The 72,089-nt window shown below is 44.8% G+C and overlaps 1 long non-coding RNA gene across 1 annotated transcript; it reads right to left on the reverse strand.

The window, feature by feature from the left end:
• Positions 1-10,813: 10,813 nt before the first annotated feature.
• On the reverse strand, positions 10,814-12,904 carry LOC309524218. Its single transcript, XR_014215863.1, has 2 exons — positions 12,805-12,904; positions 10,814-11,782 (listed from the first exon to the last, which is right to left on the reverse strand). It is a non-coding gene; the product is annotated as an uncharacterized lncRNA (long non-coding RNA).
• Between the last annotated feature and the right edge of the window lie 59,185 nt (positions 12,905-72,089).

Here is a 72,089-nt window from a genome sequence, read left to right on the forward strand (position 1 = left end):
TTTTTATTTTTATTTTGGTTGCTGAGGGGGCGGGCAGGATCACGCGATCAACCCACGATTGACGACGGACCCCCCCCCCCCCGATCGAACAGTAGATTGCAATCAACCTGTTGGACATCCCTGCATTATGGGATGACTTCTGCAGAGAGGCTCACCTGGTACACACCTGAACGCCTTCTTTTTGCTGCCAAGTAAAGATTTCTTTTTCTTTTTAAAAAAATTCCTACAACATTTTTAAAAATCTGTACTTTTAATCTCCAGTATGGTGTGGTGCTGCTGTTGTTAAACTCAAGGGTTGTTTTTGTTTTGTTTTTTTAAGAAAGTTTTGCATTCATTGCTTTTTGCTACGAGCTTTAGATTCTTTTCTCTGGCTCAGGCTGACGGTCTTACTTTGTAGAATGTTGTTCCTTTGGAATGTGCCATTTTAATTTGTCTCTAGCTGCAGATCACATGGGAACTATCATTATTTGGGTGTCTGACAAACGGAATGGACAAACTCATAAAAATATATATGAAGACATTGCACACCCACCCACACCCAGGCTACAGGAAAGGCAGTGGGGCTTAGTCAATTGGCTCTGCTGAGAGACTGGCTGAAATGCTTCCATTCAAGCTAGTTATTCCCAGAACAAGAATAGGCATTCTATTCCCCCTTACAGATTGAACCACTCAAACAAGAGTAGAGGTGAGCACGCCAGCTTTGCCCTTCTCACTGTCCTTGTCATGTTCTGTGACAGGCATGGAAAACTTCAGGCCCACTCTCCAGGAGTTATTTGGGCCACTCATGGAGAGTGAGAGAAACTGAAGCCAGATCTGTCATGCTCCTTCCCACTCTTCCTCATCACCTGTGGGATTGGAACACCCAGAAAGAACATAAGATCTGGTTCCTGAATTTTCTTGTTTTCCCCTCCCCTCCCCACCCCCTTTCCCTCTTGTGCCATGCCTTTTAGATTGTAAACACAGGATCTGCTGTGTTTTGTGTTTTAAAAAATCTGTACAATGTTTAGTAAATGTTAGGCAGTTTATAAATGAGAAGTAATAATGGTTATGATGACATGATAATAATGGTTTTCACATTTAAGTAAAGTTGTGAGACATAAATGATCCCAGGGCTCATTTATGAGGGCATCCTTCTGAACCACGTTCACAGGGCTGATGTTTTGGGATAGCCAGTGAGATAGGAAAAGCTGCCTCCTCCAATTTGGCTATGGACGTTGAGGATTTGAAGAATGTTATTTTTTTCCTCTCTCTCCCAAAGATATTGGCAGTGCAAATGAGGATTTGCGGAAGGTCATCTAATTCAATCTTCGGTTCTGGCAGCCCTTCACAAAAGCTGCCAGAGAAGGCCATGGTTTGCTAATGTTTAACTGTGAATACCCAACAGGGGTCCTCCACAGGGCTGAATAGAGTCAATTGTGATATTTTTCTAAATATGAGTGACTCAGCTGTCTCCGCTTGTGAAGAGCTGCCAGGGTCACAGATACAATCAGACAAGCCCCCCTGCCTTCCCTTACAACCAGTGGGTGGAAAGGAGGGGGTGGTGATGGTGAGGACCAGCCATTAACGAGACTTGGCTGGATCCTAAGAGGCTGCTGCTGTGGACTGGCTGGTTCTGTTCCCAGAGCAAAGGGTCACATGTAGGGATGGGGGAAGAATTTTATTCACTTCGCATTTTAAGGCGAACCTGAACCTACCTAATTTTCACTTTTCAAAACCACATGAGAACTGAAACACAGTTGTTCTTCAAAAGTCACACTTCTCTGAATTTTGCAATCCAGTCAAGCAGTGTGTAGTAAAATGTACCATGTGTATCAAAAATGCATATAATAATGAGAATAACGTATTAGAATGTTAGGTACATTAAGTAAGATTGCTTTGCAAGAATGAAGCAAAATTGCATACAAAAATTGTATATTAGGAGAAATTCACACAAAAATGCTGATGAATTTTCATGAGAGCTTTTAAAAAAACAACAACACAGAGATATGAAAATATGGAGAACTGAACTTTAAGTGGGGGGAGGGGGAATCCACCACCACCCTTGAGAAAATTAAATGGACAAAATCACCCATCTGAGCTCTTAGGACAGGTGGCCTAACTGAATTGTAAACTCTCCTTGCTTATGATAAAGTTGGAGGCAAACAAAAATCCTGAATGCATTGCTTCAACTATTTCACAATTCTCACTTTTCCTCTCTCTCAATTTTGCCTCACTCCCTGAAAGTTTAATGCCAACTACTGTCCTTTCATACTGAAATGTTATCTCCTGTGAGGATTATATGGGGATGGGTGGGGGTAATCAAGTTTCCACTAGTTTAATTCTACCCCAATCTGTAAGCTGGACTCCTGACCCTAAACAGGTTTTGTCCTGGGATAACGGCTGCCTTTTACAGTTTGATTGTATTTTGCTGGTGTCAATTCCCTATCCTTTGAGACATGGATCGCCTAGATCTTAATTAAATCATCAATCATTTTCTGAAGTGGGGGACATTGATACCAGAGGGAGAAGGCATTGCTCTGATGTGGTTAGCCATCTAAAATGTTAGATTCCTGGGAACACAGGAAGCTGTCTTATACTGAGCCAGAGCACTGGTCCATCTAGGGCAATTAGGTCTGACTGGCAACAACTCTCTAGGGCAGTGTTTCTCAAACTTGGGTCTCCAGCTGTTTTTGGACTACAACTCCCATCAGCTCTAGCTAGCAGGACCAGTGGTCAGGCATGATGGGAACTGTAGTCAAAAACCAGCTGGAGACCCAAGTTTGGGAAACACCATTCTAGGGTTTCAGACAGGAGTTTTTCCTGGCCCTCTCTGGAGATGCCAGGGATTGGACCTAGGATCCTTTGAATGTGAATATGCCGTCCACCCTTCATATTAGCAACTGACCCACTAAATGTGGACATTTGGGGATGCGGGTGGCGCTGTGGGTTAAACCACAGAGCCTAGGACTTGCTGATCAGAAGGTCGGCAGTTCGAATCACCGTGACGGGGTGAGCTCCCGTTGCTCGGTCCCTGCTCCTGCCAACCTAGCAGTTTGAAAGCACATCAAAGTGCAAGTAGATAATTAGGTACCGCTCTGGCAGGAAGGTAAACGGTGTTTCTGTGTGCTGCTCTGGTTTGCCAGAAGCAGCTTAGTCATGCTGGCCACATGACCCGGAAGCTGTACACCAGCTCCCTCGGCCAATAAAGCAAGATGAGCGCCGCAACCCCAGAGTCGGCCACGACTGGACCTCATGGTCAGGGGTCCCTTTAGCTTTACCTAAGCTGCACAGTCAGTTTGGAAGATATGGTCAAATCATTCGTATCTGGGAAAGGACACAGAGCGGCTGATGTCACATTGTCTCTGCACTCAGAGAACTTTGTTCTTAGGAGTACAGGGCTTTTGAGGAGCTGGGTACAAAGGTGAAAATTCTTCCTCAAAAGCTGATTACCTCTCCATGACTCTCAGCTTAGCCTGAAGATGCCAGTGTAGCAGTCCATGTGGAGCTGGACCTTCTGATTCCTCGCCCTTCATCCAACAAGAGGATGGCAGAGCCAGTGGCGTAGCGTGGGGGGTGCAGGGGGGCCGGCTGCACCGGGCGCAACATCTGGGGGTTAGGGTTAGGGGGCGCAAATCCACAGGTTAGGGGGTGCAAATCCACAGGTTAGGGGGCGCAAATTACTTGCCTTGCCCCGGGTGCTGACAACCCACGCTACGCCACTGGGCAGAGCCTACCATGAGTGAGCACTGAGGGTAGATCTGCAGCAGCTAGTTGTGCAAAAAGCAAGCTGGAATAATGTGTGCCCCTCCACCACCTCCTGCCCTCCCCAGGGATGCTTTTATAACATGTTCACAAGAAGCAACAGGCAGAGATTAAGCCAGCTTTCAAAACAATACACATTAATGTTTTCAGATAGCAGAAAAGGTATGTGGCAATTTCTGCATTCACTGGTGGACTCCAAGTTGTAGCTAAACAAACCCTACTCAGCAGAGATCTATTAAAATTAATAGCCCTCTAATTTCTGGGGGGTCTGCTCTGAGTATGACTAACATTGGATACAGACCAATTTAAATTTTCAGAATGCTGTGGAACCATAACTTAACTTAGACAAGAACCCATATTTCTTACCCTACTCACTAAAAGACAACCAATTTATTATGAATTTGTATTGTTACTGGCTTTCCTCCTTAAAACAACAATAGTGCGTTAATTTACAGATTGGGAACCTGTGGTCCGTCCCCCGTCCCCCAGATGTTGCTGGGAATGAAGCTCCCATCAGTTTCGGCCAACATGACCAAAGGCCAGGGGTGATGGGATCTGTAGTCCAACAACATCTGGAGGGCATCAGGTTCATCATCCCTGATTTCCCTTATTTATTCATCATTAGATGGTGTTTTCAATTTCCCCGCACAATAAATCCTAACCAAGGCTTAACCTATGAGGTCACTTCAGGAAGCCTGAGGAGTAGCCCACTCACTGATGCCACAACCTCCTGCTGCAGTCCCCCACCAGCCATTTTATGATGTTATACTTCTTAAATGAAAAGGGGGCACAGGTATCCACAAGTCGTCTGTGTTTTGCTACCTTATATTATTGCTCATGCTATAGTTTCACTGTACATTTGATGTTGTTCGGTATCTTGGAATCTATCGGCTGAAGGGTGGCATATGAACAATTACAAATGAATGGATAAATAAAATGTACTAAAATAAATAAGTGGAATTGAAAAGCATCCTATAAATGATTGGTGGATGCACAGGAAAGGTTGTGTGTGTGTGTGTGTGTGTGTGTGTAGACTAGCATCCAGAAGTGGTCTACCAAGTGGTCTACCTTGTGCCCTGAACTGATGACCTCCCCACCACCTTTTGCAATTGTTAATGCATTGTCTTTAAATGTCATCATATTTTATTCTGCATGAGCATGGTTTTACCATGGAAAAGCAGCTTACATTTAAACTTATGATGTTGATGATCTTGCTTCTAGAATGATCTCACCAGGTAGCCTTAAGCAAGCCGTTCTTTCAGCCTCAGTCCTCCCCTTTGCAATATGGAGGCTGTTATTACTGCCTACTTTACAGGGCTCTTGTGAGAATTACATGGAAATAAATGTGAAGCATCTTCAGCAGCGAAAAGCACATTATAAAATGCCAAGAGTTGTATCCAGCCAAGTTTTACTCAAAGCAGACCCATTGAAATTAATGGACCCAATTTAGTCATGTCCATAAATTTAAGTGGGTGTACTCTGAGTAAGTTAACATTGAATAAAACCCCAAGCATGTAAAAGGCAACATTCTTCAAGCAGACATCAAATAGATTACCTATTTTATAATGTTTACTTTGCTGCTAGGGCAACGGATTTTGAAAATTCTGCTTTCTAACCAGAGCAGTTGTTTTGGAAAACTCTTCAGCCCGCTGGGAGTGCAAAAATGGAGCAGATAAATGAGTTACCTGCCAAGGCATATTCTGTGGGGCGGCTTATGATAAAAAATTTAAAAGGAAAGGATTCTCTTGGAGCAAGATGCCTCATTTAATTGATGGTTAGTGGCATCTTGCTGTGATGGCAAATTCAAAATAAGCAGCGCTGCAGCCCATTGTGTTATGAAGTAGTAGCTGTTTAAATAAACAAAGCATTAAAGAGTACAAAGACTCACAGGCAATTAAAAAGGCATTATCCATTGTTAGTTACGACGGTACTTGGGGACTTTAATAGTGTCCTTCTCTGGTTTCTTAAGAGGGAATACTGACACTTAGTGGAGAAACCCCAGCATTACAATTAAGGAGTTTTGATTAAACAGGTAGTCCTATTGCCTCATGCTGTGGTTCCATGGTACATGAAATATGTTATTTTATTTAGGTAGGTCACTAGTGTCATGATGTTTAAGCACCTACTGAATACAATTTTCTTTCCAAAGTTTTCCCTGTGGTGTGACGTCAATTTTATATCTGAAAAATAATATTTTACCCTTCCCTCTCGCTGTGGCCTAGACAACAACTACTACTACTATTAAATGTTGCCCCTTCTCTGAACCTCCTGTTTGTATTAAGGGGAGGAAATCCTCACTGGTGCATCTTTGGGGCTACTCCAAACCAGTGGCCCAACTCAGTGCAAGGCACGTTCAAATGGATCCGTCTGGCAATGCATTAAGAACATGATTAGCAGGAAGTGAATTAGGCAAATAAAACAATGAGAAATATAGTTTATTTATTTTAAAATATTTCACAGTGTGTTGTTACACACTCTCCAAAATACTGCAGAGGAAAATTGAGATGAGTTTCTTTGAGGGCTGCGCTCCTGTGTGAGTCATGCGAGAACATGGTCCCCCCAAATGTTTTTCTTTGGGGGCTGCAATCTTGCAGGAGCCAAAACTGGGCATCCTGGGAACCAATCAGCCAGGATGGCTTCTGTACTTCTAGGATGTCCCGCAGAAAGTGGGACAGTTGAGGGGTATTGTATTTAGCCCATTATTTTGAAGATCCTGAATAAATTTCACCAGACTTTGCCAACCTAGTATTCTCCTGATGTTTGGACTACAACTCCCAGACTGCAGGGCTCTCCAGTCCAAGTGTCGTTTATCTTATGGCCAAAGAACCATAAGAAGGGAGAGCAAGCAGGGGCCTTTAAATTGCCCACCAGCGGTTAGAACCAGGACAACAGACTGACCAGCCCCACAGGCATCTGCAGGCTGCAGTCTTCTCCACTGGGATGAAGTATATTTCTGTTTAAAAAGGTAAAAGGACCCCTGACCATTAGATCCAGTCATGGCCGACTTTGGAGTTGTGGCGCTCATCTCGCTTTATTGGCCGAGGGAGCCGGCATACACCTTCCAGGTCATGTGGCCAGGATGACTAAGCCGCTTCTGGCGAACCTGAGCAGTGCACGGAAATGCTGTTTACCTTCCTGCCTATTTATCTACTTGCACTTTGACATGCTTTCGAACTGCTAAGTTGGCAGGAGCAGGGACCGAGCAACGGGAGCTCACCCCGTTGCAGGGATTCGAACCACCGACCTTCTGATCGGCAAGTCCTAGGCTCTGTGGTTTAACCCACAGCGCCACCTGCATCCCTTATTTCTGTTTAAATCATAGTAATTATTTCTAAATTTGCACCTATACTTATAAATCAGCACATGCAAATTTTAACTTCAAATTGCCTTAAGTTAACCCAGCTGCACAGAGCTTGTCTGAGGCCAAGGGTAGAAGTCTGGGAGGCATGGGGCATTCTTGGCATGACAGAATAAGCCTGGCAGGCCCTTGGCAGGGCCCCCCAGCCAGCTTAGTCCTCCAAGGCCCAGGGCAAGTGTACACAGCTGCCCTGCTCTTCACAGTCCTGCAGCTGGACTTGTGGCTTCTGCTGCTCGTTCTGTTGAGTAGGGGTCCTCAACTTGTGCCCCAAAGTACTGTCCTGACTAGTGTAAAGTTTATTCAGGCACAACCCAAACTATGCATATTGCCTGGCAGGGTTTACCTGAGTGGCAGAATCAACACTCCATCTGCAGCCCTGTTGAGGATATGTCCTATGCAGAAGGTGTGTTGTTGTTGTTGTTGTTGTTGTTGTTGTTGTTTCTGGCAAATAGCTGCAGTCTGGACCTGGTGCAGCAATTGGATTTGATGCCATGGCCGGCACAGGTTCCAATGGAATCAGGCAAGCTCGGCCCTTTCCCACTGTGCGATGCCTGATTTCAGGGTTTACCACTGGTGGGGATCCTGCCAGTTGCACTTTCACCACCCTCATGTTCTTTAAAAGGGATTGTGGGAAGGTGGGTCCTCCCCCCACAACAACCCACCATGTTTGTGTTTATACAGGACACATTTTGGGGATAGGAGAATTTGCAAGGAAACAAAATATATAGAAACTTAAAAATGGAAATAAATGATTTTGGGTGGAGAAATTCTACAATTATGAAAACTGAACTGGGAGAAAAATGCAACATATAATGTCTCCAACACAGATACAAAAACCGAAGGGTCAAAAAGGATTGGCTTTGCATGCAGAAAGTCCCAGGCAGAGCTAGGAGTGTTGCTTGCCTGAAATCCTGGAGAGCCACTGCTAGTCACTCTGCACAGTACTGAGCTACCTGTCAAAGGCTTGACAAGGAAGCTTCCTGTGTAGGAGTAACTTCAGGGGAAAGGCTATGGCCATAAGGCACACGTTTTGCAAGGTCCCAGGTTCAATCCCTTGCACCTCCAGGTAGGGCTGGGAGTCTCCCTTGGCTGAAACGTTGGTGGATCACTGCCACTCAATGTGTACAGTACAGAGCTCGATGGACCAAGGATCTCAGGAAAGGTGGGCTATAAAGGCTATAAATAGTAAAAAGAACTCCCAATCAACTATCATTGTGAAGCTTGAATTTGTCAGTATTTGAAGACATGCGCTTTAAATATATAGTGTGTTTGCAGCCTCTGTTAGCCATGCCGGTGCATATAGGAATGCATTTTGAATAGGCCACTGCTGCAGTGTCTAAGGCAGCAGCTGTGCCAAGCAACCATAGGAGGTCACTAAGGCGCTACCTACCACAAGGGAGCGAAATATATTCTGCGTGCAGGGCAAGCTTACAGGAGCAGTGTTAGCAGTTAAACACCCACTTTTAACCTCGCTGTGATCTTGGCAAGAAAACCTCTATGCATCTATTCATTTTTCTGTTGAACTAAGAGATGCCATCAATGCATTACTTATTTTGTTCCCTGCAAAATAAGCATGCAGCTCTGCCCTTGAATCTTTGATAAGAACTGCCCCTCATACTAAGGTAAAATTGGGTATGCATATTGGTGTGTGTATGTGTGTGTTCATTGTTGATTGAGATTTTTTTCAAAACATGCTGAGGTCAAAGGATACATGATCTACATATAGGTTTAGAAGGCTTCCTTCTGAGCTGCATGCAATATATATATATAGTTTCCCCAAAAATATTATATTTAATAGATTTTAAAATGCCTTTCAGGATAAATTATCCTCCCAATGTGATTTCAAAATAGTAAAGAAAACACCACAGTAAGGTGACGTATTATTAAAACAACAAAATAATGAAACAGCATTAAAATAACATTAGAAAAATAAAAACAATCAGATAAAAAGCTCAGCTGCAGATAAAATGACAATATTAAAAACAGCAGCATTAGATAAAACAGTTATTGAAATGCAGAAGCATAAATCATCCAAATGTCATCTGGAACAAAGCTAAAAGATCTTTGGGGCTCTCCAAAAGGCAGACAAAGAAAGAGGGCAACAAATGTATTTTTCTGGAGGTAATATTGCCCCAGATGTTCTGGCTCAGCCCAGCCACCCACTCCCTGCAGGGCAATATTACAGAATATTAGCCATATTTACCTATAGATGTGGGCGGGGCCAGCTCTATCATTAGGTACAGCAAGGCAGCAAACTTAGGCAGCAGATTTTAGGAAGGGATCAGCAACAGCTGCAGGTCAGAGCTGTTTTCCATGCAGTCTGCCCTGTGGCCAATAAGCCACCTTAGGGATGGGCAAGTCTATCAATCTCCATTTCTTGCATCAAGTTAGCGCTAGAGACAGATTTGTGCTAAAGACAGATTACTTTGTGTGTGTTGCTTTATATCTCATACATTTGAATTCTATTTTTCTTCTTAGCTGAATTGTAATGTTTTAATCTGAAGTTTGAGAGCACCAGTTTTCCATTGGTGGATTGTGACCTGATCCAAAGTGTGCTGCAGCAGGATCACAGCCACCGTGGAAATATACGTTAATAGATTAAGAAATGGGTCCCCAAATGCATGTTTGGGTTAAAAGTGGGTCCTGGGCCTGAAAATGTTTAAGATACCTGTTTTAAAGGATACCTTGTTTAGTTGCTAATTATGATGTTTGAACATGTGGGATTTTCATTGTATTTTTGTGGTTTGTTTTCATGTGCGATGCTTTCCTCATTGCGAGAAGCAAAGCTACAGGGAACCAGGCAGAGGGCCTTCTCGGTAGTGACGCCCGCCCTGTGGAACACCCTTCCAGCAGATGTCAAGGCGATAAACAACTGCCTGACATTCAGGAGACATCTTAAGGCAGCCCTGTTCAGGGAAGTTTTTAACGTGTGATATTTTATTGTATTTTTGGTTTTTATGGAAGCCGCCCAGAGTGGCTGGGGAGGCCCAGCCAGATGGGCGGGGTATAAATAATAAATTATTATTATTATTATTATTATTATTATTATTATTATTATTATTATGGTGCTTAAGACGGTGCCCTACTTCTGTAATATTCTATAATGTGGGATTTTCATTGCATTTCTTTTGTATTTGATCTCTCCTTACGATGTTTTAAGATACGTACATTGTGTACCACTTAGATATTTCCCCTCCAAACACAAGGTAATGTGATAGAAGTTCATAAGATTATGCATGACCTGGGAAAAGTAGATAGAGAAATATCTATTCTCCCTCTCTTGTAACACTAAGAGGAAGCTGAATGTCGGAAGATTCAAGACAGATACCAGAAAGTCCTTTTTGGTGTAGCTCAGTTAAACTATGGAACTTTCTCCCACAAGACTTGGATGGCTTTAAAAGAGGATCAGACAACTTCATGGAAGAAAGGGTTCTCCATGTCTCCTAGTCACAATGGCTATGCTCTACTTCCACAGTCAGAGGCAATGATGCTTCTCAATTCTGGTTGCTGGAAACCACAGGAGAGAAGACTGCTATTGTGCCCATGTCCTGCTTGCAGGCTTCCCATGGGCAGCTGGTTGGCCACTATGAGAACAGGATGTTGGACTGGACTGGCCAACGACCTGATCCAGCAGGTTCTTCTTATGCTCTTAAACAGTATGTAGACTTGTTAAATAAAATATGTAACAATAAAATATGTTCAAAGCGACAGCAGGGTTTTTCCATTCTTTATTGGTCCTAGCATGCCGCATGTTGCATGCTAAGATCTTCTCATGCCCCAAGCATGGTCAAAGTAATCCAGGAAATGATGCAAGCCTACATATCTACTCAGAAGCAAATCCCATTGAGCTCAATGGGGCTTACTCCCAGGTCAGTAGATTGCAGCCACTTTCTCTGGTATAACACATAATTCATCTTAATATTATTAGGTTCAGGTTGCATGTCTGCAAAATGGCTCATTCTCCCCTTGTAGTTAGTGGGACTCACTACCTGGTGAGCGAGTACAACAAGATGGGAGGGACGGGACGCAGTTTTCTTGCTATGCACCGGATTGCAAAGAGCGCACCCTCCAGCCACCTGCCTTGGCGCTCTTCGCCTCTGGATGTCAGCCCTGCCTCAAAACCCGGCTCCTTCCTTCGGGCAGCTGGTTGAGAGCGGCGGGTGAATTGCCTGCCTTGCGGCGAGATGATGAATAGGGGAGTGACCCCCTTTCCTCCACCCGGCTGAGCTCTCATTGAATGGAGGAAGGGGAAGGGTTTCACTTCCGCCTGGTTGCAGGAATCAAGCCCCCCCCCCATATATTAGAATAATCCCAATAGATCATCTCCTCACCCCCCCTCCCAGTCAAAAGGGGAAAACATCCCCCTCCCCAGCCGTTCCTATGCGCAATGGAAAGCAGACGGGGCCTTAGACGTTTCCCCGTCCCGCCCTCCGCAAGCCAAGCCCTTGAGCATCCTTTCTCTCTTCTCCCTCCAGGAGGCATCTTCGCGGTGCTCTCCGTTCATCAGCGCCAGGGAGGGCCGACCGGTGTTTTCCTCCAGCGCGGAAGAGGCGAGAGAGAAGGTCTGTAACATTGGAAAAAGGGGTGGATGATGCGTTGGTTGCTGGCGATGGTGCCTCTGTTTAACTAGCCGGCTCGCTCTCTCTTTGCAAGGGGTTACTGTCTGCGCGTGCCTGAGCCTCCCTGTGAAACAACACTTGGTTTGAAACAAAGCAAAACAAACAAACAAACAAACAAACAACAAACCTGCACGGATGCCAATCAAACAGCAAGCCAAGGCTGTTGATATCTGCTCTGTAAGAGAGCCTGTCTCAACTCCCTCTGCAGTCCATAAGAGAGGGCATCCCCTGGCCAATTTCATCCACTTTGATCAAGTGCAAAATGCTTCCCCACTTTCTCCAGGTCGCATTGCTCACAGGTGGGCAGCCTGGCCCTGTACACACTTACTCGGAAGTAAGTTTCCCTGTGTTCAGTTAGTCATTTCCTCCTGCAAAGAGTACATAGGACTGCAGCCAAGCAGCACAATTCTGACCAAGATACAGTGGTACCTTGGGTTAAGTACTTAATTCGTTCCAGAGGTCTGTTCTTAACCTGAAGCACCACTTTAGCTAATGGGGCCTCCTGCTGCTGCCGCACCACAGGAGCACAATTTCTGTTCTCATCCTGAAGCAAAGTTCTTAACCCGAGGTACTATTTCTGGGTTAGTGGAGTCTGTAACCTGAAGCATATGTAACCTGAAGCGTATGTAACCCGAGGTACCACTGTATTCAATTATGTCCCACTGAATTAAATGACGCCCAAGTAAATATGCCCCGGGATCATGGACCTCAGTCCCTTGTGTAGACACATCTGATGCATGTTTTCCTTGGAAAGAAAACCATCCTAAATTATGTGGAGTTCACCCACTGAATATTTATATGCCGCTGTATCATGAAGTTTTATTACAGCGGTTACAACGCCATAAAATATAAAAACATAAAACTAAAAGTTGAAAACAAGTTAAAAGCAAAAATAAATTAAAGCCAAATATCAATAGAGCATTGTGGGGGATGTACTCTTAGTTGCATGCATAAGCCAGGCAAAACAAAAGCATTTTCAGCAGGCATTTAAAAGTTGGCACAGAAGGCACCTGCTGAATAAGGCAGCCTCCCCTGTTTCTATTTAATTCAGCCTTTCATTCATAACCATGAAGACTGGAATCTTACTTCTTCTTTTTAAGAGAAGGAGTCATAGCTCAGAGCATCTGTTTTGCACACAGAGGGTCCCATCTTCAATCCCCAGTATCTCCAGGTGAGGCTAGGAGACACTCCCTTTGTGAAATCCTGGAGAGCCACCGCGAGTCAGTGTAGACAATACAGAGCTAGGTGGAACTATGAAGACCTTATCACATAGGTCAGTCTAAGACCTATGTCAGCAGCTTCCTATGTTTCTACGGGAGCAACCTTACTTGCTGGAGATACTGTGGTGCTACATCATGTGTACATACACGACAGGAGTTAAGCACCACCAGTGCTGCAAGTACAGTTAAAAATGGTTTTGAATTACATGCTGCTTGAATCGGTGCTTAAGTACCAATTGAGGGTTAAGGTCCATGCATCTGATGGACTCTCACCCATGAAAGCCTGTGCAATGGTCAAATTTATTAGTTTTTAAAGTGCCATGAAGTTCCTTCTTGTTGTTTTTTTAGCAACAGACTCTCATGGCTGGCTCTCTGGAATCTCTTCATGAAGTAAGCTAGCGTGTCAGGGAGAAAGCTACTGTGATCCTTACCTTACAGTCCTTATAGTGTGTGAATTTTTATGTAGGAGAGCATTCCATTATGTGCTTGCCTACTTTGCATACTAACATGGTACGATCCTGGGAGGGCTGTACTAAGTGTTTGTTTTCTCCTGAACGCATGGACGTGTGTCTTTTTGTGTGCTGAGATTTGAAGTTCTGCACAGGAAACTGTGTGCCAATTGAAAGTGCCTGTGTTTCATCATATGAATATGCATACTTATGTCACGCATGTGTTCACTTCAGCAGCAAAATGGGCATTTTATTTTATTTATTTTATTCACTTGCAGTATTGCCTTATCCCATATATGCCCACCCGACAGATTCAATCTGTGAAACTACAGCTGCCACATAATAGTCTTCCTGCACTTGTAAGAAATCAATCTTTCAGTGTAGCTGCACCTACAATTTCACTTTGGAACTCCCTGCCTATTGACATCAGGCATATGCTTTTGCTCTTTTTCAGTGCCTGCTTTTTTTTTTTAAATGTTTAGGCAATCCTAGCCGGACACATAAAAGTAATATATGCACTATTTCTTTTTAGCTATTATAACTCTTTGTGGAAGGTGGGGCAAACACCCCCTTTTGTTGCTGCTTTTGTTAAACAACTTGGAATCAGAATCCCTTCTGATCTACTGCAAATCACTCAGAGGTCTACCAGTAGATCCTGATTTACATTTTGCCCACTTCTGCAAATAAGAGAAATGAGTGCACTGGATACTGAGCAATGATCCACATCACTGTCCCCAGACTAGTCATACTGGCAGGCCTCAAAGCTATTAAAATTGCCCAGCAAGCACATTGGACTTTTCTTAAAATTTGTCTCCCCTGAAAGCCATTGAAGGCTTGCTGAGTTAAATCGATATCTGTCATGGACACAGAATAAATGACATAACTGAGGAAACACAAGAAGTGTGTGTCAGAGTGAGAAATATTATATAGAAATCTTCTAATAGAATCTGCAGGCTCTCCTTTATGATTCATGTCTCTAGCTTTTCCTTGGTCAGGGCATGACTTGGCCACAGTACTCCATGCTCTGGTAACTTCCAGACTGGATTATTGCAATGTGCTCTATGTGGGATTGTCCTTGAAGATGGGTCAGAAATTTCACCTGGTCCAAAATGTGGTGACTTCGGTTGCCCTGGGCTTCCTATAAACCCTGTTCTCAAACAGCTGCTTTTGCTGAGAGTTTGTTTCCTGACCCAATTCAAGGTGATCTGTTTAATGTTCTAAACAACTTGGGCTCCAGATATCTGAAGGACTGTCTCCTTTCCTATAGATACTCCTTTCCCAGATCAGCAGAGGGGACCCTCTTGGCTGTTCCACCTCCCTCAGAGGATTGCCGTGTGTGTGTGGGGGGGGGGTTGAGGCTTGCTTGGTAGATGGCAAGCAAGATGCTATGGTAGCACCTAAGTAGTGAAGATCTCCCCCATTAAGGTGTGCCTGGCTTCTTCACTATGCAGCTTTTGCATGCTGAAGATATACCTCTTTACCCTTGAGTCCTGAGATGTGTTTTTAGCCTACTCCTGTGATTGCAATTTGTTTTAACAGTTTTCAACCCTGAATTTTCCATTGTTGTAACCTGTACTAGGACCTGCTAGTGAGGGGTAGGTAATATAATTAAAGACGTTAACTACTACTACTACTACTAATAATAATAATAATTTGGGTGGCTGCTCTTACTTTGTAAAGAAGATAGAGTTTTTTAAAGAGAGAAATTCTCAGCTTTGTTGAGATTTAGTTCAAGAGACAGAGTAAGGTAATAAAAGTATTATCAAAGGTTTAAACTCTTGCTGATGGTATTATAAGCCCCAAACAACTTGGGACCAGTCTATTTAAGGAACTGCCTTATCCTGCACGTGCCTGTCAGATCATAGCAGTCTTCAAGAGAAGCAGATTTGACCAGGCCACATACCCCTGAGGTCCCTTTCATGACCACCCGCAGACGGGCTTTTCTCCAGCACCTATTTTGTGAAATTCAGACACATGGCAATCACCTCAATGCTATGCCTTAGATCAGGGTTAGGGCACATTTTTCAGCCCAAGGCTTGCATTCCCTTACAGTCAACATTCTAGGGACCATATGCCAGTGCTGGGAAGGGCCAGAAGCAAAAGTGGGCAGGGCAGTGACTGATAATTTTACCTTTGTATAGTAGGCTAGTTTCTACACATACTTACACACCCTTCTCTACCCTCTGTCCAGGAGAGCAAGGTCATCAGAGTTCAAGGACACATTCTAGCCCAGGAAGGTGCGAAGCAGGGCTGGGCAAAGTCCCATGGACCAGATAAAGGGACCTGGAGGGTCACCCCCTGGGGCTGAGTTAGATGCTTGCACAAACTTTGCATTAATGCAGGCTTACCCTGTACCTAGATATGTTGTCTGTACTATTGCTTTACTATTTTCCTGCATTTTAGTTGCATTTTTTCATTAGAAGTATAAAAATTCCTCTATTTCGGTACCGTATAGAAATTGAGCATTGTGATTGCATTTTAGTTTTCATTTATTTGTTGCAAATCTTTCAGAGATATTTGTTGTTACCTTATTGCTGCACTTCTCTATTGATGCTCTTGACATTCATAATGGTCAGTGATTGTTGGAAGCTTGGGTGAAGTGCTGTTGGCAGGTATGGTCTGGTGTCCCTGAGATTTGGTGCAATGAATTAACTCATTGAGAGAGGTTCCAGCTAGCTACTCAGCTTGCTACCTTTTTCTCTGTAAATGCCCTCCAGCTTCCCCACTTTTATTTCATTTGATTGCCCAAGATCTAGACCACAGGCTTCTTACTTTCCTTCTCAGCCAACAAAAGCTGGGGAGGGGGGCTTCAACTTTTGTAGCTAAATGCTGCTCCTAAGCAGCTTATGGTGAGAGCCTGGCTTAAGCTTCAACGAATGTTAAGAATGAGCTATAAATTGCAGATCTCATCATGCTAGTATATATGTAGAGAGACAAAGCTGAAGATCTCCTGTTTCCTATGTCAGCTTCTTTTGCAGGGGAAAAGAAAGCATAAATTTGTGTCCATGCTGATTGGGCGGCTGTAGGATGCTGGACACAGAGATCCTAATGCAGAAATAGCAATGGGTCTTCAACATCCCTCCTTGCAACTATGAATGATTACACCACTGATTTGGACAGGTAGGTAGGATAACCCACCTGTCAATCACATGGTGTTGTAATGACATCTTAATGACAAGGAGCTGGCCCACAGAACCAAAAGGTTTCCTTACCCCTGTACTAGATATTAAGCTAAACATGTGGCTACTAGTGAGAGCACCAGTACCTTTCTCAGGTTCCCCCTCCATGACTTCTTGTTATAGCTTTTCTTTCTGCCCTAACATCATGATAGCAGGAGACCATGTGATGTCAGCTTGGATTTTAAGATGCTTTGAATAAAAGATTCGGATAATGGAGCTCCAAGCTCTCAAGCCCTGCTCAGCCATGTACATCGTTATTTTATTTATCCCAACTTTTATATCCCACCATTCTGTTGCAGCACAGAAACTTTAAAAAGATGCAATGAAACAAACTGTGATTCCGTCAGAAAACAATGGCAAAGAATGGCAATAAAATTGCAACTGTAAAGTATACCAGCTCCAGCACTAAAGTGCATCATCTGGATACCCTAATTAAAAAGAAGAAGAAAAGCCCACTGCAATAAAACCATTTTCAATGTGCACTTAAAAGCAGGCATGGAAAAAGCCAGATGAACTTCTTTTGGGTGGCCAGTCCATTATTTCCATTATTTGGCATCACATCCAAAAGGATGCTCTCTGTCATACCCTTTAATCAAGTTGTGTAATGGGAGAAAGGAATAATCATTTTATTCTCTGCCCTTTACGTTTTCTCTTGTTAAAATTGTTTTAATAAAAGTTAAGCTCTTGATTGGATATTAAGGCTTGCAGCCACAGCTCACTCTGCAATTGCTTGGTTTCAGGATTTTCTTTTAATGTGAATCAGCTAGCTGAGCTCATTTGGTCAGTCAACCTGTCGTGATTGAATCTGATTTGGCCAGAGGGATTCATGCTGGCACAGACCTCTACAGTGTATACTCATTCTGGGTAGAGCTTAGTCATCGGGGGTCCTAAGGCACCTCTGATTTTGATTATGAATCCTAGAGACTGGAGCTTGAGTCCCCCAAATAGGATGCACCCTTCATTGAAAAGCCACAGTAGGGTAACACCTTTATTAGGATCAACTAGATCCTTTTCACATGTACTACTAGAAAGCCAGGAGTCCCCCATCTTGTATTTGTGCACCTAGTTCTTTGAGACTAGGTGTGAAACCTGACATTTCTCACTATTGTAAGTTTGGGCCCAGTTAATTTTTGGCCCAGTTATGGTCTGCTGTGCCTTAATCTCCTGCCTTGCTTTTTATACTGATCTGAGCATTAAAGTTTTTGGAAGAAACCATAATACAAATTTGAGTACTTTATCTGGCAGGAATAAGGGCAGGCAGGGAGCCAGGGCCAAATAATGAGTCTGTGCTGAGTTGTACAGGGGCAATACTGAGACTAAGGAGGAAGAGGAAGCTGACAGGCAGTACTACCCTCTAGACTGGTTGCAAGTAGGAAGATGAGGCTTGGCTGACATTAGGGGGCCAGTGCATTATTTGCTCTAAGGCTCTAGTGCACCTTTGGACAGAAGTTGTTATATTTGTATCCCAGCCACCTAACTGGGTTGCCCCAGTCACTCTGGGCGGCTTCCAACAAAATATAAAAACACAGTGAGGTATCAAACATTAAAAGTTTCCCTATACAGGGCTGCCTTCAGATATCTTCTAAAAGTCAGATAGTTATTTATCTCCTTGACATCTGACGGGAGGGTGTTCCACAGGCAGGCTCCACTACCGAGAAGGCCCTCTGCCTGGTTCCTTGTAACCTCACTTCTCACAGGAAGGGAACCGCCAGAAGGCCCTCGGAGCTGGACCTCAGTGTCTCCACTGAACAATGGGGGTGGAGACGCTCCTTCAGGTATACAGGGCTAAGGGCGTTTAGGGCTTTAAAGGTCAGCACCAACACTTTGAATTGTGCTTGGAAACATACTGGGAGCCAGTGTAGATCTTTTAGGTCTGGTGTTATATAACCCTAGTGGTTGCTCCCAGTCACCAGTCTGGTAGCCGCATTCAGGATTAGTTTTAATTTCTGGGTCACCTTCAAAGGTAGCCCCACACGGAGTGCATTGCAGTAGTCCAGGCAGGAGATAACCAGGGCATGTACCACTCTGGCGAGACAGTCTGCGGGCAGGTAGGGTCTCAGCTGCCATACCAGATGGAGCTGGTAGACAGCCACCCTGAATACAAAATTAAATAAATTTTATAATTATACAGTTGGAAGAGGCCTTACAGGTTTGGCCTCTAATCTTGGAGACTGAGGGAGCGACCATAACTCTCCCAGGCACTTGATTCCATTGTCAAAGTTACTATTAAGGCATTCCTCCTGTAACTTAAGTAATGCTGAGCCATCCATGTTTTGGAGTTGGAGGCAGCTGACAGCCATCATCATGCCCTGGATGTAAGAAAGCAGGCGGGTGGGAGCTGGTTGGGGGCACACTGATGGAGTGGTACCCCATTTGCCCTAATGCAGCAGCCTCCACTGTCTTGAGAACTTCTGGGTGGAAAGCTGAGTTCACTAGAATGTGTAAATTCATGTTACCTTGTTCTGGAAAGTGGAAGAAGGTGAGGGGGATATCTCTCTCTCTCTCTCTCTCTCTCTCTCTCTCTCTCTCTCTCTCTCTCTCTCTCTTATAGCAACTGGGTTTCCATGTTGCGTCCAGCTTCCATCCAACCTCATTTTTAACCAGCCCTGGTTTCTTTTCAGTTAGCGGTGTGATTACAGGGCAATTCATATTTTACTAATGAAACCTTTTCTGAGAGGCTGGTGAACCTTGACCTTTGCATGGCAATGTATTTAAAAAACCAGGTGATTGTTGATTGGATTTTTAGTGATGTTCTGTGGGCGAGTGGCCTTGTGGCTCATTTGATGCAGAGGGTGGCTGACGTCTATAATGAAGTGTCATGTGTCTTCCATAACACGACAGGTGCTGTGATGGATGCACAGAGGAAGGATAGGATTAACTCTGCTTGCTCACAGGCACAGTGAAGGTTTTCTAGCTCAGTTTGTGATGCAGGAGAACCATTAGGATGACATGCAAATAATAATAATAATTAAATGTTCTAAGGATTTAGCAATCTGCTCTTTACATCTAGCAATATTCGCCCTTGGGAAGAAAGAGGCCCATTCAGTGGGCTGTGTGAAGTTCTGCTAATGGAGTTTAGCTGTGCTTTGTATGAAGAGGTGCCTTCTCTCTCTCTCTCTCTCTCTCTCTCTCTCTCTCTCTCACACACACACACACACACACACACACACACTGCAAAATGAGCAGTCAGCCATATTCATCACGTTGCTAGCCAAGCCAGCAACTCTCTCTCCTCAACTACCCCAGACAGCCACATCTAGCTCTTGTGTTGATTTAGGAACAAACGGCATTTATTATCGTTTAATAAAATGACATTAATTCACTCCGGCAAAACACAGGTTTTGTTGAAACTGATCTATATCATTTTATTATAAAATCAATCATACATGTGTGCATATGTACAGACGCAAACTTCATAGGTAACCTCTAACCGAAGTGAGCTGCTGGAAACCCCATACATGCTTTTAAAAGAAAGCATAGACTCCTTCCAAATTAGTATTTTTTTTTTCCTTTGCTGTCCAAGCATATCATGCTGCTCCAGCAGGGCCGGCCCGGGACATTTTGCCACCTTAGGCAAAAGAGAGTCTGGTGTGCGCACCCCTCTGCCACTGACACCACTGCTTGAGGTGACTGGAGGTGGTTTGGGGAGCCCCTGTAGAGAAGGAAAAAAAGAAGGCTGGAGAGGAGTAGGGGGCAAAAGCAGGAGAACTCCCTTCCTGGAAACATTTGTGAAATATAAAGCTACAGGATTTCAGCAGTAAGCTATGGGACATGCACCTACTGGAAATGAAGCTTGTATATCTACCCTGAAACTTTTGCAGGCACGAACAGTAGTGAGAGCAAAATCATGTATAACTGCCCTGATACCATCATGAGCACAAATCATCCGGAAAGCACAATAAAAAGGATGCCTGAAGATGCCCATTGAATGTGTTTTGAAAATGGAAGCCTGATCTTGAGGCACTTGGTTTTATTAACGATGAGACTAGCACAGATCTGCTATACCTGTAGGGCCAAGCATTATCTATACCTCTATGCTAAGTCCACATTCTGAGTCACACCAAGGGGCGGGGAATCCTGTAGGGGGCTCTCCAGACAATGGAGAATATAGGGAGCTGCCTTAGAGCAAGTAAGACCTTTGGTCCATCTAACTCAATATTGTCTGCACTGACTGGCAGCAGCTCTGCTGAGTTTCAGGCAGCAGGTGGAAGGCTGCAGCTTCCGCATCCCTGAAATAGATGCTACTTTCAAGTAGAGGATTGCACTCTGTGAAGTAGGACACATGGGACGCGGAGTAGCAATTCCCACAGCTGGCAGTTCTAAAACTGAAACCAGCTTGGCCGTTTATCTTCAAGCTGCTTAGTCTGTTTTTCTGCAAAACACAAGTTCCCCAGCTAAGTTTGATATGAGTAGGTTGCAGAAGCTCATATTGTAAATGCTTCTTTGTTGATTATTCTTCCTGTCTGTTTTATGATTTGTTGCACCCTCCCTGGAAATTGAAGGAATAAAAGACAGGATTTAAGGAGAACATAAATGCACAAGGAGTTTGGAGAAGGTGTGTAGAGTTCCTTGGAAAGGTCATGCTGTTTTCGAGCATATTTTGAAAGTGATTGTGGTGCAATGAAAAGAGAATTGGCTTTTGCCAGCTTCATTTGTTATGGCTGTATCTGAACCAGGATAGCCTGGACACTGTAGTCCATGCATTGGTGACCTCAAGGCAGGATTACTGCAAGGTGCTGTATGTGGGTCTGTTCCTGGTCTGGAAACTCCAGCTAGTGCAGAATGCAGTGACTTAACTGCTGGTGGAGGCAGACAGCTGACAGTGTATGACAGCTCAGCTAAAACATCTACACTGGTCAGGAATGATGAGAGGCCAATGCCATCTGTGCTGGCTGACCGTATGCTATTGGGCCAAAATAAAGGTTTGTGTGTTGACATACAAAGCCCTGAACAACTTGGGTCCAGGACTGTCTGAGACCTTATGTCCCAGCTGAGATCACAGAGACTACCCAGTGGGACTTTGTTTTTGTCCCTCATGTTACAGAGACCCAAGTGGCCTCCTCTAGAAGTCTGACATTTAGTGATGCCAGCTCTTGCAGCTGTTTATTCATTTATTTCATTTGCCAGTCACTTTAACGATGATCTGTATTGTTTTAATGGTGTTTTATGGAGTACACCATCCTGATATTTTATCATATTGTGGGATAGAAATACTTCCATAGGCAAGCAAGCAAGTAAAAATATTGGGAAGTTTAGGTATGGAACCAGGGAGTCCCAGGTGCAGTAAATTCTTACATGGTCATAAAATTCAGTGGGTGACCTTCGTCCAGTTCTTCCTTCTCAGCCTAACTTACTCCTAAGGATGGGTGAATCTGTCCATTTTAAGTTTCACATTTTCCCAATCTTAAGTTCACTTCTTCACATTTCCGTATCAGTTTTTTATTTTTTTAAGGAAACAAAAAGAAGAAGAAAGTCCTCATAAGAATTCATCAGCATTTTGATGCAAATTTCTCTTAATGCACGCATTTTTTAAAAATCAATGTCCTCCAATATAATGCATTTTTTGATTGCTATTTTCAAAAATGTGTGCATCTTTCTGCACACTCTATCCTCTTATCTGTGTTTTTGTATTCATAACTTGGCTGGAAACCTACATTGCAAAATCTGGAGAACTTTGAATTTTGAAGACCATGCTTTGGTTTGAGTACTCTTTCAGAAATTGCATACTCGGTATGTTTGCCTTTAAATGTGAACTGGCTCCAATTGTTCCTTCATCCCTCCCTACCTCACAGGGTTGTTGTGAGTACAGAATGGGAGGGAGTAGTATTGTGATTCTGAGATCTGTGGAGGAGGATTGGAATAAAAACATAATAAGTAAGTTAATGTCACATATTTTTAACAGGCATATGCTTTTGCAGCTTTCTCTCTGCCTTCTTGATCAAAGGCTATAATAAAAGGCTACACACACACACACACACACACACACACACACACACACACACCACTGGTAACCCCCCCCCCTTTCTCAGTATAAAAGAAACTCAATGAGGATTTTCAAAGCAGCAATCTTGCCAGTCTCAGCACTTGACAGTACCTAGATGGGGGCAGGGCGTGCGATGCCACCTCTACACTGCAGCTGTAGAACATTGGGGGGGGGGAGAGAGAAGGGTGAGGAAATGGAGAAGAAGCATATCCCCAGCTTCAAGCATTTTTGCTGTGCTGCTTAAAATTAGGCTTTGCTAAATCAGCTGCTTACATGTGCGCAGCCTGGAAGACAGATAAAAGGACAGATATAAGCAAGTACTTATTCACGCAGCACATAGTTAAACTATGGAACTCACTGCCACAGGAGGCAGTGGTGGCTCCAGCTTGGATGGCTTTAAAAGAGGATTAGACAAATTCATGGGCTACAGATGGTTACTAGCCATGATGGCGGCGCTCTGCCTCCACAGTTGGAGGTACCAATGGTTCTGAATTCCAGTTGCTGGAAGCCACGTGAAGGGAGGGTGCTTTCGTGCTTGGGTCCTGCATGCAGGCTTCCTACAGGCATCTGGATGGCCATTGTGAAAGCAGGATGCTGGACTAGACGGGAAATTGGCCTTTTCCTTCTTGTGTTCTTTTGTTCTTGCTGCTATGCAGATTTGGCTCACCTGGATGGTGGTTGTGTATTAGCATAAAGGAAGCAAATGCCTATTACAGTGGTACCTCAGGTTACAAACACTTCGGGTTACAAACTCCGCTAACCTGGAAGTGGTACCTCGGATTGAGAACATTGCCCCAGGATGAGAATGGAAATCGCGTGCCGGTGGCGCAGTGGCAGCAGGAGGCCCCATTAGGGAAAGCACACTTCAGGTTAAGAACGGTTTCGGTTTAAGAACAGACCTCCAGAACAAATTAAGTTCATAACCCGAGGTACCACTGTATTTTAAAACTAATACTTACCTACCACTTTAACCTGCCCATACTCCATGGAGCTCAGGGCAATGTATACATCATTCTTCTCTTCACTGTTTCATCCTCACAACAAACCTGTCAGTTAGGTTAGCCTGACTGAAGCAAGATCAACCAATGGGTTCATGGCTGGACAAGAACTTTGACCAAGTCCTCCACTCTATTCATTCTGCTCTGCTCTGTTCATTCATTCTTGGGAGAGCAGACTTGGTAACTAGCAAACCAACTCAAGTAAATGTCTTGCTTGGGAATAGGGGCAGGGAAGGGGTATTCACCTGAATCCCTCTGTGTGTTCTTTCAAAGGGATTCAGGTGGGATGAGAGGCAAGGGGTTGCACCAGTTAGCCAGACCCCCACTCTGCCAATGTAGACACAGAGCCCCATCCGTTCTATGCTTGGCGGCTATGTGAAGGAACCCTATGGGCATACATTGGTTCCCTTTATGAAAGCGGGGATACTGTACCAATTAGGATTCCTCTTCCCATGGATGATACTTGTACAGCTTGTACAGCTAGCAGGGCAGACAGGGCACCCATAGGGAGATGCCTCGTCGGATTCTGCCACCTGAGGAATTGGCCTCATCCCGTGTAATGGCTGGGTGTCATCAGTGTACCTCACCCCCAAATTCCAAGCGATAACTCCCAGCAGCTTCATATAGATATTTGATTGCACTGGGGATGTGGCAGGATACCACGGTCTATGGTATCAAATGCCATAGAACAGGGCTGGCCCAGCCGTTGCAAGGGTGGCAGAGAAGCAGCACTAGCATCAGCACCAATTTCTGATGAGATCTTGCCCAAACCACACAAGATCTTGCGAAGCACACGAGATCTCACTGGAAATCGGTGAGCTCTCACTGGAAATTGGCACTGGTGCCAGCTCTGTGTCTCTGCCACAGAAAGATCAAGAAGCAGGTGCAAGTTCCCACTGCCCCTGCCTTGCTCTCTGTAAAGGCCATGAATAAAGAAAAATAAATGTGTTCTTATGGCGCCATGATTTATTTTTAGAAGCTTTTTAGTTTACAATGGCATCAGCTTATTTGAGTCTGTATACAAATATCTGTCTCTTTGCCTTACGTGCCATACAGAAGGCCCCTTGGAAAGCTAAAACACATGCTAGCCAATAGATTTTTATGCTTATAGTGAAATAACCTTCAGCAAATTGATTTTGGGAGTGGAGTGGGTGGAAGAGAAGTGGGGGAGACAAAGCATCAAGAAGGTCCTTTGACAGGTTTTTCTCAAAGGAATCAAGGCCTGCAAGATGGTTCCTTTGTGTACTGGGCAGCAATCACTTGGGAGCTATCACCTTATTCTGGTGCATTATTGAATGCGACAATCCCTATACGTTCGTGACAATTAGAACTCCTATTACCATGGAAAACAAGCAATGTGTCACTAATGTTCTGGATGGCCTAGCATTAATAAAGCCAACTGATTCTCTGTGCCCAAGGCTGAGACCTTGCGAGGAGCAGATGGTGTTTAGGAAGACTTCTACGCATTAGCATGAGAATAGAGACGTGGGTCACACATTGCCTTGAGGCAAAGCTTTCCACTGCCTATCTGTGTAAGCTCCCCCAGTTTATTAAAGCATTTGTTGTTTAGGCTTTTTTATTATTATTATTATTTCTAATTTAGGTAATGAGCATGTACTTACACAGAGCGAGAGAAATGGGTTTCATAATCAAGGCCAGGGAAAATGAAAAGAGGGGGGAAAGGAGCTACCTCCCTTGCACTCCTTGGAAGTTACCTTTTGCAAGTGTAGTGGAGTGCAAGTGGATAAAAATGAGCAGTGGCTGGTGGATAATAAGCATTTGTGAGCCACATGAATCTGGTTATTGGATTCACAGATGGTGATGTTTGTTTCTAAATAGCTGAGCCAGTGTGGTGTAATGGTTAGAGTGCTGGACTAGGACCTGGTAGACCAGGGTTCAGCTCCCCACTCAGCCATGAAACTTGCTGGGTGACCTTGGGGGCCAGTCCCTGTCACTCTGCCTAATTTCCTTCACAGGGTTGTTGTGATGATAAAATGGGGAGAGGAGAATCATGCACACCATTTAGATAGATAAACAGGATATGTTTAAGATGAGGTACTTTACAGAGTTTGCTTTACCTGCATGTTCTGGAGCAGCAAGCGTTCTTATTTAGAATAATAACCATCACCATCATAATGAGGAGGGATTGAGCTGTTGCACAGGGGGCTCTCCAGCAAAGTGCCACCGGTGGTTGGGAAGTGGTTCTTTTGCCTGTGGCATCAAGTGGGAAGCTCTGTGGGGTATGGGTGGTAGCTGAGCAGTGGTAGCTTTGTATCTGCTGGGTCCTAAGCTAGTCAGCCCAGGTGGGCTTGGTGGTGCTCATGGTGGTCCAGGTGCTAATGCAGGGGTTTTTTTTTTGGTGTTGCTGCCTTGCCACCTTCTGGGTGGTCATTTGGGGTGTGTGTGTCTTTCTGGGGCTTTGGACTCAGACCTCAAGGTCCAGACCTACACTGCACCCATGTCCACACCCCCTAATTCCCAGATTTCAGCCAAGTGGCGCACACAGAATCCAGCAGGGCCAAATCACTTCCTTGCTCCTGCATTTTCAGTCTGAAAGCTAGGCAGTTGCCCTTGAGTCACTTCACCACCGTGAGACTTCAAAGGATCCAGGGAACAAATTGGAATCAAAACAATGCATCACAGTGACAGATGTTGACTTTGCCAAACACATTGGTCTTTAATGGAACCAGCAGAGCACCTAGTGTGCTCACTAATCATTTGGTTTAAATAGAAATTGCTAAAAGGACCCTCAACTTGTTCCACAATCATTTTTTAAAGTTCGGGGGAGCTTAAGTGACATTCTGGGATATTAGCTATTAGGAAATTCAAGGCTGTTTTATTTAGCATAAGGCCCAGCTTAGACACAATTTGGTTACCTCCATGTGGTTCACGTGCTGAAGATTTCTTAAAATGAGTTCCTATGTGACATGACAGAGCCAAGCCACTGGTAGGTATGCTGGAACATAGGGATGCCTTATACTGAATTGGATCTATTGGTCCATCAAGCTCAGTACTATCTATTCTGACTGGCAGTTTCCCACCAGGATTTCACCCAGGATTCCTTCGCCTGTGTTTGAATCTGGGACCTTCTGCATGCAAGGCAGATGCTCTACCTGTCGTGGGTCCCATGGAGACAATCTGGAAGGGCTGGCTGGATCAGGACAAGGTGGTGGAGGAGCTTAAATAGTTGAAGATTAATGAACCATGGGAAAGGACCTAGCGAGTTGGGATGGGCCAAATCTCTGCCCTGGGAAGAGTCTGGGTAGGAGGCCATTTGTTGCAAATCTGATCTGGGCAAAGGGATCCAGCGGGCTGTCAGAGGAAGTCAGTGCCAGCACTGTAGGATCCCCCGCCCCTGCATTTCACCTCCTTTGCTAGTCCTGCCCCTACCACCCACTCCTCTTGATGAGCCTTCAGCTATAGAGGAGGCATCAGAAAACAAGTCTGGTTCAAAGCTGGCACAGACTCATCTGCTAGACTCCAGTGCTGGCAAGAACAGGTGACTCAGGCCCAGCCCACCAGGAGGAGTGCTCATTCATTTGTCCAGTCCAAGGATGCTTCCTGTTTGCCATGCTAAAGCTGTGCCCACCCCACTCAGTTCAAGGGGCATGTCAACTGTTGGATCAATGTCTCGGCTTGCCTAGCCATGCAATCAACTGCTTTGCCTTTTAACTCTTAACTTGTCTGTGTACCATGCTGATGTGAGCATTAAAGTTTTTGGCAGAAACCGTAACTTGAGTGTGAGTTCTTTGTCCAGCGAGAGCCAAAGCATGACTGCTGAGCTCACTACAACCATGCTTGTACAACTGAGTGTGGGAAGCAGAAGCCACAAACCAGGTCAGGCTCTTGGTGCTTGTAAATCCCCATTGTGGTGAGCTTATTCACATATTTGCATCAGCTCAAGGCAGCAGCGAATGGCAGAGTGGAGCAGTGGCACTCACCTGACCTCTGGTTGCCCATGTTGCTGCTGCATACTGGGACATAGAGGGGGCTGGGTGAGAGGATTGCAAGGCTGGTGAAGTTCAAACACATTGGTACACCAGTGTGTTTGCACCACACCAGCCTCCTCAACCTCTAGCCCCTTCTTCATCCCTGTTATGTAGCAGCAACATGGGCTACTAGAGATCAGGTGGGTGTGACCACCCCACCATCCACTACTGGCTCAAGGTCTGCATATCAACTACTAGAAGAAATGAGAGAAGTATGAGAGAGAAGTATAAGGCATCTGTTTTGCACATGGAAGGTCCTGCGGAAATCTCTGGGATCTCCAGGTAGAGTTGGGGATGTCTTCTGCCCGAGACCCTCCAGAGCCAGTACAGACAATACTGAGATAGATGGACCAGTGATTTCTGAATGAATGCAGGGCAGTTTCCTATATGAAGAGAATAGCAGCAGCTCCAAAAGGAACATTTGCTGTGGGAATGGTTCCTGCAGCTACTGTATAATGGATAGACTCCAGTGTTAGTTATACTAAGAGTGCATCCAGGGCAATTAGTGGACCTGACTAATGAGGTCCTTTTAATTTCAGTGGGTCTACTTTCACTGCACTGGGTACATCCCAAAGGGAGGGCACTGTACAAGCATTTCTAAACACTTGTATATATGTCATAATCACGTGCACAGCAGCTTTTAAATATGTATGTATTGTATATATGAGTGTATGGCACTTAAACATTAAAAGCTTGCTATGGGAAGTACTAATGTTCCCATAGTAGCCCAAAAATGTGTTGAACTCCATATATAGCTCACAGGGAGTGAGGAAACAGCTTTTTTACTCTCTTACATAAAGTGCATGTTAAGAGATGTACTAGTAGATGTCAGGGAATAAAACTATCACAAGAAGCCAGAATTATTTTCCTGGTAGAAACTACTCCCCACACTATGTCAGCCCTTGACCGTGATCCAGAAACCCTTTGAAAAATATCCCTTCTGATTAGCAATCCACTCATATAAAATTCACATGCTCCCTTCCTTCACTCTCTGAAGGTTGCTATTCTCTGCCTAACTCTTGTTAACCAGGAAATTTGTCAACTCACACCCTGCATCCAAATCAAATGCTGTATATTCTCTTGTCGCGACAACGGCACCCCTCTTTTCAAGGCACTGCTGTCAACACTGCTTATTCTAAGTTTAACAGTATATTAGTTGGTAAACACACACACACACACACACAGTCTAAACCAAAGCCAAGCCAAAGAAGAAAAGGCACTTCTCCAAATTAGATAATAAACTATCTCTGACCTATTCCCATGGGACAAGTAGTCATCTCTTCCACAGGAAGCTATATGGGTGTGATTCCTGATTGCTTATATGGATAAATAGCAGGCCAGGAGCGCAGCTAACTTTCACCCCAGTAGCTTCCAGGTCAGAATATTTGTTAGAATTATTATTATTACTATTATTATTAATTAAATTTATAAACTGCCCTATATCCGCAGGTCTCAGGGCGGTTCACAGGATAAAAGCACAACATAAAAGCACAAAATACAAAACAAAAACCCAATAACACCCCCCCAACACATATTTTAAAAGAGCATTGGATGTCAATCAACCCAAGGCCTGGTTAAAGAGGAATTTTTTTTGCCAGGCGCTTAAAGGTGTATAATGAAGGCGCCAGGCGTCTTCTAGCCGAGTCACCACTCAGTTAACGGTAGTGTCCATCAAAGGGCTTAGGCAAAGGTCTTTCTCATCACTTGCTCCGTGATCCTTTAACAGCCATGTCATACCCCTCAACTGTCCCAGTAAAACATCCCGTTTTTTCATTTGAGAGAACAACGGCCATTTTGGGCCCCATGATCTTGCGTGATCTCACACCATGATCTTGCCCCGAAACTTTTGTGTGTGTTTTGGGGCACTGAAAAAGCATGTCTTTGGGGGCTGCAATCTCATGCAGGTCATGTGACTCACACGGGGCTGTAGCCCCAGAAGACACATGCCCCTCCTTTTTTGTGTGTGTGTCTTTGTTGGAGTGTATGCCATGTATCAGAACTGCAACCTTCTTTGTGCAAAACATATGTTCTGAGCCATGACCCCACTCCCCAAGCTGACTTAATGTTATAATGCAAATGCCTGGCTTAACATTCATGCTAGGGAAGCATGGGCACTTTTTGCATATTTGCGATACGTCTACCTCTCTGCAGAGAATGGAGCTGCAATTGCACCTTTCTCACATTGAATCACATTTCCCTTTCCTCTGCTTCCTTCTGAACAGGTGATTGGCTGAAGGGCCCCATGAGGGCTGGATGAAATCCTGCTGCAGGCTGCAGGCCCATGGGCCGGGGTCCCTCACCCTTTCCTTCGGGTTTTTTTTCAGATGCCCTTTGAACTACATTTCCCAGACACACTGGCCATTGTCATTGTGACAGTCAGGGTACAATGGAGGCAACCACTAAGAAAGTCTTACAAACCCCCGAGTTCTGTAACTCTATGGGAAAGTCACCATGATCGATTTGAAATATGTGTTCGGCATTACTTCTATAGTCAAGAGCCTTATTCAGAAATCTCTTCCATGCATTAGCCCTGCACATGGGGACAGTGTGGGACTGCACTTGTTAGCCTTGCATACCCCATCACCCCTTCTCCTGATGTTTATGTGTTGAGTACCAACATCTGAAAAGAGGCATCTAAGCAGCAACAGCATCTTATATGCAGGCACTCCATGTAATCAGGATCCATGAGCAATTGATACTCTGGGAGGGGCAAGGGCTAATGTGTAGCCTTTAAGTGAATGCCTAATGTGTAGAGGTGAATTTCTGAAAAGGACTTTGCTCAGCAAATATTCTTTCCAGGAAACTCATGTGCTTGAGCATTTATGAAAAGTGAAGGGGAAAGAAGCATGAAAATAGCCAAAGAGGCTCCATTTAAAAATTCAGCGGCTTTGTGTGAACACCTGCATAGCCATTTGTTGAGCACTGGCAGAGCAATTAAAGTAGGATTAATGTATATACAGTAGATGCTCAGAGATCCCAAACTTAACCAGCTGGCCCAAAGCATCAGTCATTCAAGCTATTATTAGAACAGCGCTTCGAAATGCTTTGAAGTGGGGCCACCCTGTCATCTTCCACCACCTTTCAAGCCCTACTTCTCCCCTCTAGCAATACCAAATGGAAGAATATCACAGCTGTAGTTACCACTGAACAAGTTTAACTTCCATTTTTATTGTCAATGTATGTGGGCAGTACATATTTGAGTATGGTAAGCCTGCAGCTTACATGGGGATTATGTTCCGGGGCTTTCACCTAATCAAAACCCATTGGGTTCACTGGTGGGTGGAATTAGGATAATAGAATCATAGAACTATATAGAGTTGGAAGAGATCACAAGGTTCATCTTGTCCAACCCCCTGCAATGCAGGAATCTTCTGTCCAACACGGGACTTGAACTTAAAACCCTGAGATTTAGAATCTCATGCTTTACTGACTGAGCTATCCCAGCATGTCATTTCCCCAAGAAACCCACTTCCTCCCTTCCCCATTTTTATTATTTAAAATATTTGCTACACACACAAAGCTGCATGTGCACACGTTAAATGAGCGTCAGTTGCAGGTTTACTGTAGAACTGAAGCATGCCATGGAACTGTGGGGGGGGGCAACACCTGTCTCCTTCCACATCTTGGTGGACTGCACTTCCCATTATTTCTGGCTATTGGCCCTGCTGGTTGGGACTGATGGGAACTGGAGTCCAGCTAGAGAAGTTAGCCACAGGTTCCCCAACCCTGATATAGAAGGAGAAAATGAGCCTATTACTACATGGCACTACACAACAGTGAGGGTGCATTGTCAGAAGAAAGAAAGAAAGAAAGAAAGAAAGAAAGAAAGAAAGAAAGAAAGAAAATGCCCTTTGATGTGCAACCACCATCCAGGAACATGTTTGAACTCACAATCTGTGAAGCACTGAATTGGACCATAAGTTTGCTCTGAGGAATGAGAACACAATAGCGATAACGTTGGGAGACACAGCACTGGGTTAAGTTGTTTGTGTGCCACTGTATTCACCTCCACTCTAGACAAATGAGCCTTGGAAGTCAGCCTTGTCAGAGGAATCAAAATGCGTCTCCGTAGTCTCTGCTGTATAGGCAGAGACATGGCTTTCCCGGAACATTAAGCTCTTATTTTTGCTAATGCAAGCACAGAGCCTTGGGGAAAAAAACAACAACAACTTGATATAGCTTCATGGTTTAAACTTGTTGTATTGGTAGGTGTACAAACAGGAATGTTGTCAGTATTGGATGACAAAATGGATCTGGGCCACTCAGCTGTTTTCCCTACTGGCTGATTTGTTGCTGCCTACTGGGGCAGAAAGGGGTGTGTGTGAGGGGAAGGCAAGGTGGGTATGGTGCAAACATGATGCTAGCAGGGGTTTGGATTGGCTCTGCTGGTGTGTTTGCACCACCACAACCTTTTTTCTGCCTCTCTCCTCCCGCTCTCTGCCCAACAAGCAGCAGCGGCTCAGCTGGCTCAAATAAGTGACACAGCCCCACTGCAGCATTTGCTGCTGATTGTTGTTGATAGCTTTCGGGGCTGAGGATGTGGCATATGTTGCTGTTGTTAACTTTGCTATCTGGTCTTTGACCACAATAAAGATGGATTGATTAAGTCTTCAGAGCCAACATATGCAACAGTGTGATGCAGCAGCAAAAAAAGCTAACACTATTCTAGGCTGCATCAACAGAATTATAGTGTCCAGCTCAAGGGAAGTAACAGTAGCATTCTATTCTGCCTTGGTCAGACCACACCTGGAATTCTGTGTCTAGTTCTGAGCACCACAACTTAAGGATGTTGACAACCTGGAACATGTGCAAAGAAGGGCAACCAAGATGATCAAGAGCCTGGAAAGCAAGCTTTATGAGGAGCAGTTTAAGGAGCTGGGGATGTTTAGCCTGGAAAAGAGGAGAGTGAGAGGAGATATCATAGCCAAATTCAAATATCTCAAGGGCTGTCACTTGGAAGATGAAGAAACCCTGTTTACTCCTGCCCCGGAGGATAAGACTTCAAGTTACAAGAAAGGAGATTCCGACTAAACATTTTGGGGGAAAACTTTGACAGTAAGAGCTGTTCGGCAGTGGAACAGACTCCCACAAATGATGATGGACTCTCTTTCCTTGGAGGTTTTGAAGCAGAGGTTGGATGGCCACCTGTCATGGATGCTTTTGCTGAGATTCCTGCATTGGACTAGATTGGACCCTTGGGGGTTGGATTAGATGACCCTTGGAGTCCCTTCCAACTCTGTGATTCTATGCAGGTTCGGTTCTATTTTTAGGAAGAGTGAAGCAACTGCCTCGGGCAGCAGTTTTTGCAGCGTAGGGTGGGGGCAACAGTGGTAACCTAGCCATCTAGCTGTAGACTCTGTTTAGAGGACAGAGCTGTGTGAGTGCTACATGGCCCATTCTACACCCTCCCCCAATAACCCGTCTGCTGTTTTAGGTGTTCTGGAGGACCCTGCCTCATTGTCAGTATTGAAAAAAAATAAATCATTTTCTGTCCAGTCAGTTTCTGCAGATGGAAGGGTGTCCTTCACCTCAGGCAGAAATTTATTTCCTGTTGCCATGCAGCAGGATGAAGCAACCTGAGCTTATATGACTGTTTTAAAATGTTTTTAATTTTTATTCCTTTAATATTGTTGTGCTGCTTTGTTGTTTCCTTTGGGAAGGGTGGCATAGGAACTTAGCGCTTACAAGTTCCGGTACTAATCCCAGGAGGTGAAATTGGAGGAGCATTTCAGCTCTTTTTCAGGGGCCAAATTGAAAAGCCGTTGAAGCACACCAACAACAGTACTCTCCTTGTTGATTGGAGACCTTCATTTCTTCCAGGCATAAAAAACAAAAACAGAACTCTGGTGTTTCATGGAAAAGATATTGCAAGTAGTGCTTCTACAACTTGCATCTTATGGATCAATAGTTTCTCACTGGCATTTGCCAGTGTGTTGTGGTTCATCAAAAACATAACAAAGAGAAAGCAACTTTTTTAACCTTTGCCTTGTTTATGGTACGTTTGTAGTCTGCGCAGATGCAGACCGAGCCGTTGGGCTTGATGGGCGTGACAATTGGGGTTTCCCAGGGGATGTTAGGCACCGGCTGGAGCACTCCTTGTGCCACGAGTTGGTCTAATTCCTCGTCTGTGTGGGGTTTCAGGTTGAACGGTACCCGGCGGGCCTTGAACCTGATGGGCCGTACGGTGGGGTCTAGTTGTAGGCTGATGGGGGGAGGGGCCAGTATATCGTCTCAACACCCCATTGGAAACCTCCAGAAACTTTTTGCATATGGCGTCCACCTGGGAACTGGTGTGGTTCACTCCGGTGATGGCTAGCCCCAGTGGCCCAAACCATGCCAACCCCAGTAAGCTAACGTAGGGCCCATTGACCACGATCAAGTCTAACTGCAGCTTCCACCCTTGATATTGTACATTGAATGTTCCCACCTCCACCATGGGGACCTTGCATTTTTGGAAGTCCCAGAGGGTGAATGGGGCCAGCCTAAGTTTGGGGCCTCTATTGGGGCACAATTTCCTTAATTTCCAACCTGAGATTATGAACAGAGTTGAGTCTGTATCGAGCTCCATGCGGCACAGGGCTCCCTCTATCTGTACCTCAATGTAATTTTTTCCGCATTGGAATGAGGCAACTGGTATACCTGACAGTCTGTGATATCCGTCGAGTTGCCTTGGTGTATAGGACTGCGGGTCCTGGGATTCTTGGGTCAACCATCTGATGTGGGGCGTCGGGTGGGCCGGATACAGCACACCTGGGCAATGTGTCCTGCTTTTCTGCATTGCGGAAACGGCAAGTCCTCCGCTCGTGGTTCTCCCCACAACTTGCACAGTTCCCCTCTTCCAGATGAGGCTGGGAGTGTGGCTTGTGTGCACCACTGCACTCAGTGCACGTCCTCCTTGTCAGATTCTGAGTCATCAGTGAGGTCCTCATGGTAGACCCTCTGTTGGAACGACAAGTTTGGCCAGAATCCTTGTGCTGACCTCTCGGCGGCTTCAGTTGCCAGTGCTTCCTCTAGGGCGACCTGGAACGTCAGGTCCTTCTTGGTGTAGAGGTGCCGCTGCAGCTTCTTATCCCTCAAGCCGCCCACAAGGCGGTCGCAGAGCATGCTCTCCAGCTCTGTGAAGTTGCAGAGCCGGGCGGCCTGGCGGAGGGAGGTCACATACCTGGTTATGGTTTCTCCGGGGGCCTGCCGCTTTGCACAGAAGGCGTTGCAACACGCTACCACCGAGGGCTGTGGCAAGAAGTGCCCCTTCAGCCGTTCCATTATCGGGTCATAGGGAATGGTCACAATATTTTTAGGTGAGAGGAGGGCTCGGGCAATCTCAAACATTTCTTCTCCGCAGACGCTGAAGAATGTCGCCCTCTTCTTGGCTGCGTTGGTGACGTCCTTTGCCTCCAGGAAGAACTGGAAACAGGTGGCGTATCCTTCCCAGTCTCCTGAGGCTGGGCTGAACAGCGCAAAGCTGTTGTCTGTTGCCATTCTGGGTCCTTGGGTCCCAGAGCTGTAGTGTGGATGCACGGTCCAATGCAGCGGTGTTGCCGATGGTGGACTGTGGTGTGGTGCATGGCAGACAGCTCAGCGGGATCCCACCTTCATTGCCAGTGAAATATACTGGGAGTTGTGTAGTGATTTCATGCTCTTTGTTGTAGCTCATAAAACAGTGAATGGATTTCCCCCCCAAACCTCAGGCTTTACATACATTATTTACACAATGAGTCCCATCTTATTGGTTGATCTGTTTCTATCCTGTAGTCTGACTGGGCTGCTCCTGCAGGCCAATCAGAATCAGTTGTTGCATTCTAGGTTCCTACTGGCCTAATAGACTGATTAACTTTCTCCTGGGGTCTGATTGGGCTGCTCCTGCAAGCCAATCAGGTTGTTGCATTCTAGGATCCTACCTGCCTATTGTTCTAGGATCCAAGCTTAGTACATAACAGCTGTGATTTGGAAATCCTTAATGTTCACCTGTGGCAGCAGCATCAACTAAAATGAATGGGAGCTTCCCACTTCAACTGGGCTTGGCAGATATTTCTAATTGTGAAAGGGCTTGAATGCAGGTTTCATCATGGCATTTCCCTTTTCCCTTTTATTGTTTGCAAAACAAACATACATACAAACAAACAAATAGTGGAATTGGTTACATTTGCTTGGCCCTTACCTAATAATAAATTACCTCCTTAAAATAATGTGAAACAAGTTTCAAGACTTGTGAATCTGACTGAAGATCAGCTTTCCAGTAGGTAAGATTAAACTCCCCTAGGAACAGAAGCACAGAACATATGAAATGCTAAAAAGGTCAAGCTTCCATAATAGCCTAGACTGAGTATATGTTTGTTATCAGAATTAATTTTCATGGTTATATGGTTGAAATACAATCAAATTATGTTTCTTAAACATCCTAGAGGGTTTTTTAAAATAATAATAATAATAATCAAGTGGCATATAAGTTTTACAATATAAATAAAAGAAATATGGAATATTGCCCTTGGTTAAACCATTGTTGGTTCTAGGTGGCACAAATTGTAGCAGGATTATTTTTTTTAAGACCAAACACTCACAGATGGTTGTAGTCATATTAATAGTGAGAAGAAAAAGCAGGCTCAAGGCACATGCTGATGTTAGTTCATACAATTCTCTTTTAATTCCTTGCAGATCAAACCCAGTTCGTTGAAATTATTCCTCCCCGCAAGTTAAAATCACCATCTAACCTTTAAAAGTCTTCCTTTATCATGAAAGAGTTGACATCTAGCCTAGAGCCAGGTTTCTCTTAGCCCAGTTGAGATGAGTTTTCAAACAAGGATGAAGATAATGTTGGAACTAGCACATTATAATAGTGTTCTTTATCCAAATACAATTGTTACTGAATTTCAATATGTTTTGTTCTGTGCAGCAAGCTGGCCTTAGAATGCTGTCTTAGGGTGGCTTCTAAACACTGAAACCGAAGAAACAGAATAATAATAAACTACCCCAGAAATAGGAGCAGCTAAAATAGAAATAACAGGCAAATCACAAAGTTTATTCATTTATCTTCTGCCTAAAATTTTAAAAAATATTTGGGGCTCCAGTTCCAGTTTTGAAAGGAAAAGATACCGGTTTTTGTTTTTATTTTTTATTTCATTTATATCCCACTTTTTCTCCAGGGAACTCAAAGTGGCCTACATAGTTCTCCTCATTTTCTCTCCTCCAAACAACCCTTTGAGGTAGGTTAGGTTGAGTCAGTGACCGGCCCAAGGTCACCCGGTGAGCTTCATAGCCAAATAGGGATTTGAACTCTGGTCTCCCAGGTCCAACACTCTAACCACTATACCACACTGTCTCTCACTGAGACCCTGGAGAGATGCTGCTGCCAGTCAAAAGTAGATAACACCTGGCCAGACAGACCAAAGCCCCCTCCAGACTGTGTGTGCATGTGGGTGTTTGGTGGGTGTTTTCTGCAGTATATCATTGGTGCATTAATTAGTAGTATATCAGTGGTGGATTTATACTGGACTGTCACCACATCATTTCACTTTATTCATTGTTCTGTGATGTTGCTCCAGTGCTACCACATTTCTAGAAGTGCAGTCTGGCACCATAGCACAATAAAAGCATGATACATACAAACCAACCAACCAACCAACCAACTCAGCTTCAAAACTTATGCAGTATGAAACAATACAGTGGACACTCGGGTTGCGAACGTGATCCATGCGGTAGGCATGTTCGCAACCCGCAGTGTTCACAACCCACAGTGCTGCGTCTACACACGCGCGGGTTGCAATTTGGCACTTCTGTGCATGCGCAAAGCGTGATTTAATGCTTCTGCACATGCGCAAGCGCTGAAACCCGGAAGTAACCGTTCTGGTACTTCCAGGTTTGGCGCAGTGCGCAACCCGAAATCGCACAACCTGAAGGTATGACTGTACACAATTCCAGTCGAAACTTATGACGCATGCACTGATTGGAGACAAAGCAGTATGTCTGCCCTGAAAAAGTCCTGCACACTTGAAGGGTGCTGGTTAGTTTAGGAGATACAGGGCACTCCTTCTTCTGCCTTCCAATGGAGAACAGACAAGGACGTGGTACTGTTGCAGCCCCTGAGCTTCTGACGCCTGATGCAGATACAGTTCCTATCCTCAGGCTCACAATCTAAAAAGACATGACATGAAGGAAAAGGAATGGGGAGGGAGAAGGGAAATGCAAGCTCAAGCACAAGTTCTGGGAAGTTGCAGTTCCTAAAGTTACAGGTGATGTCAGTGATGGTTCTGTCTTGATAAAAAGCAGTACCGTAATTTTTGCTCTATAAGACTCACTTTTTGCCTCCTAAAAAGTAAGGGGAAATGCGTGTGCATCTTATGGAACGAATGCAGGCTGCGCAGCTATCCCAGAAGCCAGAACAGCAAGAGGGATTGCTGCTTTCTCTGCGCAGCGATCCCTCTTGCTGTTCTGGCTTCTAAGATTCAGAATATTTTTTTTCTTGTTTTCCTCCTCCAAAAACTAGGTGTGTCTTATGGTCTGGTGCATCTTATAGAGCGAAAAATACGGTACTCCCTCCCCAGATCAGATCTGTACCGGAGCTGGTGACAACGAGCAGGCCAGAAACATGGGGCAGTTCCTGTCACGAAGTTCTTCTCTCTAGCACCTGCCGTGATGGCAATTCAAAGCTGCACAGGAGGGGTCTTGATGGAGTCACCCTCCTTCTTTGCCAGTGTCAGTAGCAGATCTGGCTGCCTCAACACCATCCCTGAAAGCACTCTTCCACCCACCAGGTCAAATCCAGGAGCATTGCTGGTGGTGAGAATGCCTAGGAGGGACGGGGAGGGAATCTTTTAGTTCAGACTGATTTTTTATTTTTTTTATTGTTCTTAACAACTAAAAATATTTATAAAGGGTCTTTGGAATTTTTGCCACGTTCAAACACTGCTTTTCTCCCTATCTGAATCATGGCTATTGGGTGTAGCTGTAGTTTTCGACATGGCATTTTGGATGCATTCAAATGAGCATTGCTGATGAATTAAATGCAAGCAAAGGTCATCCACTGAGTCATGTAGAGTGCTAATCAACTCCATGTCTGCTGAACTGGAGAGAGGTCTTGCCTGGCTTACCATCCGTAGGATTGCAGCATGGAATCTGCAAAATAAGGTTAGATAAACAGGGCTGAAATTAAGCCGCTGAATAAATTTGCAGAAATGAAATCAAATTTGTTGCGAAGAAAGACATTTTGCAGCCAGAAAGCCAGGATAATTGTAGGCAAATAATCCCTTTTTATTTGGCATATTTACAAAGGCTAGAAGCTTATTATGCTGGAAGACAATTGAGAGGCAGGAAGCAATTGCATTTGCTTCAGTTCTTTAGCATTTTTAATATTCTAATCTTTTTAACTTTACACACACACACAGACACACACAAACCCTGCGAGGCAATTACCATGATGTGAAGTTCATAAGAGTTCATAAGTGAGCCAACATTTGAACCCAAGTCGACTACAAATAGCTACTGAAAATACTGTGGCCACACATTGTGACAACGTTTACTGTTAGGTAGTTAAATGACATATTTGCTTGTAGTAGCTAGTGCTCCTGGGAAATAGTGGGGAACCTGGGAAATTTGGTGAATTAGGTTCTCTGCTTCCTCCTCACGCTTGAATTGCCTTTTCTGTCTTAGCCTAATCCATCTGGGGTCCCCAATCTCTTTGGTATTGGAAAAGTGTTTTGGGCACTTTCACAAAATGGTGACTGTGAGGGCATGGCTGGCCAGAAAATGGGTGCTGTTGGAGTGTGGCCAATCACATACAGTGGTGCCTCGCAAGACGAAAATAATCCATTCCGCGAGTCTCTTTGTCTAGCGGTTTTTTCGTCTTGCGAAGCAACCCTATTAGCGGCTTAGCGACTTAGCGCTATTAGCGGTTTAGCGGCTATTAAAGGCTTAGCGGCTTAGCAGCTAAAAGGCTATTAGCGGCTTAGTGGCTTAGAAAAAGGAGGGGAGCGAAAAAAATCGCAAGACTTGCAAGACGTTTTCGTCTTGCGAAGCAAGCCCATAGGGAAATTCGTCTTGCGAAGCACATCGAAAAATGGAAAACCCTTTCGTCTAGCGGGTTTTTCATCTTGCGAGGCATCTGTCTTGCGGGGCACCACTGTAATTTACTACTGCAGCACTCATTTCATAGAAGGCAAACTGGTGCGGGTGAAACACAAGCTTGATACTTGTACCAGGCACCAGCGATCTTAGGGACTCCACTCCAGATTTCTGTAGTGTTTACTCCTGAGCCTTTCCTTTTATTAAAAGAAATTCCACAAGGCAGTGGAGGTTTAGGATTCCTTCCCCTAGATGGGCTACTTTCCCAGGTTGACAAGCCCCACCTGCCCCTCACTTCCCTCTGCCTGGGCAGAAACTGCCTTCTTGACCACTGGACCCACTATTGGTCTTGTCCACTCAGTCCACCAGAGCCTGTCTGCATGCAGGGGAAGACCCTAACTCACTGAGGGTTTGAGATGCATTGGCTATTCTCAACTAGTTTAGCTGGCCAGTAGAAGCCATTACTGGGCTGTGGCTGCTGTTGCATGCTGACAGCTTCCAGGAGCCATGGATGAGAGCTGAGTGCAGGATGAGGACCAAAATAAAAAATCACAACACATAAACAGTAGTTTTGGTTTAAGATATTAAAATCATTTATTTTATTTTACTTTTTAAAAGAGGGCTGGGAGAATAAAAGGACAGCCATAAGGGAGGCACCATGTGAGTCGCTCTCACACCTCCGTACATATCCTATTTCTCCTAGGATTAGCATCAAAGGACATGCAGTCACATTGCTTTTTCTCTCACGATGGGAATTATGTGAGAATTAAAAGGAGTTGAGGGGAGAGAAACCTGATGCTACCCTAAGCACCTTGGTGGGAGGTAGGATAACGTGTACTGAATAACAATAAAATAGCAGCTTTTGCTCGGAAAGGTCCTTCCTAGAAAAGCCTTCCACCCACGCAGCTGGAAAGCATCCATAGGGTCATTTTTATAACTCTTTCCTGTACCTACTTCTCACTGAAACAGAGGGGTTAGTTAGAGTGTTGTGCTAATAACATCAAGGTTGCAGGTTTGAATGAATGAACTTTATTACGGTCACAGACCAAGTTGCAGGTTTGATCCCCTAAGGGACAGCTGTATATTCCTGCACTGCAGGGGGCTAAACTATATGATCCTGCAGATCCCGTCCAACTCTAAAGGTTCCATGACTCAAGACAGCAGAATACAAAGCCCATCTAGCAAACAGAAGGCACTAAACTTCAGATATTGTACACTCAGCAACAGTGCTGTAACGAACCAAGTGACTGCAAGGTGGGAGGTCGCTTGGCTCATTTCCCTTCCGTGCAAACTTTAATTCAGAACGGTCTAGCTTGAGAACTACTGTACTGTACTTGCAGTTCCCACTGGAGGTGGATTCTGCCGTGCTCAACAGGCTGGCCTGGCAGGCAATGGGGCTGAGTACCGAACTTGCGATGGGAAATCTGGATTCAGCACCTTGGTCAGCGCACAGTGGGAGCTAGAGGCGAGACTACAACTGCAACCTTGGGCATGCTTATTAGGGAGTAGGTTCTATCAAAGCCTGTGAGACTTTCTTCTGAGTAAACATGCTTAGCGGCTTAGTCTGCCAGCAACTTATAAAAAAATTGAGGCTGACTAAGGGCCATTAAGGAAAGCAACTCAGTGGTTTGAGAATCTGTTGTGTATTCAGGTCATTGGTTCAATTTCCACCATCTCCAAGTAGAGCTGGGAATGCCTCCCATTCGAAATGTTGGAGAGCTGCTGTCAGTCAGTAATAAGCTGGATGGATCAATATTCCTCAGTATAAGACAGTTTCCTGTGCTCCTGTGAACTTTATAATATAGTCCAGTGTTGGCTTTGTATATTTCAGGTGAAGGAAACCAGGTTCCTCCACCCATGGTGTGCCATTTTGATAGGTGGGCAGGGTATGCCCACTTGTCAATCAGCTTATGTCACTATGATGTCAGGAGACCCATTTTCCTTTGTAACAGGGAATATCCAAGCCAAGCCTAGCAAAGCAAGGCTTGAAGTCAGGATAGATAGATAGACAGAGCAGTGTAATGGTTAGAGTATTGGTCTACTAGCTGGGATACCAGGATTCAAATCTCCAGCTAGGCATTAAGCTCGTTGGGTGGCCTTGGATTAGTGACTATCAGCTTAACCTACCTTGCAGGGTGTTGTGGTGATAAAATGGGGAGTGAAAATGGTGGGTGGGGATGTGTGCGGTAACTCAAAACAATGCAACAAACCACAGAATAAAATATATTTTAAAACCTATTACTAAACACTAGTTATTGAAATCAACAAACAGTTGATGGTCTTAGACAGACACCAGAAACACAATTAAGGGTGGTAGCTGTCACATTTGAGGCAGGAGGGCATTCCTATGTGCAAGTGCAAGACAGAGAAAACCCTTGCTCTACATTGCAGGGAGTTGAACTAGATTACCCTTTGGGGTAATTGGACCTTCCAATTCTACAATTCTACATGTGCAGAAGGGCCTGGTTGGTCTTTCTCAAGGAATTGATGCAGGTTGATTTGCTGAAGATGCTCTCTTGTGTAAATTGTTAGCTGCATATTTCAGGTGTGGAAGGGTATGTTATTCCATATAAGTTGCTAAAAAAACCCATGCAGGGTCTTTATAGTATTGTGCTGGTAATGTGGACACTACTGTAGTAATTTTTGAGATATTTAGTGCGACTGTGATTTAAATGTATTTATCTACTTATGTTGCAGTAGCAGTACCTAAGGGGAAGGATCCTTACATTATATCCAATATTAGAATAATGCTGGTCAACAAAAAGTGTTGGTAAATAAGTATGTTTCCAATTGAAAATGGATTGTTCTACTGTAGTGGTACTGTTTTCTGAATTAACTGCAAAAAATGCTTAACTTTATTTAAAGTCAATTACTATTGTCTGTAATTATGTAGACCTTCTGGAGAGAGATAAACATGAGCTGCATATTTTATACCAATACTGAGGTTGGTTCACAAAGCTGAGAATTTTGTAAAGAGGCCCTACTGTTTTGTTTTGAATTGTGGGTAGAGATATATTCACTTTTTAGGGGGAGGGGAATTAAAAGGATGAATGCTTTGCTTCTGCTCTGCTTCAGTCCCACATGTACTCCAGCGGGACTTTGATGTCTCCTGCTGCTTTCTCTGGACCTGATGGGGTGGAGATGAATAGGATAGTTGGCATCATGAGCCATGTGCAAAGACTGGATGTGTTTCTTCTCTGCATCTTCTTTGGCAAAGCGTTTAGCTATTCAGGCTCCTAACATGGTCTGGGGAAGAGCATCCTTCATCCTTGGAGACCCAGAGCTTCTTTACTAATGAAGAAGTGCCTGTCCCAGGCATTGATCTCGGGTATCTTGTATGTTAGATCTCTTCTGCCTGGCCCTGAAAGGTATGCGGACAAAATGAGCTGGATGGTTTTAACTCTACATGAAAATTATCCATTGGCAACCCTTGTTGAGCAATTAAATGATCTATGACCCAAGATGCTGAGGCCAGGACACCGTTACTATATTAGGTTTAGTTGAGGCTGTGTATTTTAACTCACTGCTTACCTTTTCAAACTTCAAATAGGTTCATGGAATTTATTTCTCATTTGCTGTTGTGGTTCTGCAGTAATGGTTTCCTGTTGTATACATCTGGGTAAGGGGGCAGGATTCTTTAAATGACCTTTCAAAGATAATTTCTGCCTTTGAGTAATGTTCAAGACATTGGTGGTTAAACTGATAGCCTTTCTGCCTGGTGCACCATTTCTAAATTATTTCTAAAAAGATACAATAAGACTAGGAAGGGATTCAGCCACATTCAGGCCATACATTTAAAGTGCTAGGACACCACATCAAACAGTCATGGCTTCCCCTAAAGAATTATGGGTGCTGTAGTTCATTAAGGATGCTGAGAGTTGTTAGGGGACCCCTCAGAGAACTACAGTCTCCACAGTTCCCTAGGAAGAGGGATTATCAAACCACTATGGGAATTGGTGCTCTCAGCTAACTAACCACAGGCCCCAGAATTGTTCAAGGGAAGTCCTGACTGTTTAAACAAAAGAAAGACCCCCAAAATTGGAACATTTATTGTACAAAAAGTTACAGGTTTTTGGTCATGCAGTGATTGGAAACAAAGCAGTATGACCACCCCAGAACTTTTCCAGGTGCAAACAGTACTGAAGGCAGGATTGCATATAACCATCCTGATACCACCATGAGCCCAAATAATCATGAATGCAAAATAAAAGGTATGTCTGAATCCTTAGCAAAACCTTAGTAAATTTGGTGATCATTACCAACATCTTGTTAATGTGCCCTAATTTATTCCCAGTGTGGTGTAATTCCCTCCTCCCCTTCCAAATGCCCTAACAATTTAAAAGCCAGGATTTTGGCTACCAGTACTTCCTTCCATTGCTCCACTGTTGCAGATAGAACAAATTCCACCTGAATAGTAAAGCCAGTGAAGAGGAAAAAACTCTGAGCTCTGGGTTGTGATGTTAATGCCCAATATAGATTTATAAAGGCACAGCAGTGAAGGCTTCAGCTTTCAAGAGGAGTGAAATAATCTACAAGGATGCAGAGGGCTGGAACGTCAGAAATAATTTCACCTTCTAAAACTCAAGTTGAGGAAGACCAAATGGCTGCCTATGAGATGTTAATCTCTGAAGAGGACGCTTAAAAGGTATGAAAATTGTAATCAGGGTGGACGTGGTTCCTTCCGCTGTCAGCATCTACTGCCTGAGTTGCCATTTATGTCACCGTGAGCTCTTTCTCAGTAGATAGGTTTGCTGGAAGCATCCTCTGTGCCAAAGAGATGAGGAGTATTTTCCTACGCAGACTTCATTTCTGCAAATTGCAGGCACAGTTCCATGTGGCATTATCTGCAAGGCACGCCGAAGGTTTGAGAGCGAGTGACTTCTTCAGTTAGCATCTTTGAGAGAGCATCTCAAATGGTCCAAAGATAAATCCGGGACATAAAAATGGTGTGTCAGGAACTGCATGCCAGCCCTGCCCTATTGAACTGGCAGAAGGAGCCACAGGGACTGATTTGGGCATCTGAGCTTTATTGGATGCAGCTCCAGCTGCCTCTGTAAAAGGATGTGGCTGCTGGTAGATCAGCCGTCCTTCTACAGGCCCACACCATGTACACCACCATGGGTACACTTGGAATTCTGAGAGATGAAAGAAGCAAGGTGGGCAGGTGACTCAAGAGGCTTCCATTGGCTATTTCTCAAGAGCTCTATTGCACCCAGGGATACCATGATGGTGACCCCAGGGATGCACTGAGTCCTGCCTCCTTAAAAGCAGCTTGCCATCTGTTTATCTGGGGAAGTTGCTGGGGGCATGTGTGTGCGTGCGTACGTGTGCATTGAACTGGGGATTCTAACAGCCAGGCTCATGGCATTTTATTCTCTACATCATGACCACAGAATCCAGCAATGACGCAAACTCAGGTGCTGAGAGTCCGATGGTATCAATAGAAAAGCCAAACTGGTGCCTGTGGGAAACCTGAATGGGGTCAAACAAGGCTGTTCTTAATGTTCTTATGCACCCCACCCATCCCAATGCACTCAGTTGTTTCTGGGAAGGTGCAAATGGATTTATTGAGCAGCCCTCCATTCACCGTGTCATGAGCATTGCAGGGGTGTGGCTAGCTCCCTAATTTAGGGAGTTTAAAGGTGATGTATGGTAGTACAGTGGTACCTCTGGTTAAGAACTTAATTCGTTCCGGAGGTCTGTTCTTAACCTGAAGCTGTTCTTAACCTGAGGTACCACTTTAGCCAATGGGGGCTCCTGCTGCCGCTGTGCCGCCGGAGCACGATTTCTGTTCTCATCCTGAAGCAAAGTTCTTAACCCAAGGTACTATTTCTGGGTTAGCAGAGTCTGTAACCTGAAGCGTATGTAACCCGAGGTACCACTGTATGGTATGTACTTTCACTGTAGATATGCAACTAGCCCTTTTCTTCTTGCTATTTCCTTCCAGATATTTGAGAACACTTAGATCATTTTGGACACTTAGATCAGTGGATGAAGATCTGCTGCTAGTGCTGCAAGTCCCCAGGACAAAGCAGGCTGTGACTTGGAGTTGTGGCAGCGGTCATTTGGAACTCTTTTCTCTTAGAAGTGAAGCAAGCCCCAACAACATTACACTTTCCTAAATTAGTCTTAAGTTGTTTCTGTGGTTTTAAATTTTTGATATTTTTCATGTTTTCAGTAGTGTTTTATAACCAAAATTTGGAGATTGTGCACAGCAGCAAAGTTAAGTCCGGGAAGCAGATGTTTGAGACATTTGATAGTAGGTGGTACCCTCTCACAACCTGCATGATCCAACAATAGGGTCACAACTCCTGTGCATTATTGATTGCTGGCTTGGAACAACAGATGCCAAAAGTGCTATTAATTTTTATTATAAAGATGTAAAATTATTGCCAACTCTTGTGTCCATTGTAGTGCTAGAGTTTGTGGGCAGACAACCACTTCTTCTTTTTTTGCTTTGGTTAGTGTACTATGTTTGTTCCTGTTCATTTCTATATTTCATCTGTTTTATATTTTGCAATTTTAATAATTTTTGGGGTGGGGGAGGAAATAGTGCCTTATGATTGGTGTTTATATCCCACTTTTGTCCAAGGAGTTCTAACTGCTGAACATGGGTCCTCCTCTCCCTGTTTAATCCTCACAACAGCCTTGTGAGGTAGATTAGGCTAGAGGCAGCGACTAGCCCAAAGTTACATAATGAGCTTCATGGCTGATTGGGGATTTGAACCCAGATTCTAGTGCAGCACCAGGGCTATTAGACCACCATGTCTGACCTGAAGTCTCCAGGTTTGCCTAGCCCCCTCCAAACTGTGTATGTAGCTTTCAAGTTTCAGCCTGATAGAAGCTGGCTGCAAATTATAGAACAGACCATGGGTAGGCAAACTAAGGCCCAGGGGCTGGATCCAGCCCAGTCGCCTTCTAAATCCGGCCCATGGACAGTCCGGGAATCAGCGTGTTTTTGCATGAGTAGAATGTGTCCTTTTATTTAAAATGCACCTCTGGGTTATTTGTGGGGCATAGGAATTCATTCATTTTCTCCCCAAAATATAGTCCGCCCCCTGCTGAAAATGTTTGCTGACCCCTGGAATAGACACTCTTGGTGGGCAGTGGGGGAGTTGGCCCTCCTCTCCCTTCTGCCAATTAACCTCCATCTCCAGGGCCTGCCCCCATTACATCATCTGGGGCCTTAAGTCTCAGGGTCTGGAATGCTCCTGACCTGGCAAGCCTATCCAGAACCCTAAACAGCACACCACACTGGCTCTCAAGGGAGCAAATTCACAAGGAACCTTTGTAAGCAAATGCTGCCTATGGGGTACTTTCTCTAATCTAGCTGCTAGGGCTCCATGGAGTGCGATTAGAAAAGCAGTGAATGCACATCAGGGATGGCTGAGTTTAGTTCTTCCTGCTCCCTCTGAGAACTGATGATTGGCATGATTTACTGGATTCCCCCCAACCACAGGACTATAGGTTTGGAGCCCTAACTGCTGTCTGTGTGCACTCCATTGCACCAGGGCCCGTGGATAGCTGCAGAATAAACAGCAGCATTGGATTTATTCGAAAAGAGTACAAATGGGGATTGAGGAAAATAGGTTGAAACTGGGCTGAGTTATTCCATCAGACAGTTCTGACTCGAGCAAATGCAGTTAATCTTCCAACAAATATGCAACAGCAGGGAGCCAAACACAGATTTTTTTGATGCTTGTTCTGCTCATTATCCTCTGGCCCTCCTTGAGGTGCAGATTACATATTAATTCTCCAGAATCATTTGTGCCTCTGCCTGCCACAGGAGGCCTGGCTTGGAGGCTCTCGTCTCTGCTGTTGTCCTTTTTAGGGCTGATGAGTCAGGTCAACCTCTCCTTGCCTGCCAGACTTAGCCAGGCAGACCTTTCCAGCTGCCTGAAAACAGGAGGAGAACATAATCCCTGGTGGGTTTTACAAGGAGAAAAACATTCGCAAAGAGGAGTCCTTCTTTGCTTGCTATGTTTTGGCTTTGGTCTTTAGGCCAAAGTAGAAGGAGAAGATCCATGGTTGGATCCAGGTTTTGGAGGGTCTGTGGGAAAGATGTCTTCTGCGGGCCCCTTCTGACAGGTGTCCCCACTGCCCATTTATTTGCCTCATCCTTCTGACCCCAATCCACAAAACCTCCCAGAGGGAAAATGTGAGGCATGTGGAAGATGTGGATCCATCTCATTTTTCTTGTCTAGCTGCAGTTGGCAGAGTGACATTGAGATAGGGCTGTCATATGTCTAGATTTTCCCGGACATTACTGGGATTTCAAAGGCAGAATTGACATCTGGGGGGAATTTCTGAAAGGCAGCACTTTATTCTGGATCTTAGGCAAGTCAATTTTGGTGGTTTCCTTAAAAAAAAAAAAAAAGCTCCACAATTTTGGGATCTTCTGTGATGTCCGCTTTTTTTAAATAAAAAAAATATGGCAACCCTTATTGAGAACCAGTGCGGTTACTAAATCTTTACTGAGCCTTATCTTTTGCAATAGTAAACTATCTGCTTCCTTTAAAAAAAAAAATATTAACAGGCCAATCATCACATTTTTCAAATCACGTTAGTTCCAAATTATACAGCCGAATTTTAAATTTTGTTGGGGGTACCCATACATCAAGCTCCGGACGAGTCCAAACATCACTTATATTGCTGCATTAATTAAACAGTTCTATCCAGTTCAATCCAGATAGTCCTTTATTACTTTCTTCATCTTCTTGTTGTTATCGTATATTCCTTTCTTTGCGATCTCTGATAATTTTCACAAGCAGATTGGAAACAGACATGCTCTGTGTGGGTTTTGTACTCTCCAAAGATCATATCGCTCAGGGACAGCCGCTGTTCCTCGCTTCCATAAAAAAAAATTAATCTTCGGTCTGTCCTTTACTTTTCTCAGACTTGCCCAGTATATCAGGGGGCTCTGTCAGGTCAAACTACATTCCAGCAATCCTTCTCATTCCAATGGTCCTGATTCTCCTCCCCCTGTCCTTCTTTCTCCGGCAAGCCTGTCTTGGCGAGACACCATTTTTTGACTGCGTCATAGAATTTTCCTCCGTTCTCATTGTTTACCAATCCTTTCTTTAGCTATATTCCATCCCACACAGTTCTTAACTTCCTGCTTGTGATTAGTAAAACGCAACGATCTTGTTTCTTTCTGGGGTGAAGGGTTATTAATATCACATAGTACAAAGAAAAAAGGTTTTTTCCTCCACCCCCCCTTCATTCCAAACATACAGTCTCTTAATGGTGATTCATCAGAAGATTTACTTATCCGCCCGTCACTCCCGGTTACAGAGATCCATTAATCAGCAGTCTTATCTCTCGAGCGTTACTTGATGTATGTGCTTCAGCTTCATTCCAATTGTATGTTTCCAATTATAATTCCGAGCTGAAGCTAACCAGCACGTGCTGATTGGAATCAGCGTCAGGAAGAGCTGACCGTATCGAGGGCTCGTGCCAAGTGACCGGCAAGGCAGCTCCCCCATCTCCTGGGGGGGGGGTAGGAAGACTGCATACTTCCCATAGCAGCCTCTTAATTACCTCGTATGGGTCAGAGAGATGTTATTGTCGGCCATCTTCCAATGCGCCACCTGGTGGCCCCCAGTAAACTATCTGCTTCCATGTGGTGACTGGTACTGGGAGAAACTTCCACTGTGTGGTATCTTACCATGGTGTAGTGGAAAGGGCTAATAATCCACCCCAAAATACTTTGCAACCCCCATATAACTGCATTTTGGTTAACATGGAGAGAGAGAGAGAGAGAGAGAGAGAGACAGCACAACATTGGGAGAGCCTGTTAATGATCATCTGATTAACATGTCGTTTGAACCTCACTGCAATGACAAATGTGTCAAAAGGACCAAAATGATCAAGGGGATGGAGCAATTCCCCTGTTAAAAAAAGCTACATTGTTTGAGAGTCATTGTGATGATTAAATGAGGGGAGAACCACATAAGCCGCCTTGAACCCTTGGCAGCTGGGAAGGGGGCATATAAATGAAACAAACAAATAACGTTCTTATGTGTGCCTGGGCCCTGCTGAGCTGTAAAACACATATGACCTGTTCACATAATTGTCAAACATGTCTCTGGTATGTATTTGGTGTAAGACCTCATGCCTCTCTTTCAACATGCATGTTCTTTCAATGTGCATGGCAGTTCAAGCAAACCCCTTATTTGCATAATTTCTTGTGTTGTTATTTGGCTGAATGCATCTCTCACTATTTCCCTCTTTATCAGAAAAAAATACATATCATTGTTATTGGGTTCATCTGTTTGGGAAATAATAATTCAGGAGTCAATGACTTCTTTTCTTTTTTTATTGTTGATTTTATGGCACTGGGTAACATTCTGTCTTGTGTTTGTCTTATGACCAGTTGTGTGGGTGGGTGTTTTATGTATGTTCCTTGTTATAACTATAACAAATAAACTGTGAAGGACAAAAAAATTAAAGTATAATTGCTAAAAAGAGAACATCTCTCTCTGTCTCTTTACTTAATTGCCATGACATTTTACAAATCCTAAAACTTAAAAATGATGGATAAAAGTCAAGATGCTGAAATAGAGTGCATTCAGAATGCCATGATGCCACTTCCAGTTACTAGCCATTACTTGATGAGAGGTGACCAGGGGAGAAATGCTGAGAAGGATAACAGGAATCTGCCCTTGGATTAAACACAGGACAGATCCAGAATGTTTAGTGTTACCCGAGGGCAGAATTGCATCTGCTGTGTTCAAAAGATCCCTGTGCCAAACTGGGTACTCCAGGGAACAGAAAGGTTCACCGCTAAGTTGCGTAAGTGCTTGGCAAAGACCATCCATGAACTGAAAAGGTAACAGGAAAAAAATAAAGAAATAAAAATGCAAACCAATGAATTACTGTTTCCAAGTGAGCAGTGATAGCAAGTGATACTACAAAAAGACACCTGCCTGCCTGCTGCCATGTTTAAGAGATACAGTAAGTGTGGAAGTAGGAAGCAAGGGATTAGTTTTGGATTTAGCCATTTTTCTTTTGGGGGATTTCAGGGTGGAGGAAAAGGTTATCCCTCAGAAGGTCAAAAAGAGCAATGCTAAACAAGCAGCCATAAATGCATTGTCAAGTGAGAAGAGCAAAATAATAATAATAATAATAATAATAATAATAATAATAATAATAATAATATATTATTTGTACCCCGCCCATCTGGCTGGGTTTCCCCAGCCACTCTGGGCCAGTGGCGTAGCGTGGGTTGTCAGCACCCGGGGCAAGGCAAGTAATTTGCACCCCCTAACCCGTGGATTTGCGCCCCCTAACCTGTGGATTTGCGCCCCTAACCCTAACCCCCAGATGTTGCGCCCGGTGCGGCCGGCCCCCCCTGCACCCCCCACGCTACGCCACTGCTCTGGGCGGCTTCCAACAAAGATGAAAAATACACTAAAATGTCACATATTAGAAACTTCCCTGAACAGGGCTGCCTTCAGATGTCTTCTGAATGTCAGGTAGTTGTTTATCGCTTTGACATCTGAGGGGAGGGCGTTCCACAGGGCAGGCACCACTACCAAGAAGGCCCTCTGCCTGGTTCCCTGTAACTTTGCCTCTCGCAGTGAGGGAACCGCCAGAAGGCCCTTGGAGCTGGACCTCAGTGTCCGGGCAGAACGGATGGGGGAGGAGACGCTCCTTCAGATATACTGGACCGAGGCCGTTTAGGGCTTTAAAGGTCAGCACCAACACTTTGAATTGTGCTCGGAAACGTACTGGGAGCCAATGTAGGTCTTTCAAGACCGGTGTTATATGGTCTCGGCGGCCACTCCCAGTCACCAGTCTAGCTGCCGCATTCTGGATTAGTTGTAGTTTCCGGGTCACCCCACGTAGAGCGCATTGCAGTAGTCCAAGTGGGAGATAACCAGAGCATGCACCACTCTGGCGAGACAGTCTGCAGGCAGATAGGATCTCAGCCTATGTACCAGATGGAGCTGGTAAACAGCTGCCCTGGATACAGATTTGACCTGTGCCTCCATGGACAGCTGTGAGTCCAAAATTACTCCCAGGCTGCGCACCTGATCCTTCAGGGGCACAGTTACCCCATTCAGGACCAGGGAATCCTCCACACCTGCCCACCTCCTGTCCCCCCAAAACAGTACTTCTGTCTTGTCAGGATTCAACCTCAATCTGTTAGCCACCATCCATCCTCCAACCGCCTCCAGACACTCACACAGGACCTTCACCGCCTTCACTGGTTCTGATTTAAAAGACAGGTAGAGCTGGGTATCATCCGCATACTGATGAACACCCAGTGGGATGATCTCTCCCAGTGGCTGCATGTAAATGTTGAAAAGCATGGGGGAGAGGACAGAACCCTGAGGCACCCCACAAGTGAGAGCCCAGGGGTCTGAACACTCATCCCCCCCACCACTTTCTGAACACGGCCTAGGAGGAAGGAGCGGAACCACTGTATGACAGTGCTCCCAGCCCCTCAAGACGGTCCAGAAGGATGTTATGGTCGATGGTATCAAACGCCACTGAGAGATCCAGCAGAACTAGGAAACAGCTCTCACCTTTGTCCCTAGCCCGCCGGAGATCATCAATCAGTGCGACCAAGGCAGTTTCAGTTCCATGATGAGGCCTGAATTGCAGTAGTCCAAGTGGGAGATAACCAGAGCATGCACCACTCTGGCGAGACAGTCTGCAGGCAAATGGGCCGCTTCTTCCAGGTGTGCCTGGAGTTGTTCAGCAACCACTCACTCACCTTGCCCAAGAATGGAAGATTTGAGACTGGGCAATAATTGGCCATCGTGGCCACATCTAAAGATTTTTTTTAAGAAGTGGTTTAATAACCACCTCTTTCAGCGGGTCTGGGAAGGCTCCCTCACGGAGGGAAGCATTCACCACCCCTCAAAGCCCATCACCCAGTCCTTCCTGGCTAGCTTTTATAAGGATGGGCAAGGATCCAGGAGACAGGTGGTTGGCTTCACTCGTCCAAGCAGCCTGTCCACATCCTCGGAGGTAACAGATTGGAATTGATCCCACACAACTTGACTAGACAGGACTCTAGCACTCTCCCGCCCTGGCCCTGCTCCCACGGTGGAGTCTACTTCTTCCCGAATCTGAGCAATTTTATCTGCAAAAAACTTTGCAAAATCATTGCAGGAGATCATGTGGCGCGTACTGGGCCCCGATGTCGCAGGTGGTTCTGCTAAATTGTGAACCACCTGAAAAAGTCTCCTGCTGCTGTTTTCTGCAGATGCAATAGAGGTGGCGAAGAAGGTATTCTTCGCCGTCGCTATCGCCACTTGGTAGGCTCGACGTTGAGCTCTAACCTGTGTCCGGTCAGATTCGGAATGAGTTATCCGCCACCGGTGCTCTAGCCGTCTCAACGATTGTTTCATTGCCCTCAGATCCGTGGAAAACCACGGGGCTGTCCGGGCTCCATGCAATCGGAGAGGGCGCTTCAGAGCCAAACAGTCAATAGCCCTGGTTAACTCCACATTCCAGCGGGCCACCAGGGAATCGGCTGAAAGGCCATCAACATGGGATAAAGCATCCCCTACCACTCTCTGGAAACCATTTGGATCCATTAAGTGGCGGGGGCAGACCATCCAAATCGGTCCCACCTCCCTGCAGAGGGGATGGGTCGCAGAGAAGTCCAGTTGCACCAAGAAATGATCTGACCATGGCACTTCTTTCGTTTCGCTTTTACTTAGTGTCAGATCACCAACATCCATATAGGTAAACACCAGGTCCAAGGCATGTCCGCGGCTATGGGTTGGGCCAGACTTATTCAGGGACAGACCCATGGAGGCCATGCTTTCCACAAAGTCCCGAGCGGCCCCTTGTAAGGTCGTGTCGGCATGGATGTTAAAATCCCCTAGGACAACCAAGCTAGGTGTCTCAAGGAGAACATCTCCCACAACCTGAAGCAGCTCGGGCAGGGAATCCTTGGTGCAGCGGGGAGGTCGGTACACCAGTAGGAATCCTGTACTGCCCCTATTGCCCAACTTCCAGAACATGCACTCGGAAAACTGGGTCTTCCCAATAGGACGCCTGGTGCAAACTAATGACTTCCTAAAAATCACTGCCACCCCCCCTCCCCGCCCACATGACCTGGGTTGCTATGCGTAAGAGAAACCTGGTGGACAAGCAGAGGCAAGGACAGGCCCATCTGCTTCATCCAACCAAGTCTCTGTTACACATGCCAGGTCAAGTCCTCCATCCATGATCAAGTCATGGATGGCAGTGGTCTTATGAATAATTGACCTGGCATTGCACAGCAGCACCTTCAGGTCATGTGGGTATCCCTTGCTGATTCTAGTATCCATCCGGTCAGAACCAGACCCGGAGGCAGGAATAGTCCTCAGACAACGACTAAACCTGCCTCCTCTGTAATGACAAGGTCTGGTCTTAGTGTAACTCCTCCACCTACCCATGATCACTGAGATCGGTTGTCCCAGTGCACCCCCCCCCCCCCGTGGAACATGCCCCAGCCATTTTGTTGGCTGGGACCTATGACCCGGCAACCCTGACCCCTCCCCTTAAGAACAAAATAACACCTTAAAAAAAACAACCAATAAATCAATACAAACAAAAAACAGTAAAAATTACAAAAACATAAAATCAAGCAAATTCCCAGGCCCAATAAACATCCATCCCATCCCCACCCCACCCCACATACAGAAAATTCAAAAGAAAATTTTAAAAACATTTTAAAAGCACTCTGCACCCCTCCAGCAGTAACAGCAACTGTCCTAGTGAGGCCCGTCAGGCCCTGCCCTGGGCCAGGTGGTAAGTGGCAGGAAGGAGCAGGGCCCCCAGACACTCACACAGGAGAGTCCTCCTGGGCAGCAGAACGCAGCAGTCCCTGTGAGGCTTCAGGCCCCGCCCCGGGCCAGGTAGGTGGTAAGTGGCAAGAGCAGGGCCCTCAGACACTCACACAGGAGAGTCCTCCTGGGCAGCAGAGCGCAGCAGTCCCTGTGAGGCTTCAGGCCCTGCCCCGGGCCAGGTAGGTGGTAAGTGGCAAGAGCAGGGCCCTCAGACACTCACACAGGAGAGTCCTCCTGGGCAGCAGAGCGCAGCAGTCCCTGTGAGGCTTCAGACCCCGCCCTGGGCCAAGTAGGTGGTAAGCAGCAAGAGCAGGGCCCTCAGACACTCACACAGAAGAGTCCTCTGTCACCAGAGACAGAGATTTGCATAAAATCTGCGCATGCTAAATATACGCATACATTTGGAAATAATTGGTATAATTTATACAGAAGCGCTATACGTCTCACCAAGACTGAGGTTCCACTCAATCTGCTGTCCAGATACTAACTTTGTAAAGGCGGCATCATCCCATAAATGGGGAGCTACTGCAAAGGACTGCTTTCTTATCACTATCTTCTGAACTTCCTTGCAGAAAAGGTCCTCAGATGATGGGCCCAGACAGTTTCATATGGGGAGATGGTCCTTTAAAATATAGGGATTCTAAGCTGTATAAGGTTTCAAAGGTCAACACGTTGAATTAGGCCCAGAAGCACTTTGGTAGTTGGGTTGGAACTGGAGTTAAATGTTCATGCCACGTTCTTCAGAGACTCTTCCATGTACAATGCATTTCAGTAGTCTAAGCTGGTTACCCAGCATAGACAACTGGAGCCTGGCTATCACCATCTAGGTAGGGTTGTAGCTTAGCCATCAGCCCAAGCTAGTAGAAGGCACTCTATGCCACTGAAACCACCTTTGCCACCAATGATAGTGTGAGATCCAAGAGTACCCCGAAGCTGTGTACCTGTTCCTTCAAGGGGAGTGTAACCCCAAGCAAAGTTGGATGTATTCCACTCACCCTGGCAGTGGAACAACCCACTAACGGTGTCTGTCTTATCTGGATTGAGCTTCAGTTTTCTGACTCTTATTGAGTCCATTACCAAGGCCAGGCACTGATCCAGCTTCTCCACTACCACAGTTGACTGAGCTGTAAAGGATAAGTAGAGCTATGTGTCGTCAGCAAATTGATGACAATGCACTTCAAAACTCTTGATGACCCCACTCAGCAGTTTCATGTAGATGTTAAACAGCATGGGAGATAAAACCTATCCTTGCGGAAGTTCACATTGGAGGTTCTGTGGGACACAGCAGCATCCCCCAAGCACAATTTCCTGCAGATGACAATCCAAGTTGCAGTGGAAACATCACAAAGCAATGCACCCTACTCTCACAGTTTCCCCAGAAGAATGCTATGATCAATGGTATCAAAAGCTGCCAAAAGATTAAGAAGAATCAATGAGCACACACTTTCTTGTCCTTTTCCTGACATTGGATGCCATACAGAGTGACCAAGGTGGTTTCAGTGCCAAAACCTGGCCTGAACCCTGACTGAAATTGATCTATAAAATCAGTCTCATCTAAGTGCTTGAAGTTGGTCAGTAACCACCCACTTAAGAACCTTATAGGCTGGCTCTGCCTGTAATGCACATATTGGTTTTCAGAACTGGCCCTACCATTAGATGCAATGAGGCAAGTGCCTCAGGTGGCAGATGCTGGGGGTGAGGGGAGAGGCAACATTCTCCTGGACTAGCCTGCTGCTCTCTGGTGCTGTAGAAGAAGCTATCCCATTGCCAGTGTTGAAGTAACATTCAACTACTAGTTAAGTCAGCATCTGTATATGGAATGGGGGAAGATGTTCTAACTTGTTCTTTGCCTCAGGCAGCAAAATGTTTTGGGCCAGCCCTACTTCCTTTGCACCAATCAAGTGAAGCTATAGTTGGATCAGGAGAGGGATGGGAATAGATATCCAAATGTGAAGGTGTAGCCATGTGGATGGAAAACATCTGCATGCAGATGACATACATCCCCATAGCATTAATTTTTACTGTGGTGTACAATCAGATCTTGCACCCAAATGCATATCCGCAGCCACCTTCTGCCACAAGTCATGGTACATAACAAGGTGCGACTAGAGCTTAATCAAGGTGCATGTCTTGCCAGGCAGTGCTAGTAGGCAATGAACTGGCAAGGGCCAATGGCTTAGTTGCCAGGCAACTGGGATGTGTAAAGTGGGGAAACAGTCATCAGCATGCATGAAAACATATGGAAGGCTGAGCTTTTTCTCGGATATTTCAGTGCCCCCCCCCCAACAAAAGAGAAAGTTTCACAGTGAAAATCAAAACTACCATAGGACAGCTACAAGCAGCATCAAGGGGAATAGCCACGTCACACTGCAGAATTAGCAGAACACAGCCAAAGTAAACATTTTACCTCCAGCAAATGTGGGACAATCCCTAGCAGCCCTTCGCAGGTGACCAGTTGCATGGTTTTGTGAGATGTCTGTTTCCCAGAGATCTCAATGCCTAGAGTTGCTCCTCTGTTTTCAACATTTAGCTTCCGTAAGCGTTTAGCTTCCATCTCCATCCATATACCATGTGGCTTGCTTGATCCATCAGGTCAGGAGGTTTTGCTTTGTAGGCAGCAGTTTTGTAATTAGTCATTTCTACCTGTGTGGGGAGGGCAATATCCTGGTTCTTCACCCCTCTGCATAGGGGCAATTTAGGAATGACTGCAGATCAGGGGTGAGGAATGGAATCCAGGACCTCCTCCACCCCTGTGGCCAACTCTGACTGCTGAGTGGAGCCTCTATGCAATGTCATAGTGATGTCAGGTGATCTGTTTTCCTTTGAAATTAAATTGCTGCAGTCAAAGGTAGCAGGCTTTGCATGTGCTGTCATTCAGCTGCTGGTGCCCTTCCACATGCTGCCATGATCATTGGTGCTTGTGAATTGCAGGGCTTTATGATCAGCTGTATGTCCACGCTTGCAAAGTCCTGAGCTTCCTCAGCTCTACTAAGGAGTTCCCAATGGATAGTTATCAGCACTGTCAATGAGCCTTGTTTGCAAAGGAAAAGTTCCTGGTTGTTCCTTTGGAGCCACATCCTCAGGTCCAGCCCTACCATGACGCAAAGGGAGGCAGCTGCTTCAGGTGGCAAATTCTTTGGCTAGAGAGTTGTGCCATGTGGTCTGCCCTGCAGCCCCTAAGCTAGCTTGCTGCTCTAGCATGGCTGGTGCATGCTCTTCCAACAGGATAAAGCTGCTAATATTCCAATTACTTGATGACCAGGGTGTATTTGTTTATCAGCAAAACGACAGTAATGTGTTGCTGCCTCTGTTCCCCCACTCCCTTCACGCCCAAACAGAATTTGGTGGTTAAGTCTCTGTATACAATATATATAAAAAGCTTGCCCAAATCCTGGGAACTGTAGTTTACCACTCACAGAACTATAACCCCCAGCACCCTTAATAGGCCACAGTTCCCATGATTTTTGGGGTGTGTGTGTGCTTTAAATGCATGGTGTAACAGCCTAAGTTTGCTTCGCTGTGTTCGGCTGCAGCAGAAGGCCAGTGAGATGCAGCAGGAGGGCTACTCTGCCTATGCCAGACTAATCCCTTGAACAAAAGAAATATATTTCTCAGAATCATAGGGTTGTAGAGTTGGAAGGGACCACAAGGATCATCTAGTCCAACCCCCTGCAATGTAGGGATCTTTCACCCAACGTGGGGCTTGAAACCACAACTCTGAGATTAAGAGTCTCATGCTCTAGTGACTGAGCTATCTCATTTCCTTACCTAATATTTTGTGCTAGGTTCAAGAAGAAGCTTCTATTGCCAGGACCTAGTTATGCTGCAGGTAGGCATGAATAATATCTAATCTTCAAGACAGTCACTAAGCAATATTTTGAAAGGATATGTTGATACATGGCTTCCAGTGAATGTGAGCTGAAGAAACTGGCACTGAGATCCTGCTTGAAACGGCCGTGGCATTATAAATCAGGAATGTCCAGCTGGGATTTTATGGAACTTTATGACCTCATTCATTACCCATGTTAAATGAACAAAAAACAAAAACAAAACAGGATCCTTGCTCCTTAAGGATTCATCTGCAAGGGAATTAAAATCATGGAAGATTTGGCCTCTAGAGTCCTAATTAAGGGGGCTATTTTGCTTAGGAAGAACAAAGTGGAACAGAGTTTATAGTCATGGTGGGGTCAATTTAAAGAATGACAGCTTGTTTTTAAGAATAGTTTTTTAAAATAATAATAATAATCAGTTACTAATGGTGCCAAACCCTCCCCCCCCCCACACACATGTGGCAGTGTTCCAAACTTTTATTGCCCCTGTTCTCTCACACCCCATCCACAAAGCTTTTTATGTTTTGAGTTGAATGCTCAAAGGGATGCAACTCATTTTTGGAACGGACAGCCTTCTGCTCACCCATCCTGAGTCCATCCCTACCTTCCCCATGCAGTGAGGCAGGGGACATTTTTTTAGCCCAAAGGCCCCATGCCCTCTTGGGCAACCTTCCAGAGGCCGCATACAAGTGGTTGGCAGGGCCAGATGCAAAAGTAATGAAAGCAATGGATGTGACCATTTACATTTGTGCCTTGGGTTACATTCCAGCTGCTCAAAAGTCAGAGCTTTGTGCACAAAACCATACATCCTTCCAGTCTTCTTCCAGAGGCATTTTTGCAGTTCAAGCACATGTTCCAGCCAGGCAAAAAGCACTGAAGGAGGGGGTGGCCTGGCAGAGCCAAAAGGCTGCTCTGGAACAAACAAAAAGTGCCCCATCAACTTTGTGACTGGCTACTCAAATATTTAAGTATCATGTCACCACTTAACTGTCTCTTCACCAGGTTATCCAACTCCTTCAATCTTCCCCAAAATGTTTCCAGGCCATTCTGCTGTGTTTCTAATGTGTCCACAATATCTATGTTCTTATATAATAAGTCACACACTCTGCATATTCGCCATTTTGGCCAGGAGGCTTTTAGCACTGGCATATAAACACGCTTATGCATTGTTTTCCTCTCCTAAGGCTTCTGCCATCTGTGTTTTGTCCACTGGCTCCTTGGCCAAGCACCATACCTTGTGATCAATTATTTAAAAAAGTATGAGGTAGTGTCAGGTTTTATCAATAGCCTGATCAGTTGTTATAATTATTTTCATAGATTTTGCTACATGCAACACATGAAAACCTAACACAGGGGTTAGGAATCTTTTTCAGCCTGTCTCATTCCGTCTTGGGGAGCCTTCTTCGGGTCACATACCAGTAATGGGCAGAACCAAAGGCAAAAGTGGTCATAACAATGAACGTATTTTTCCCCCTTTTGTACTGTAGACTAGTTTCTACACCCACACATCTCTCTCTCTGTCATACCCTCCAACATTTCTCTGATGAAAATAGGGATGTCCAATTCAATACTATGACTACTGCGACTACTACTACTAATACCTCGCCCATCTGACTGGGTTCCCCAGGCACTCTGGGTGGCTTCCAACATATAAAAAACATAATAAAACATCATGCATTAAAAACCTCCCTATACAGGGCTGCCTTCAGAAGTCTTCTTAAAGTTGTATAGTTACTTATCTCCTTGGCTTGGGGGTTGCATATCTCCATACCCTCCATCATTTATCCAATGAAAACAGGACTTTCAAGGGTCAAAGCAGAAACCGGGATGGCTCCTATAAACCCGGAACTGTCCCTGGAAAATAAGGACACTTGGAGGGTCTGCAGCCAGGCAAGCAAGATGTATCATCAGAGTTCAAGGACACATTCCAGCCAGGCAAAATCAATCAAGGTGGGTTCAAAACAGGGCCAGCAGGAGTGGGTGAGGTCTAGGAAGGTAGTTTGAGGAGACTCCCAAGGGGCAGATAGAGAACTTGAAGGGTGCATTTGTGCCACACACTGAGGTTCCCCACTGTTTGCTCTGCAATAACAGAGTAGCTCCTTTCCAAGGCAAGTGTTGCTCCAGTTTTGCAGGAGAGTGATGCTGGCATGGAGAGGCAGTTGTGCCATATGGCATGGAACCGTAGGGCTTCTAATGTTCCCAGGAGGCATGGGGAAAGGACTGTGTTAGAACAAACCACTACCACATACACTGAAGATGAAAAGGGGCCCTTTGGCAAACCCATTGAGTTGATATTGTGGATTAGTTTTCGGGAGCACCCATTTCCAAAACATATTATGATGCCGCAGGCTGTGTGCACAGAACCGTGTAGCCTGAACACGAGAAGAGTCTGGGCTATTGACTGGATCAGGCCAATAGCCCATCTAGTCCAGGAACCTCTTCTCACAGTTGTCTCCCAGATGCCTTTGTGAAACTTGCAATCAAAGCCCTAGCACAAGAGCACTCTCCCCTTCTGTAGTCTCCTGCAACCGGTATTTAGAAGCTGGGCTGCCTCTATGTACTGGAGCCTAGGGAGTTGCAGGTGCAGGGAAACCAAATGGGTAATATGCATCAGGTGACTTGAAACATAGTGGGTGAGAAACAATTTCACAGCTTCTTAAACTGCTTTTGTGTAAAAAGTCCCAGTCAACAGAGGTCTATCAGCTCCCTGAGGCAGGGATCTCTGCGCTTTTTGCGACTGTGTCACTCTGTTAACCAGAGGGTACATTTAGTGCCACAGCATAAATCATAAACTCATAAATACAAGGGCTCAGTTACTGTCTGGGGTGCACGTTGTGCTTGAGGCACTGACGGGCAAGGTTAGTTGGTGAGCTGGCAGCCTTAAAGCATTTCCCTTCCAGCTGGGAGTCTGGCTGCAAGGTGCTTGGCAGTTGATACTGTACCTGTCAAAGCAGTCCAATCATTTTTATCCCTTTGCAATGAAAACATACTTTGTACAGCTGGGGAAAGCCTCTGAGAATCTTCAGGGGACCATGAGTTTGCAGGAATGGGGCAAGCTCTGGAAGGCATCAATATCGCTGTGTGACACAATTAAAGATGTGAACAAAATGTACAAGCAAACCTCTCCAGCAAAGGGACTGGGTGGCCAGCACTTCAGAATACTACATCAAGTTGAGAAATCACTTAGCAGCTTCTTCTCCCAGAGCTACCAGTGGAGGAGGAAATGTGGGGGTAGGGGATTCTGGCAGTCTCTTCCATTTTCCAAGGAAGCTGCTTACCCTTTCCCCAAGATTTAGGATGTAGCTTTTTCTTGGGACTGATTTGAACTCAACTTGGCATGTGATTTTTATTCCTTTTAAAACAGAGAGTCCCATGGGTGTAGCCAGAATTTATTTTAGTGGGGCAGGCTTTATGGGGGGGGCAGAACCAAGTTATCTGTGATGCAGTTGGTGAGTTAATTACCATAAGTATTCTTATTTATTTACTTGACTTAGGGAGGGGGGCCTGCACCTCCCTGGCTACACCCATGGAGAATTTTTTTTAGAGCTCCTTGTTTTCCACTGCTGGAGCCTGTTACTCAAGCAAGTTCAAATATTTACTACTGCCTTTGGCACTCCAGTAAATAGGACCATAGAGAGAGGATCAGTGGTTAAAACAATCTATTACAGTATTTCATATCAATACCTTTTATAATATATATGTCAACAAAGAAATGTGTAAAGCTGGACCCTACCTATTTATAAATTAGTTCAATGCTACAATATGGTGCTCTTTGTCTTTTTTTGCTACTCTGAATCAGTGTTGTACAACTTTGGGTGCTCAGATATTGTTGGACTACAACTACCCTTATCCCTAGCTATCTTCTAAGGCAATGACCAAGGATGATGGGAGTTGTAGTATAACTATATATGGGGGGCCAAGGTTGAAGAAACCTGTCCTAGAACATGCCGATGGTTGGTCATATGGTAATCAGCCTGCTCCGGCAACTAGAAAACTAGCTAGATCCTGTAGGTTTGATTTGTCAGCGAAAATGACTAATGCATCCTTTCCTACGCAGTCTCTCTTATTCCCCAGCCACTGCTTTACATTTCTGTCTAGAGCAACTATGTATATAAGGAGTTCCAACACTGTGATCTGTGGACCACCAGTGGTCGGTGAGCTTAATTCTGGTGGTCCACAGCATGTGACATTAAATATTCATATTGATTTTTAATTGAATATTTATTGCTTATTTCGTTTATTTCATTTCATTGTATTACAATTTGAATTCTAGGTATGCAAATTGTAATACAAGAATATACATACATATATATAATAAAATAAATAAAAGAAGCAATTTAAATGCAATTTAAAACCATACAGCACAGCATCTAGCACAGTGCATTACAATTGTTACAACAGACAGAAAAATCATTAAGTGGCCCACCAAGCCCACTGGCAATTTTCAAGTGGTCCATGTGGAACTACTGGACTAGGTGGTTCTTGTTCACTGGTGCAGGTAGGGAATTTTAGTCCCTGGGTTTAATGGTCTCATGCTTCCCTTTTATATGGTCATTTTGTGAAGCACAAAAGTGACACCTGCCTTTTTCTCTCCCACTCTGCCATTCCATGCTTTCCAGCTGCTTGCATATTCCTGATAAGTTAGAGCAACTGGCAGAGGGGCTGCTCTGCAGTTCTGCATGATCTACCTAAGCCAGTGATGCTCAGTTAAATTGTCAGCAGGACCAAATCAAACTTACCACCATTTGCCACATCCATCTGAAGTCCTTCTTGGCTGCTAGAACACTGCTGCCATTCTATATGGTATTTTGAGCAAGCATAGGCTCAGGGGCTGGAGTTCCTCAGGTTGAGGACCATAGCCTGAAGAAAGGAATGGCTTCCCATCACTCTTCATCTCTCACTAGCTTTCTGATGTTGGCCTCCATGTAAAACTAGTTTTAAATGGCAGCAGCCCCTGCCCTCTGACAAGTGAATATGAATTGAGTGCCTTTGAACACGTACAGAGAGTCTTCAAATTGCCCCTACCTATCTGGGATTTGTCCGTATAGTAAAAGCCATGGTTTTCCCAGTAGTGATGTATGGAAGTGAGAGCTGGACCATAAAGAAGGCTGATCGCCGAAGAATTGATGCTTTTGAATTATGGTGCTGGAGGAGACTCTTGAGAATCCCGTGGACTGCAAGAAGATCAAACCTCTCCATTCTGAAGGAAATCAGCCCTGAGCGCTCACTGGAAGGACAGATCGTGAAGCTGAGGCTCCAATACTTTGGCCGCCTCATGAGAAGAGAAGACTCCCTGGAAAAGACCCTGATGTTGGGAAAGATGGAGGGCACAAGGAGAAGGGGACGACAGAGAATGAGATGGTTGGATGGTGTTCTTGAAGCTACCAGCATGAGTTTGATCAAACTGCGGGAGGCAGTGGAGGACAGAAGTGCCTGGCGTGATCTGGTCCATGGGGTCACGAAGAGTCGGACACGACTAAACGACTAAACAACAACAAATCTGGGATTTGAGATAAGGGCTTCTGGGTTGACGATGTTGCCGAAAGAGCATACATGAATACTGGCATTGCTTATGCATCATGGGTTCAGTGATGGAGGGGAAGATCTGTAAGGTTGTGTGGGTTCAAGCAGAGAAGAGGTACTGTAGCATGCAGGTCAGAGAAGATTTGGATACCCAAATGCCCTTCTGGATTACACTCTCACCTTTAATTCAGATGAAGGACTTTCTCACAATGGGAGCCATCTGCCTATCAGCCATTCACAGGGAGAACCTACACCTGCCAGTAACCCACTCAAATGTCGCAACTTGGCAGAGAGAGCCATTTGGATGTTGTTAGCAAAGTGAGATGAGGTTACAGTAACCAAGACAGATGTGATTCTCTGGGTGACCCCCTTGGCCTAAAGCTGCCCATTCATTAGCCAGATTAGAGTGGCAAATTGGCAGAAGCAGAGATACTGCTCCACTCCAAGTTTAGCTGAGGTCCTGCCAACCCAGCCTTGGCGTAATAAGAACTCAAGGAGAGCCCAGCTTGGGCAGGCTAAGGGATGGGGAAATCTTTTTTAGACTGAGGGCCTTCTGAGCAACCTTTCAGGGGCCAACTTGTGGTACATGCTTGGTTGCAGAGCTGTGTGTGAGAGATGTCCATTATTGTCTCTTCTGTTTGCAAATGTGCCCATGGACCAAGAATGATGGCAGCCCTTCTTCTGTTTTTTTAAATGTTGCATTTGTTTTATTTTATTTATGTTTGCTAAAGAAGCAAAGTCCTGAGGACTAGCTTTTTAAAGAGGTGGCAATCTCATCTCTTCCTGTCTCAAATGAAAATTGAACTATGTCTGCCTCCCACAACTGTGCTGTGGCTGGGTGGGTGGGGGAAACACCTACACTAACTTATTATTGGTTAGTGATAAAGTATTAAATTAGTCAACTGGCCTTCAGGAGCCACTTAATAAAGTATAATAGCAGTATATTCAGATGTCCATTAAACACAGTCTGAATGGGCTGGTGCTTACCGTAATTGAAATGTGTTAATATTCATATTTACATGCCATTACTTTGAAATATAGTTGAGCTGCCAAAACAAGGACCAGGTGACCATAGTCTAAAATCGAGAGGGCCAGGCAAGTGTGTAGAACTGCAATGCTATGCTCACTTACCTGGCATTGAATTTAATGGGACCTCCTTCTGAATAAACATATATGGGATTGCTGGGGGGTTCAGGCACAAGTCTTTCTCAATCCTAACTGAAAACCCCCAGGGATAAAACATGCAATGCCTGTTTCTGCATGCAATGCCTATGCTGCCCTTCAACCAATGAGCCACAGCCCTTCCCCATATTGTTCTATAATATATATTCTGTTCTGGTCCTGTGGAGGAACCTCTGGGGTTTGGTGGAGGGAGGCGAGTTCCTACTGAGCAACTTGCTCCAGCAACATGGGATCATAAGAAGACCCGTACTGGATCACGCCAAAGGCCCATCTCGTCCAACATCCATTTCCCACAGTGGCCAATCAGTGCAAGCAAGACCTGAGTGCAACAGCACTCTTCCCACTCATAAGTCTCAGCAACTGGTATTCAGAGCTATACTTCATCAAGCAGTGGAGGCAGAAAATAACATACACCTGGGACCACACTAAAGCCATTTATACACTGACATCCAGAATCTCTGCGGTCCTAGCATTCTATTGTATCTGCAGGGCCATTGTATTGTATCTGTGTGGAACCCATTGACCTGGATAGTGCGAGGTTCTTGGAGGCAGGTATGCTACCCCTGTATTTGGGGATAAGCTCAGAGGTCTCTGGCATCCCAGTCCTCTAGATTTCTGACATACAGGACTCACTAGTTCAGTAGTTTCTGCTGGCACCACAAGCCCCATAGCCTCCAAGTCTGTGTCCAGGTTACTACTAAGCACCAGGGTTATGACAATATGTTGTCAGGAGTACAAAATATTATTCTGAGTTGGGGGCGGGGGCTAATCAGTATGATGCCTCAGTCCCTTCTAATTTTTGGAGTTCTGAATCCAGCAAGGGTTGCTATAAAATCTAAAGGAGGATTCCATTGTTGAATTAGCCAGGCAAGGGGCTTAGTTGTCATCTAAGTATGGTTGTTAGTATAACAAAGGAGGTTGCTCTGTGCCAGAGAGCAAATAGGTAGGGACCCCCTCCCTCACCTGGCTAGTAGTGAGAAAGACAAAAGCAAGAGGGAGTGAAGTTGTGTGAGAACTGAGCTAGAAGCAGGCAGAGGTCTGAGAGTGAGAGACATGCTTGATTTCTGCTGGAATCCTATGCTTTGACTTTGGGGAAAGCAATACCATCTGGGGAGTTAACGCTGTGAGCCCCTCCATCTTATGTGTGCAAATACAGTGGATGCTTGGGTTGCGAACATGATCCATGTGGGATGCACGTTTGCAACCCGCAGCGTCCGCAACCGCAGCGGCACATCTGCGCACGCGTGGGTTGCGATTAGGCGCTTCTGTGTATGCGCAAAGCACGATTTAGTGCTTCTGTGCATGTGCGGCCACCGAAACCCAGAAGTAACCCATTCCGGGTTACGGCGGTCCATAACCCGAAAAAAACGCAACCTGAAGCGTCTGTAACCCAAGGTATGACTGTAAACCATATGTCACAAAGACACCACAATGTCCTTCATTCCAAGGAAACTGAACCTTGGGCTAGCACCTGGAACCTCTGGAATTTCACACCACTTAGACATTGGGGTGACACGTAACAGTATTTCTCAGCAGCTGCAGGATGCACGCAGCATCAAGCTGTAGAGTTCATCTGCATGCACTGAAGTGCATATGCATTAGAGTGCAGTTGTGTCCACGCCATTCTAGAGCTCATGGGGAAGGAGGTGGGCCGGGAAGAACAACAGATCAAGCAAATCCAAATACCAAAATTTTAGCAAGGTTCCTCACCCTATGCAGAAATAGGGACAGTAGTTTTCCAGGGCCAGGATGATTTTCCAGGATCATTAAATATGATAAGTAGGGAGATCAAAAACATATGTTTCTATTAACTAATTAATCGTATACTATTCATTTTGGTCCTGCTTTCTGACAATTTCCTTAATGTGCCTTATATTTTCCTTTTTCTTTTTTTAAAAAAGTCCAAGATCTAATAGCATAACTGAAAAATACACAATCCATTCCTGCTAACTACATTCAAACAACAAATGGATTGGAGAATTGGAAAACCCCATCAAAGCCTTTAGAGGTTTTTCTTTTCCCTCACCATCATTCCCTGCTCTCACCAGTCTCTGGTCTGGGACAAATACCACTGAAGAGGTTGGTTTTTACTAACCAAATAAAAATTTATTTCATTGCCGGTGGTGGTAGTGATGGTGGCGGCAGGAGAGGATGGTGGCAGGAGAGGTAGCTTGGATCGTACTGAGGAATCCCTGTCTTGTGCTTGGAATTTCCAAAAGAGTCAGAGGATCTCCCTCAGATGAGCATCCCTACTACACACGCAAAGCTGTCAGGCTGCCCGACACGGGTTTCCATAGTTATCTGTTGTTAGGTGTTTCCTGATCTACCCAGCACTAAGCAGGGGCTGCGTGCGTCGTCCGCGAGCAAGCAAGCAAGCAAGCAAGCGTTTCCTATTCAGACAATACGAATGATCTCTTCTGATGAAAGATCTCGTCCATTTGGGGGGAATTGAGAGGGGATGACAGCGGCTTCGTTATTTGGTTACCAGGAGGAGCTGCTGACACTCCCCAGGTTGTCAGGACAACCAGCCCTGATCCAAACCTGCTCTGAAAGGTCTGAACCTCCGGCAGCTAACCAGCCCTTAGCTCTCAGCAGATGCTCGAGCCACGCTGGCCAATCAGAGTGCGGCTGGGAAACCATGACATCATAGTCGAAGTGGTCCAAAAACTTTAATTTTGAGTTTCCCTTGCGCTTCTTGCTCTCTTTTTGATGCTCTCCCTCCTGAAACGTCCCAGCCGTGACAAATAGCAAGGGCAAAAATAGCCTTGTGGTGTTGCTGTTGTGAGCGATTTAAATTGCTGATGGGCCAGAATTGCGTGGAAGTAAAGTGTACTGTCTCGGATTTAAGTGGGGTGGTGGTGGTGAGAGAAAAATTGGGGAGGCATTTTGTGTTAAGAAATTCAGATGTTGCTAAAACCAGATCATTGCAACAGGAGCTTATGAAGTTGCCTTACAGCAGGGCAGACCACTGTTCCATCTCTAGCTTAGTGCAAACTGGTCTAACAGAGAAATATAGCTCTCCAGAGTCTAAGGTGGAAGTCAGCTGTGATCTGAAGGGGTTCTAGAATTTAACTTGCAACCTTCTGTGTGCAAAGCATATATTCTACCACTGAGCAATGGTACCTTCACCACCCCGTTTATGCACTACACGTGTTTAAAAACCAATAAATAAAATATTGCAATAATATTTAAAAGGCAAGATGCAATTCCATAACATTATGTCAGTGGAATTCGTATTCTGTTATTCCACTGTGTTTTTAAAATAAGATTTTCTATATTTGATCTTTTTTGATATTTTAAACTTTTTCCATATTATGAGCATTATATTTAACGAGTCTATTGACCCTAGCACTGTCGGTCCTGATGGCAACATATCTCCTCAGGTGTCAGGGAGAGAATTGCTTACTTAGTTATCTATTTGGATGATCTTTTTTAAACCCTTATCTTCAACCACCTCCACCTCCCACCCCCCACCCTTAAAAAATTCAAGGCTCACAGAGCAGGTTGCAAAGTTCAGTAATGAAATAGGTCCTACCCTCAGGCTCACAATCTATTTATTTATTACAGTTTATTACAATAATATCCCACCGCTGGGGTGTATGGGATGCTAGGGGAAGAGTAGCACTTCTGGTGGGGGGCATGACGTGCTCCTGTTAGGGTAGTTTGTCCACCTTTGGTCTCCGCCATGTACCCAGCTCTCACCTGTGTCTCCTAGTATTGGTCTCTACAGCCACAGCAGCCACTGTAACTTCCAACAGTTTAACCTCACCTCCAAAGGCACACTCCTCCATTGTCCCCTGAGACAGATGGATGCCAACCAATGCTATTATATTTTCTCTTGTATTAATTAGTTCACAGCTTTGGGGGTCTTGGCCAAAAGGTGGTATAGAAATAAACAGATTATGATGATGAAAAATGCTGCTGGGATGCTTTGCCTCAGGTTTACTATCTTGGGTACTCTGCCCTTGACTTCTGATCTCTCTCTCTGTGTGTGTGTGTGTGTGTGTGTCAGAGGCACCATTTGCAGTTCTGCCTCAGGCAGCAAAATGTCTTGAGCCAGCCCTGCAAAAAGAACAGTGGAGAGAAAATGCTGAGTCAAGAGGAAATTGTTTCAAACAACTGACTGCTGTAGAAAGCATGGGGCACAGAGAGGGTGTATCTCTCCTCACTCCCACACCTTTTTTGTTGTGAAGAATTATTATTTAAATCCTTATCTCCTATCATGTTTTAAACATGAACAGGCCAGGCCAATCTAGTACCCTCCAGATGTCTCAGACTCCCAGCTCCCATCAGTCATAGACAGCATGGATGTGGTTCCATAAACTCCACCTTCATATGGCTCTGCTGGCTGGGACTGATGCGAATTGAAATCCAAAGCATTGATAAAAGAGCAAAGTTTCTAATCCTCATTGTTGCAGGGCAAACTTTCAATGCACAGTGCAACTTTCATCTATCTCTTTGAAATTATCTTCTTAGTTATTTTGAGAATGGCAAGCACTTTCCTGATGTTCACATTTTGATGAAAGCTGACGTTCACACAATGACAGAGAACGACTTACTGATGTTCTTGAAAGGGCTTGTTTGGATGTTGGGATCTGAGTGATGTCTCCCCCCCAGAATTCTCACCATCTCTCCATCTGACTGCTTTCTGTTCTCTCACAAGACTCATTCTCATTGTGAGAATGCTGTTCATAACAGCATTCACACCCAGCATTTGCACCCAGACCCAATATCTTGCCATTGGCTTGGCTGCTCTGATGTCATAATCTTTAACCCAGCTGATATCACAAAGTCCCACTTCCTCCTTGGGGCTCACAGCTAATTGCTCAGGAGTAATGGGGAGACTGTTTATCAGAGAATGTTGCTATTCATGAGCAGCCTGTGTAAAATTAAACAACAGAAGGGATCTCTTAATGCCATGAGCTGTCAAACGATGCCTTCTGGGAACTAATGAACTGCTATTTTGGAATATTTTGATTGACAGGCAGATTCCATCCTTAGTCTTCCAGTTTTCCACCTCCAACATCTCATTTCTTTTTTGTGTACTCCTGCATCTGGTTGACTCTAGATCAAGCTGTGATGGCTGACTATTTCCCCAACTCAAACTTTGAATCCCCCTTTAAGTGTATGTGAAACTGGGCAACCAAAATTTAAAAACCTTTCATTTACTTATTATTAGATTTACATCCTCCAAGCATCTCAAGGTAGTTTCTCTCCCTCCCCACCATATCCACATGAAAATGCTGTGAAGTAGGTTAAGCTGAGAGGCAGTGACTGGTCCAAGATCACCTAGTGAGGTTTATGGCTTAGTGGGGATTTGAACCCTAGTGTCCCAGGTTCCAGTCCATCATCCTAACCACTATACCACACTGACTCTCTTTTGTCCACTAGGCTGGTAGTTAGGTTTAATGTGAGATGCTGAGGAGCTCTTTCCACCAAAGCAAGTGAGGGATTGCCTCACCATGTAGGAGACCCAAATACAGGGCCACCCCAAGACACGTTAGCACCTGCATGAACCACAAACGGGTGTCTCTTTCCCACCAAGGATGGAAAGGGTGAGTGAAGATCTGACATCAGGAAGAAGAATAAAGCTCTCTGTTGTGAGCTGCTGCCCCTGTGGAACCTGCCACCCGAGGCAGTTGCCTCAACTTGCCTCATGGGCTGTCTGGCCCTGCCCAGACAGAAAGATGGATAGGAACCAGTGACAATGCTGTCATTCCATACTCAGCTACGGTGAGCTACAGTCAGCCATTAAATCTGCATGGAGGAGCTGTAGTATGTACATTGTTGTGGAAGTGCCCAATTCTTTCCCCTGTAGAGTATCTGTATGTGATTTAATCTATTTCCAGTGATTCTCCCAAGGAAACACACTTGGAAATCTCAGAGCACCATTTCTTGCAGTGACATCAGAATGATCACATTTTATTGGACGGGGGGCGAGGCTCAAAGCCAACACACAGTACAATGCTTAGTTGGATTTCTTTTGTGCTTTCTGCCAGATCATGCAATTAATGAAAAATGAATATGATGACAAGATTTTGGATGTTCTAAAGTAAAAGTGTGTCATTTTTCTTGGTGTGGGAGAAGCCATCCTTTTTGGCTGCGATGGGTCCTCAACCTGGCTGAAGGTAATAGTGTAGCTACCTATAACTTCATCACATGTAAACATGTTACCCCTGACATATTGCTCATAGACATAGCATGCAAATCAGAAAACTATGCATGTGAGGGCCTTATCAGTGATGGTAACTTGGTTGCAGGAATCCCTCCTTTTGGCATCTGCCTTCCTCTCTTTACCTTCTGGATGCTAACCCAGCTTTACCATTCAGCCAAGTGAGGTGGCTTCCTCAAACAGCACATGTGATTAACACATGTAATTTGTCTCTTTAACGACCCCAATATGTCAGCCTTTAAATGTTTGTTACAGTTATCTATTCTCTTGCTTTGAACAAAGCTAGACAGCCAAGAAATACTGGCTCCTTTCCCCTTAATAATAATAATAAAAAGCAACCAGCAGGTTTGCTATTTTACCATAGTTTTTTAAAAGGTAGGTTTTAAGAAACCCATTTGTGTTGTCAGGGTTGCAAGCCAATAACATGTGTGAGCAGCAGTCCTAAAGTGCAATTAATTTGTGTGTGTGTGTGTGTGTGTGTGTGTGTGTGTGTAAAAAACAAAAGAACTGCTCCTCTATTTCAGTCTATTTCTATTAGGGCTTCTTTGGAAATCTTTGCATTAAGAAATTTTGTTGTTATCTGCTTTCAAACAGGCCTTTAAGACTTTTTTTTCCAAAAAAAAAAAATCATACACAAAGATGCTGAGCTAGTTTTTAAATGAGTGCTGTTCTTTATTTTGAACCATGCCATATTATTAAACTTGGTTTGTGAGACATGCCTGGCTAGACTAGAGTGTGCTAATGTTGCCACTTGTTTAAATTGTGTGTGTTTTAAAATTATTTTATGACCCTGAGTGTGAGTTGCTCTAAGAGGGCAGTTTTTGTTGTTGTTGTTGTTGTTATTGTTGCTGCTGCTCTGGGTCCTGAAATAATCAGGATCCACATAATAATAATAATAATAATAATAATAATAATAATAATAATAATAATAATAATACCCTTTCCATTCATTTAGCCATAAGGAATGTGCTTGGGTAAGCACAACATTTTAAAAGTT

The sequence above is a fragment of the Podarcis vaucheri genome (assembly GCF_965113315.1).
Source record: "Podarcis vaucheri genome assembly, chromosome: Z".
Classification (NCBI taxonomy): domain Eukaryota; kingdom Metazoa; phylum Chordata; class Lepidosauria; order Squamata; family Lacertidae; genus Podarcis; species Podarcis vaucheri.